General features: G+C 41.0%; 1 protein-coding gene across 1 annotated transcript; it reads right to left on the reverse strand.

Annotated features, from left to right (window-relative positions):
* Window positions 1-18,509: 18,509 nt before the first annotated feature.
* LOC126187698 (protein enabled homolog) lies at window positions 18,510-46,934 on the reverse strand. Its single transcript, XM_049928941.1, has 2 exons — window positions 46,598-46,934; window positions 18,510-22,663 (listed from the first exon to the last, which is right to left on the reverse strand). The coding sequence occupies exons 1-2, from the start codon at window positions 46,613-46,615 to the stop codon at window positions 21,104-21,106; spliced, it is 1,578 nt and encodes a 525-aa protein (XP_049784898.1). The 5' UTR covers window positions 46,616-46,934; the 3' UTR covers window positions 18,510-21,103.
* Window positions 46,935-72,089: the final 25,155 nt, after the last annotated feature.

The following is a 72,089-nucleotide window of genomic DNA, read 5'->3' on the forward strand; positions in this document are numbered from 1 at the left end:
ATCTGCCTTCCTTGAAATCAGACTATGCTATTTTAATACCATAAGCATGCACATACTTAAAGTTGTATTACAATGTATTATATGACTATGCATTAGTCTGTGTTAATATGTCTTGTACAACCATGTATTGTCCTGTGTTACAATGTATTGCATGACCTTCTATTATTTTGTCTGTCCTTTTTTTACTTATTTATGTTTTATTTTCTTTAAATTGTTTCCCATAAATTTATGTGGAGATTTAGATAACATACATACAATATTTATTGTCTATGGGTGGATAAATAAAACAAAATACAATAAATGTCTACCATCAATGTGTGGAACTAAGCACTGAAATTGGTAATAGCACATATGATGTGGAAACTGTTTTCTAAAGAATCTGTTACTGATCGCTAGCTCAACAAGATACTTTATTTTATTTTTCATCTTTGAAGAGCAAATTTAAATGAACCACAAATTAACTGCAGGAAATTGTAAAGATAATTGTGAGAAAAGTCTGAATTATCCCTCTGTCAACTTAAAATAAATGTATTTTCTTTTAATGTGTATTTTTCTGGTCTATGTCATCTGATATTACAAAGTGTGCTACAGATGAGTGACAAAAATATTAATATTTACATTGGTAACATTGCAAATTACATTCGGGCAGGTTTATGTAAGATTTTCTGCACTGAATAGTTCATGAGTTGTAGTTAATGAGAGCCAGCAGATTTACTGTACAACATATTCTTCTTTAGAGCAAAAATGGTGGCACAGCAAATTACACTAAATGGCTTTATTAGATTTTTATTGTTTTCATTAGGCTTTATAAATGTAGGGAGCTTACTGAACAGCTGAGGTCCATGAAAATTGCTCCCTTTTGACATGGTTGTGTAGCAGCATGTAACACAAGCAGATCTGAGTTTATTCTAATGCAATGTTAGTGAATTTCCCTGTTCTCCTTTAGCCTGCCTGTGGTTGGTACTATGTAGATTGTTAAGGAATGTTATACTTTCTAGAACACATTTGCAATGAACTGATGAATAAGCACTCCAGTATCAAAAAGGTTTTTTTTTATAAAATCCACAACTGTTTTTGGCGTATATATTGAAGCCATTTTCTTTGGAATTTTGTGCTGTGATGAAACATAGTCAAGTGATCAGTTGAATTTGGTCAACCACACCACAAAATTCCACTAGACAATGACTTCAAAATAAAAGCTGAAGCTAATCATGGACAAAAATAAAAAACTTTTTAGCAACAGAAGTCATCAATTCAAGATAGTTGCAGAGCAATAATTCTCTTAAAATGTCAAGAAACTAATAATATACAAGCAAGATGGTATAAGTATCTCCAGTCTTCTGAAAAGGGTCTAAAATTTTGTTCCCATTAATGAACCTCTGGAGTCTAAAAATGCTAAGGGCAGTTGGAGAATTACCCCAGAATATCACACCATATAAAACGTGCATAATATGCACTGTTTTCTTACAGATCAATACATAATTCCAGCATACTGTAAACAATGCAGCCAGTAAATTTTAGCATTTACCAGGTCAGTGTGTTTATTTCATTTTAAATTATCTTTTAGACAAAAGGCCAGGAATTAGAAGTTTTGTTAGTTTCAATTAGTCACTTATTAGGTCGGTTACATGTGACTGAGACAGGTTTGTGTTTGTGTTGTGTGGAAGTTCATGGATACATGAAGTTGTTGAGTAGTTAACATCACTGCTTTCAGGACTGCTGCAGGGTGATCCTCTTTGAGGAATACCGTTATGTCGCCTGAAAATACAACAGTTCTGTGGGCACCAAAACACAAAACAAACCAGAATGGAAAGCAAATTGGACAGAAAACTCTTAATTCAATCAGGGCTAGCCATCATCCAGATTGCAATACTGTAATAAGCATGCAATGGATCTATTTTGTATATTACATTAATACACTAATTATATCATATGCAGCCATTCTTAATTAGACAAAGAGCAAGTTAACCATAATGTCAGAAATGTAAACAAAGTAACGTGGTAATGATTTTTAAATACTAACATATCAAACTCCTAAAACTCAGTCAATTGGTGAGAACATCTGAAATCTTCATATTCTGTTTTAATTGTCATATAATGAAAATGTATTTTACCAAGTTGCTCATTTTTTGTTTATTGGCCAATATCCATAAAGCAATATTCAGGATATTATAAGAGACACTATTATCCATGTTCACAAGCAATGTATGCATCAAAGTTTGCTGGTATTCAAAGTAATTATGAAGTAACCAAACCCAAAATATGTAAGCAAATTGTCAAAAGATATTTTCCATGTAAAAAACAAAATTACTGTAAATGTTAACCAAAAGCTTTGTTAAAATGTATTTTGAAAACATGGTAGGAACTGTGTACTTAATTTTGTTACTGTGCAGTTAATGAAATTTTCAACGTCATTGTTTATTCTGTGTACTGATGTAATTCAAATGTTACCATTGTTTTCTGGCTAATTTGTATGTGTGTAGCAAATAGGATTGTTTATACTGTAAATTGGGGCTACATTGCTCCTATGGGGGTTACTTTGCTCCAGAAATGAAATAAGTTTCAATGGTGAGGAAATCTTCAACTAAAATCAAAAACTTTTACCTTGAAATCAGAGATGGCATCACAGTCTTCCTTCCAGTACTTTCCAGGTCTGCCAATTTGTGTTTGGTTGTTGAGTGGAAGCCATTAGGTTAAAGTGTCGTTTATTAAACTGAAATTTGCATTTGAAAAGTTGTCTCTACAGAACAGAAGTTTATTACTTAAAGGGTATGTATATAACCATTTGATGTCGAATTTGATGCTGAATTAAAATTTACTTTGGATGATAATGCAGTTTCATTTGATTTTCTCTTATTCAAAAATAAATAAGTGAGTTTACATTTTCAACAACTGTGGGGCTACTTTGCACCACTCACAAAAGTAACCCCACTCATTTTTGCAAAATGTATTTTAGTTATATTTCTGTATTATTTCTCATAGATATGGTTCATGAATATAAAAGAAAACCAAGCTCACATCGGTACATTGATTATTCACTCCAACAGTTGGAAAAATGCCTGGAAAGTATCAGGAATGGTACATTTTCCCATAGAAAGCCTGCAGATTACTTCAAAATCTCAAGATGTATAATTTTAAATGAACTTAAACAAAATCATCAAAATACCCCAGGAATGAGGCCTGTTTTTAATGGAGATGAGGAGAATGCATTTGCATTGTATATAGAAATGATAAGTGATTATGGCTTCCCCTTAAATTCTGCTGGTCTGCATTATGTAGTAAGATCTTATCTCGATAGAACGGACCATAATATAAAAGCATTTTCCAACAATATACCAGGGAAAGGTTGGACAAAAGGTTTCCTTCTATGACATTCTCAATTGACTGAAAGATTTGCCACCAACATCAAATGCAGCAGGGCAGCTATTGATGAAACCATGTTGCGTAAATAAATTGAAAATCTGTCCAATGTAACCAGTGATGTAACAACATCACACATCTGGAATCTAGATGAGACAAATCTCACAGGCGATCCTGATAAAAGCAGAGTTATCTGCTGCCAAGTGCAAAATAACCAGAAAGGACTTGTAACTTTTCTAAATCTAGTTGCTGCATTATGATTTGTGGCAGTGCAGCAGGGGAATTTTTGTCACCCTGTGTCACCTACAAGTCTGGGCAGCTGTGGAACACATGGATGGAGGGAGGTCCAAAGGGATGGAGGTACAATAATTCTAGTTCCAGATGGTTTGATGCAGTGATCTACAATGACTACTTTGAAACCATACTGCTGCCCAAGCTGAAGAAACTGGAAGTAAAAAAGGTTGTGATTGCTGACAATCTCTCTACACATTTGAACATCAAAATTTTCCAGATGTGTGGAGAAAATGACATTCATTTTATGTGTCTTCCAACAAACTCAACTCATATCACTGAACATTTAGATGTTCACTTCTTTCATCCCATGAAAGTTGCGTGGTTGTAGGTACTGTGTGAGCGGAAGCAAACACTTGAAGGAATGAAGTGTGCTGTTCTTCATAACTACCAGTTTCCTGCTCTGATGAAAAGGGCTCTTGATGTGATGCAGCCAAATGTAAAAAGTAACCTTGAAAGTGGCTTTAGGAAGTGTGGGATACTTCTTTGTGGTGTTGAACCATTGCTTGAATGCATCGGACACAGAGAGGTGCAACAAGGTGATCTGAGTAATTCATTTCTGCTCATTCTCCAAAGAAAGGAAACTCTCAACATTCCTGGGGATAAATGTCACACAAAAAGAAGAAAGATTCCAGTCCTACCTGGGAAAAGTGTCCTTGATGCAACTGCTACCAGTAGTAGAATGGTGAAGAATGTGGGTGTTACAGCAGAAACCGCTTCACAAGCGCCTAGAGGTCAACCAGGAAAACATAAAAGAAAGCAAAATTGGCATTCTAAGAAAAGTCAAGATCACTATACATGAGACTCTTCTGATGAAGAATCCTGGGAGTCTTATAGAAAGTGATGTCTTCTGGAAGTAGAGTATGAAGAACAAGAGGGAAACTTACAGAACTCTCAAGGATGACAAATTAAACCAGTAAAGAGAGAAGTAGGTGCTTTTGTGATATTTCATTATGAGGATCATTTGTAATGAGACTGGGGCAACAATAAGTCCTATGACTAAGTCAAAAAAATCATGGAAATGGCCATCATAACCAGATGAACTCTTTTATGAATGGAAAGATATTGCAGGAGGCATAGATCCACCAAACATAGTGAATAAAAGGAGCTTTTTCAAAATTCCTGAACTGAGTGGTGTTGAGTGACAACACCAAATTGTGCAGTAATTAGGTTATGGTACCTAGGTTATATAAACATGTTGTATTTTTGGTGAATAGTACATCCAAGAAAATATAATATTTACTTTTTTATAAGAATAATTTTGCAATTTTGAAAAATAAATACTTTATTTTTGTATGTAGATTTTTTTCTGTTTAATAAATGTTAAAATTGAACTTTACTATGTGTCTAACATTGCTCCATATGATTTTTCCATTACAATTAAATCAATTTTGAAAGTGGAGCAAAATAACCCACCCTTATGGGAAACATTGTCCCACTTTTAAAGATTGTGTAACTCATTATAAAATGAAAATCCAAAGACCTCTTCACTCAGATGTTATTCCTGTGTGCTTTAGTTAACTGCTTGGTAATTATCAGATTTATATGGTAACTCTAACTTAGGTATTTTTAAGCATCATTACAAAGTGTCTAAATATTAGAGTAAAGTAGCCCCACTGTACGGTACTGTTTCTGTATGTATGTCAAACTGATTTGATGAAATACTTTACAGTTATGTTACTAAAAACATTAAAATTAACAATGATGTAATTGTTTGAAAGCAATTATAAGGATGAGTTAGGCAGTTAGAGGTTCACTGTTGAGCTGTTATTTGCGATGGACCACCTATGTCATTCTGAGTAATGAACTATCTTACATACGTATAAAGGTGTACCTGTTATTTCAAGTCACACTGCACGTTGATATTAATTCTTCCAATACTATTATTCTGAAGAACACCTGGAAATCAAATAAGAAGAAGTTAAGAATCTGTTTCACACCACTCATCTCAGCTGTATAATTTTGACAAGGTTTATTTGCAGCAAGTTGATCATTTCACTCCTATTTTTAGAAGACATCACATCTCAACCTGCATTCAGTCTCAACTCACTGACATCGTATACAGAAGTGTATAAAGAAGAAATACCAGGGATCCCTATTTCTATGTTCATGCCTCTTATATTGGGAATAGTTTCCTACACCACTCAGTTCAGTGACTGTTTAAAACGTTGCTCCTTACACAAAATATGTAAACAATAAATTGTTTTGTTAATTTGTGTTAGTAAACATCTCATATGTAATTGTATACCTTAATGACAAAATAATGCTTTGGATTTTTTTCATGAATTTATTATGTATCCTTTGCCGTAAAATATCAATGACAAACACTATAACTCCCCTCCCAATTAAATTTAATGTAGCCAATAATAAAATCATAAAGTGTATTTTGTGTTATCTGATGAATATGACTGAGGTTACTTCTGAAATTTTCCCGGCGTATTTCTTCTTCTAATAATTTCCGGGTATGCAGCCGGATCCCGTCGACATTCTGCCACGATATTTCGGCCCAGAGACGTCCGGCCATCATCAGGTGAGTACACAACTACTGAAGAGCCCAGGTGCAGTCGTGGTATTTTTACCTCCTTCTCTCTTTCCCTAGCACTGTACTGTCACTGCCCACTAAGTTCCATTGCCACTGCATCCCTCTCTTTCTCTCACAGTGCCATTGTCTCCTTCACCCTTCCTGTAAGACAACCATTGTCTACTATCTTCTACCATTTATTACCTTTCCATCTCTTTGCCTCTGCCACTGTCTTCTCGCATGCGCGAGATTCGGCATAAATACCGCGACTGCACCTGGGCTCTTCAGTAGTTGTGTACTCACCTGATGATGGCCGGACGTCTCTGGGCCGAAATATCGTGGCAGAATGTCGACGGGATCCGGCTGCATACCCGGAAATTATTATAAGATGACTGAGGTTGCTAAGTTAATATGTATTCTTATTTAGAGCGTATTTTGCTTTCTACTCAACAGTGAAATCATGAAACTAATGTACAACTTCATAATAAGAGATACTGCTTAACATATAAATTAATTCAGTTACCAGAAATGATTTATTAGCAATAAAATAAAGCTCAATTCATTTGTCATTCATTCCCATCTGTGTTCTGTCATTTTCATCTTGAAGGAAACCATCAATGATGTGAAGTGAGCCAAGTTACATACTAGCAGATAGACACAGCAAATTACTAACAACTACTTATGACTTGAGTCAATCTATGTGCACTTATGAATATGGGTAACACTTCTAAATTAATTTATAGATGTATATGAATATTATGATGAAAACTGATACTTCAAATAAAGCCACTACTCTTCCTCTTTCACCAATCGGCTGCTGTTTTTATCCAGTACTTCAAACAAAGCATTCATACAACTTTAAACAGACCACTATAGCTGTCTACATACTGGAAAAAGTTAAGATCTGTTTAATCCAAATGTTAGAGTTATTCAGAATAAATACCCTTGAATCCAAATATTCTGATAAAATATAGCAATCTACTACAGACTTTTGTATGAGAATACAAAACTGTATTCTGAAACCCACATAGTCTACACAGAACTCATTTCTACTTCTTGTATTGTGGTTGCGAATTACAGAGGTCATCCTAAATTTAAACTTATGATCAACTACAAATACCATTAGAAGAGTAAGAATATTTACATCACCAGTGAAAAAATGCTCCTATTGGAGCAAAAAAAGTGAATATGTTCTTTCGTTTAAAAAAAGGCTCTGACTGAAAAATGGATTACCAGCTGCCTGATTCTTTCTACCTCAGCACCTTTAAAAATTTTCCCAAAAATTTTGGCTTACAAACATATTCTCACTTTTCTAACATGCAACTCACCTCAAACTCCCATAAGCTCCCCTTACTGTAACTCGCTCACACCCACTAGTTCATTGCTCTATGTCACTCATACCCATCCAATCCCAGTTTTCCTTTCTCATTTACTTATTTAGCCCTACTCAACATCATCATCTCTTTGTGTCTCTCTCTCTCATTTCTGTCACTGTCTCCTGCATCCCCTTCATTCTGTCATTCTACCTCAATCTCCTCTCACTGCAACTGTCTCCCTCTTACTCTCTCTTATTGCTAACATCTCATTCCTTCCTTTCTACTGCTGCTGTCTTTTCTCACTGTCGCTATCTCCCTCTTCCTCATTGTCACTGTCGTGTACTGTTGTCTCCAAATATCACTGGCTCCCACCCACTTCCACTTTCTCTTTCTCTTTATTCCTCCCCTCCTGGAACCCCTCCTTCTCTCTTTCCCTAGCACTGTACTGTCACTGCCCACTAAGTTCCATTGCCACTGCATCCCTCTCTTTCTCTCACAGTGCCATTGTCTCCTTCACCCTTCCTGTAAGACAACCATTGTCTACTATCTTCTACCATTTATTACCTTTCCATCTCTTTGCCTCTGCCACTGTCTTCTGCTCACTCCGCATAAAAAATTGTGAATATGTTCACATGCCAGAATTTCTAAAGTTGATAAGGAAAGTAGAATGGAGCATCTGGTACCTCACTTTTCAGTCAGAGTCTTTTAAATAAATAGGAACATAATCACATTTTTTGTGCTCCAATAGGAACATTTTTCCCCAGGTTCACTTCTTTTCCCTGCTGCAGCAGGGCATGTAACTCATACAAAAGAAATGTATTAGTCAGTAAAATAGATAATTTATTTCTGTAAAAGTGTAATAATCCAAAACTAATTTTACACCTGAGACTGGTTTTATATGCAAATAACTTGCATTTGCTTCCCAGATGACAGCATTTTTCTTGATGCAACGTCAAACTATGTTTTTGCCTTACATTGGATTTCACTGGTGTATTTTACATGTACAAGCAGAGTAACTTTGAACCTCTGAATCTTGGAGAAAGATAAAGAAATGAAGAAAATTCTCAAGTTTATTTGAGATTGGGTTCTTAGGGATACATCATAAGAATTACAGCCATTTGCTATATGTAGCTGTCTAAGAATCCGCAGCTGGGTTTTGATACCCAAAAAAACACTTTTTAGAGCGTTTTTTGATGACAGACAAAGATTTTTTAAAGCAGGGAGATGGCTCTTCTACATAAATGCTTAGTGAGCCATTTTCCATGGTTATTTATTATTTAGATTTTGCCTCATACCGGATTTTTACATGTATGAAGTAGGGTAACTCCAAACCTCTGTATCTTGAAACCAGGTAAAGGTATCAATAAAATTTTCAAGGTTGTTTGACCTCAGGATCTTAGGAATATATCACAGAAATTTCAGAGATTTAACAGCGAAAATATAGTAAAAAAAACCTCTTTGAGGGGTTTTCCAAGGAATTGACAATGAAGTAATAGTGCCTCAATAACTCCCATCAAACTCATTACAGACCACATCAAATGTAAAAAGAGACAACTGATTTGCTCCATTCGCCTAAGCAAGTGGTAGTTCGTAACAGTTATATTAGACCCTCTACTGTATGATAGTGACACTACGATAAACTTCTACTGGGTATACAAATGGTCCCTAGCCCAAGTTCTATCGAAAACACTTGACCCAATCTTTGTATCACCAATAGAACCTTTTCATCACAAACAGAATGTGAGGTAGGAGCACCGGATAATTCTGTTTTTATGTGTGGCATTTTGTAACATATTAGGTAAGCACACTGCCACATGCATACCGATTGATGAAATTTCTGCAAGATGTTTGGTTATCAACTTTACACTATATCTTCATTACACAATTCAGTACTTCTTTGACCTTAGTTGGATTGCTTCGTAAGATTAGGCCATGGCACATACAATGCTTTATTGCTGCCATTTAACATTCATGGGCAGATAAATTATTAATACTGGACTTCATGTCTACTTTATGCAAGACAGTTGTATTTAGAAATAAATTATTGTCATTGCACTACATTTTTCTATTTGTGCCAGCAGTGTTATAGTGGGGATGAAATGAAAGCTTCACATGAGCAATTAATTCTAAATGTTCTATATCAGCACTATTCCCAGGATGAAATAATATTGAAGTCACATTAAATTATTTTGCAATATTTCCAAGGTTAAAATGATTTGCAGTTGGGGGCTTGTACACTGATAGGACTGCTTGCTATCTTGTATGTTTTTAAGATTATTACTGAAGTACATCATTCAAAAGCTGTTCAGTATAGTATTAATTCAGGTCTATAACCTGGGACTTTATTCTGATTTTACCGTATATAGCCGCTCCCCATTTCCCTTTTATTATATTATACCTACAGTAATGTGTTTCTAAATTGTACCCACCTAGTTGCACCTGTTCAACTTCTGTGACTTCCAAATATTGTCCTGTTGTGTATAACACATTTGTAGAACCACCTTTAGAATCTGCAGTTTCCAGTAGTGACATGAGAAGCTTATCCTTATTATGCAACAGGCTTCTTACATGCATGGAAAGTACAAATTTATTGTTACAGCAACCCTTTATGCTCTCCGAGCTACCACTTGTTGCTCCACTACTTACTGCAACTGTGTCTATTATTATTGGCAGCTCTATCTTTCAGAAAACACGTTTCATTAAAAAAGGGCTAAAGAAATATTAAAAACCACATATATTAGACACACTGTGCTCTGGTTAAACTGTTATACTAAATGCTTCTGGAAATTAGTTCTTCAAGTAACACTCAACTGTAGACCATGCAGTGTGTAGCATGAGCATGTGAGGGAGAATACATTAGTCACAACCATGAATGAATACTCCCCTCTGTTGAGCATTTCCGGAATCTCTGCATTTACATATTTGGCAGAACACACTATACAGGCTTCTTCACATTGCTCAACAATAGCACAATCTTCAAATGAATGCGAATTAAGCATTTGCTTAATTTGCCTCATGATCCAAAAAGGTCCCATCACTTTAAATAATCACTACATGATCTTTTTATGAAGATCTTTTCCCACAGCACCTAAACTGCAGATAGCACCTCTGAACTGTGCTCTTGGTTCAGAAATACTAGGTATCTTATATTCACTACCCAGATGGTTCTGTATTAATTTGGGCATTTCGTTTCCATTACTGCTCACTAGCAGAAGGGCTGTTAAGATCTTTTTAATAGTTTGAGACACTGTGGAGAAATTTTGGAAGACAAAAAGAATTATCTGTCTTGCTCTTGCCCAAAATCCTCTAGTCATAAATAAAAGGTACCATTTAAGAAAGCACTAGTGGTCTGCTAATACCTGTTGTCTTCATGGAATTAACACATGTGAATACAAAGTGCTGAGAGGTTGTGTAGGAGCAATGTTCTCCATCCCAGCTTCTGCATTATTGGCTAAGGCACATGACCTTCTACCTCATTTCTACCAGTAGTACCCTTGGGTCAATCTTCTGCTGCAAAGGACTCTAATCAATTCAGTCAGTTTCACAGTGATTGCTTCAAAGTTTTTCATACAATGCTTACTGGGATGCTTCTGGGCTATGAGGATTCATCTTCTTTTAGTATTCAGTGGCTCTAATATTCAGGGAATTCCTTTCTTCTTGTCATGGGAGTCCTTCAGCTGTCACCACATCCCACATCTCTGTTTCCCAATGCTTTGATCTCGCCATTCTTCCTAGTCCTCTTCTATTCCTCTTCTCTACATTGATCCTTAGACTTCCCTTAGCCAACCTTTTCTGGTTTTCCTCTTCTTCTCCTTCCAGGAGGTTGCTGCCATAAAAGTGCTCTCTTGGATCATCTGTCTTCTTCCAGTGGTTTGATATGCCCTAACCATCCTAACTGTCATTCTTCTGTTCTATATGTAATACTGCAATGGGCATGCGTCCTTTATCTTATTTCCTCATTTATTGCATAGTCAAGTTGGAAAATTTTACATGATCTTCTCAAGTGGTACTTTTCTGAAGCTCTTAGTCTCTTATTATTTCTTTCTGTGATATCCCAACAATCATTCACATAACCTGTTATTGGTTCCACTACTATGAATTTATGTAACTGAATTGTAATCTTTAAACTTATTTTTGAAGACTGAAGTACAGGATTTTTGGATAGCTTCCCTCCCTGCTTGATCCATTGCTGGATACCTCTGTTACATCTTTCAGGGAATTTCCAGAAAAAAAAAATATACAGTTACCTTGACTTAACATTTTCCCAGATATGGATTACAGATGTGTAGATTATTATTTAGAGGCGTGATAGAAAACTGGAAATAAGAACACATATATTATTAAATAGATAGACTCAAATTTAGTTAGTCACAGCTCTTTTCACAAACTACACATCATGGAGACACCTTTCTTTTCATCTGGAGATGAGGATGAAGAAAATCTTTTCCTTGCATGTCCCAAATGACATCACAGCAGTTCTCAGAACTTGTGAAATTTGGTCATCCATTAGCAACCTGTTTGATAGCTCAGTTAACTTCACAGAATGTATGACACACACACACACACACACACACACACACACACACACACACACACCAAGAAGAAAAAAGAAAAAAGAATGAGTGATATGGATCTGTAACTACAAATAATTTTCTCACCTCCATTCCATTTTTTGTAGATGGATGCCACTTCTGAAACTTACATCCAGTAGAAAATATCCTTTGTGTAACTGACTGATTACAATCATAGCTCAAGGGAGGTCCTGGCTCAGCACAATATTGTAAATCATTGTAAATAATTATAAAAAGAATAATTATTGCTTTTTAGTGGTGTAATGGTTTTGTAATCTCATAGGTAATATATTTGAGAGTAATGTGTATCAGTGGAGTATCATGTGTATACCACGGAAATCTAATTACTTGTTACATGGAAACTTAATTGCACATGCTGCATGGATTTTGTTGTTTAATGATACTGCTGGCTGTATTTAACTTACTATTGAAGAATTTTTGTGTACATGGTAAATTTGTTTTATTTTTTATCATGAACTGAAGAGTTTTACAGTCTTTTTTGTAATAAAATTAACTCTAGATGGCAGCTTGTCATCTGAATTATATACAGGGGCTCTTTTCCTACCATGAGATACTTTAATCTGTTTTGTTATACATACTTTCTCTTCAGTTCTGTTAAATTTTATCTTTGTTTGTTTTAAGGATCAATTTTTCTTGTGGCCACATTTACAAGTCAATGCTACCACAAACTTGTGCTGAAGGAATATATTTAAAGAAAAGTTAAATTTCCATCAACCCCGTCTGATTTTTAAATCTTTTCCCCATGTTCCTATCATAACTATTCTCTTCACATCAGTACCAGTCATCATCAGTTTCTCTTAAACACTATTTTTTCTTCCTGAACTGAAACCAACTATTCAATATGTTTTATTCTCAACATTTGATCATCATGGTCAGGTGAACCATTTACATTTAAATGATCTGCATCTACATCTGCATCCATACTCTGCAAGCCACCTGATGGTGTGTGGTAGAGGGTACCTTGAGTACCTCTATTGGTTCTCCTTTCTATTCCAGTCTTGTATTGTTCGTGGAAAGAAAGATTGTCAGTGTGCCTCTGTGTGGGCTCTAATCTCTCTGATTTTATCCTCATGGTCTCTTCATGAGATATACATAGGAGGGAGCAATACTGCTTGACTCCTCGGTGAAGGTAAGTTCTCGAAACTTCAACAAAAGCCCGTACCGAGCGTCTCTCTTGCAGAGTCTTCCACTGGAGTTTATCTATCATCTCTGTAATGCTTTTGCAATTACTAAATGATCCTGTAACGAAGCACACTGCTCTCCCTTGGATCTTCTCTATCTCTTCTATCAACCGTATCCCACACCGGTGAGCAGTATTCAAGCAGTGGCTGAACAAGTGTACTGCAACCTACTTCCTTTGTTTTCAGATTACATTTCCTTAGGATTCTTCCAATGAATCTCAGTCTGGCATCTGCTTTATAGATGATTAATTTTATATGGTCATTCCATTTTAAATCTCTCCTAATGCTTACTCCCAGATAATTTTTGGAATTAACTGCTTCCAGTTGCTGACCTGCTATATTGTAGCTAAATGATAAAGGATCTTTCTTTCTATGTATTTACAGCACATAACACTTGTCTAGATTGAGATTCAATTGTCATTCTCTGCACCAAGCATCAATTCGTTGCAGATCCTCCTGCATTTCAGTACAATTTTCCATTGTTACAACCTCTCGATATACTACAGCATCATCTGCAAAAAGCCCCTGCTGCACACCTGAAATCACTCTTACTTCAGAAGACTTCTCTCCATAGAGAATGACAAGCTGCGTTCTGTTATCTAGGAACTCTTCAATCCAATCACACAATTGGTCTGATAGTCCATATGCTCTTACTTTGTTCATTAAACGACTGTGGGTAACTGTATCAAATGCCTTGCGGAAGTCAAGAAACACGGCATCTACCTGGGAACCCATGTCAATGGCCCTCTGAGTCTCGTGGACGAATAGCTCGAGCTGGGTTTCACACAATCATCTGTTTAGAAACTCATGCTGATTCCTACAGAGTAGATTTATAGTATCCAGAAAAGTCATTAAACTCAAACATAATACATGTTCCAAAATTCTACAACTGATCGACGTTAGAGATATAGATCTATAGTTCTGCACATCTGTTTGACGTCCCTTTTTGAAAACGGGGATGACCTGTGCCCTTTTTCAATCTTTTGGAACACTATGCTCTTCTAGAGACCTATGGTACACTGCTGCAAGAAGAGGGGCAAGTTCCTTTGGGTACTCTGTGTTGTCTAAGAAGACACTGGCTGCTGTGCTTTCACCTTTGACTCTTTGTTGTGAACAGTGCTGTTGTTTTCTGTATCATTTAGGATACATGCAGAGTTATGTTTGTTTCCACACCCCATTTCTGTCCAACACATAAACTGCTGTGTGTCTAATTACCTAACATTGATGAGACATTTCTCAAAGGCAGGTAGAAACTATGTCATTTTAGAAGTTTAAATTTGTCAATTACTTTGACAGCTCTTGAGTAGTTCACCAGAGATTTGACATTTAGCTCTTACTGTATCATTCCATGAATAACACACACATTTTTAGCCTCTACAATTTCATGTTAACTGGAATTTGCTCCTTTAGAAAAGAGCCATGTGTTATACAAATCCTGAAAAGTAAAAGATAGAAAATAACTTCAATAAATGATAATTTTTTCCCCTACATGTTTGTATTTTGCCCTGTCCATGGTACACTTCCTGGAGCTTCAATATTGCTTAACATGTTTACTGTCATGATTCTGCTGGCACACACTCCTGACATCATGTGCCCACTGGCAGCCCCATGTTTAATACTGTACATTGTTATTGTTGTTGTTATTATTATCATTATTATTATTATTATTATTGTGGCCTTGACTGGACCACATTTGTTAAGTATACAAAGGTTTATACAAGCAGCTGTTATTCAGTGGTACAAATTAACAATACAGGATTATTATAATTCATTTTTATAGAAAGGGCTTTTTATCTTCTACTTTCCAAATAGTTATTTATTCTTCCAGTTTTTTTCCTATTTGTTTGAGGTCACCCTTCCTGTGGTCATGTTATGAATTTTTGTTTGTTGTGTTACGTGTGTGTGTTTTGGTGTATTTTGGTTTTGTTTGTTTCATTTTTTATGTCATCTAATGTAACTTGAAGTCCTCTCTTGTCTTCCTTAATTTCTGTAACTAATTTAATGTTGCTCTTGCTATTCTATAGTTTTTCTACTACTGTCTTGCACACACTTTTTCTGGTGTTCGAGATCAGATGTCCAAAGAATGAAGTTTATATTTTCCTGATCATTTGAAGCTATTCTCCAACGTCCGTCTACTTGATACTGTTTCTTTCTTGAGTATTCTTCCAGTTTCTGCTCTATTAAATGTTTTGATGATGACTACAGTATATAATATATTATTGTGAATTAATTTGTATTGCTTAATCAAGCTGATGCTAGTGATGAGAAATCAGATCTTCTTTGACATTTTGAACTGTCTTTTGTAACCTTACATACCATCCAATGATATACTATACTAAACAGAATAGAGCATGTGGCCACTGGCATACACTTGGTGTTAAGTGTCATCTGCTGTTGTGTTCGCTGGCATGGCAGTTAATGTGGTCAGAGCACAATGGGAGTTACTGCCATCTTAATATTGTTCATTTCAACAAATTATAGGTTGAAGTTTTATTTAGCAAAGCATTTGACTGCTTGAGAAATATGCTTGAAATTCAGTTTATTCACCTTAAATTTATTAAATTATCAATATTCCACTTGATTCATTTCTCAGATCTTTTTAGAAACGTGGCAAGTATTAGTTATGATGTTGATACTGTAGAAGGAATTCTGCAGTACAGCCCTGATTTATTTCTTTGGTAACAGTGAATTATGCTTCTTTCAACTGTTCTTTATGTGGTATGTGGTGGGGGCTATAGACCTGAGTGAGAAAATATGTGTGTGTGTGTGTGTGTGTGTGTGTGTGTGTGTGTGTGTGTGTGTGTGTGTGTGTGTGTGTGTGAGTGTGTACTTTATTACTTTATTCTTAAAGCTGGCATACAGTCAAGCAGAACCAAAGCAGTGAAATGTAATAAGTTCTTAATGAAACTGCATATTCATTCTAAAAATAACTTATGTGAGTTTGTTCTAGTTTAGCCTGCAGTGCAGTGTAAGACATGGCTCTAAAAGGCCTGAATGAGTTATTCTGAATGTAGTATTTTCTGCTGTCTGTGCTCAATCACAAAAACAAAATACAGTAGGGATACCATAAAACATCTAGACAAATACTTCTGAATTAGTCACTCGAGTAATTCAGGATAATTGTGTTGTTTACCAGGAATTGAATGGAACAACTGAGATGGCCTGCTTAGACTTGTAGGCATTGGTCCAATATCTTCCTTACATGAGTGTTTATATTGTGTGTGTCTTTTTAAGTTAAGATGGCAGTTTGAGAACATTCACACACATAGCTCCTCCACCTGCTAAGCTCCAGGGTCAAGAGACGTATTGTTGCTGACTCTTCTGCACCATCGCTCCATAGAATATCATGGTGAGATGAAATTAACACAGCATTGTTTATTTTCTGCAAAAAAAAAAAAAAAAAAAAAAAAAAACTGTACGCCATCACCTCTTTGCCTAACATTCCAATTCTGATGAAAAATATTAAAGAAACAAGATATTCACCAGCTCTCTTCAAAGCTAACACTGTATTCTAATGCCTAGATCATAAATGAAGCTTATTTTCCAATGAAAATGGGTGTCCAAAATATTAAGGTGATTTTACGTCTGATGGTTACAATTACAGTTTTCCTGACAAATCATATCTGTTACTGAGAATGTTAACATTTAGTTGCTATTAGATGCCATGTGTTTTATAAATCCCTTCATCATTTCATTTCATTTCATAGTACAAATACAAAAATCCTGAAAGTTATTTGTTGTACAAGTGTATTCATGAAGGAGGCATGCAATGTGTTACAAGTAGCTAAAGCATTTACCATAGAGAATGAACTTATGCACTGAATGTATGATTGGCTTGTTTTGAACACCTGAAAATGGTTACAAGTTTTTTAACAATGGGTAAGGATTAGGACACACACTGACACACCAATCACAAAATAAATTCTGTGTAAGTTTTAGTTGTTTTGCAAACCACTGTTTATTGCTCATTGCTTTCTTTCCTTCTTCTGTACAAGGACGATTGTGTACCTATTTATAGCATCTGAAATAAATACATCTACCTAGTTTGATAAACTATTTTTATAAAGCACAATATCTCTTTATGTTAGTTGCCATATTCCCTAATCCATAAAATATCTTTGGCTTGCTTAAAAAATATACAAATTTCTTTGTACATTAATGCCATTTTCTCATCCTGTGCTTGAAATTTTCATTTAGTTATTAAGTAGTGAGGCCTAATATTTGGGGTGCACTGTAGTTTTGTCAATATTATGTAAAGTTTGCCTGGTTGTACAAAAATATCTTCATTTAAAAAATATCATACATAAGGTACATCATGACTTCCAATATAAAATTCCTGTGCAACAAATATTGGCACAAGTTAACTGCCTAGCACATGACATGAAGAAAAACCAGTAATACAATAATATAAAATCAAACTATATTATTAATTTATGTAAAGACCATATGAAACTGTTATTTATAAAGGAAAGCTATTTTCATTGGCCGTTAAGCTTTCAAAGACATGTTTATCATAAACCAATCTGTGTAACACTTTTTGAAATGTATATGACAAATTATATCAGCATGAAGGACGAATTTTGTACAATATTATAATCTGAAGCACCAGAGGCCTTTGCAAACGAACTGTTGGTATTATGGATGTACGGTGTTAACTCATTTACATACTAAGCACCAAAGATGACTTCATTGTGTCACTTCAGTCACTGCCAAATATTGTGACATTGTGAAACTGAAAAATTCTTCTATTTTACTAAATGAATTCATTCCAAAAACAGGATGACCATAAAATTGTGACAAAGGTACATTATGTGAAAACAAAATTGTGTGTGTGATGTGGCTGATGCTGAAGACAAATACTCCAAACTTGACAATTTTATACACATTCTTTGAGACATCACTGTTTTCTAACATGGGGAATGCATTTTAATGCCTTGTTATGTATTTTATATTATAGAGTATTAAACCTTAATTTCTGTATATTTTTTTGTTTGACAATGCCTTCATCTCAATTCAGTCAAGTTGTGGGAAAATATAAAAATTCAGTCAATCATGTTTAATGTGTTTTTTTAATGAACTTTCAGTACAAATTGGACATGAAAATAACAATTTTTGTAGTTTAGTACTAGTGATTGTACGTTATTGTTCCATAATTTTACCTGGTCATGATATTTAAACAAATAATTACTGAAGGAGATGCAATGCTCAGTTTGGTCGTACATTCTGTACCGTATTTCTTTCTTCCCAGAAAAAAAAAAAAAAAAGTGTCAGAAGGCATTTCAAATAATATCTTCAAATGCCTGCACATTAAAGTAATTTTTACAAACACAGTCAATAAAAGAAATGCAGGTCCCTGAATAGAATTTCATTTCACAAACATCCAAGATGCCAAATTGATGTAAAAATATATGGATACAGTTAAATTCTTACAGTAAAATAATATTTTGTCTTTTTATAACTATCTTGGTCAATGTATAAGGGAACTATTGTACAATGCGTGTTCATGAAATAGAGAACTGAGATGTCATTTACGCAATTTCAAGATATTATTTCCCCCTATTGCAACAAGGTGCAAGTGGGTGAAATTTCACGGCTGAACAACAAAACAGAATGGTGAATTGGTATATTTATTTATTTGTTTTTGTTTTAAATAAGGGATTTAACAACATGCTTAATATTTTATATTAATTTATTGCAAATTCATCACATTTTATCTACATATATATATAGATATATATATAATCATGAATACCTACCTAACATTAGCAGCCAATATTTTAGATTTAACAGAGTTGTACACGACAATATCACAGCACAATCATTTAAAAATTTTCTTCTGAGGGCACCATTTATATGCTTCACTTGTCATATCATTTCTCCATCACAACCAAGTACTTTGGCAATAGAAATAAATGTCCATCATATAACCTTAAAGAGCACTTCACAGCAAACAATCTACTTAACTATAATTTTGTTTGCCATTACTCAAGGCACTCAACTGAGTTTATAAATTAGCTTTGAGCAGAAATATCAACATACATTCAAAATTAAGAGTTTAAAAAAATGAAATAATCTCAATGAATGATAACTAAAGATTATTTCACTGGAAAAATGATACAGCATACAGTGAAGTTTCAACCACTTTGTGAAAACATACATAATGGTATCCTGCAATACACACAATATTTTCTATTTGTGGAATTGTGACAGTACTCCTCACAATAATACTCAACCATCAACATGACAGCTGCAGACAGCTGGGACAGCCAATATCTGGGACAGCCCAATTTTCTGACTCCAGCTTTAAACGTCAAAATTGTGACGTTTTTTTTAAAGGACTAGATTTTCATAATCAAAATTATTTTAGTGCAAATATTCCTTCTGGAACATTTCAAAATATATTTATATAGACAATATATTTATGGCATATTTTTATATTTATGTATATACTTTGCAACTATTTACACTCATTATGTAGATATATTTACAGCAGAGTACACAGAAAATTGGGCAATGCCTGGAAATCGCTTCCAAATGACTGTCAAATCATAATGTGAAGGGACTTCTTTTTACATAAAAGAAATCTACTGTACACTAAGCCTACTCTCCAGTAGGATTATAAGTAGGATTATTTTATACTGTTTAGAGCAAATCTTCCACACATTCATTAGCACTGTAACATCTCTTCAAAATAAAATATCACTCAGTACTGTTTGCACCATTGAACAGTTTCGTAACTGCTGAATCAGCAATGATTATTTAAAAAAGTTAATTTGAATGATCTGCAAAAAAAAAAAAAAAGGCTTCTTAAACTGCAGTAGAGTGATTCCTTTCTGTAGTTAAAGAAATCTTAAAAGCTTAATATTGTAATTTTAAAGAAGAGTCTGAAAGGACAATGCAGCACGGTTTCCAGTCGTACTATCTAAACAGTACATAATAGTCCACTTTTATATACAACTAGACACGTCACCAACGTTACAGGTAACAAGGGCTTTTCCATCACTAATTTCTCCTGGATTTGTTTATATACTTAAGTGCAAATCATCACTTTGTATATAATCTAGTCATCTATAGAACCATTTCATTATACTGACATCTCTTCACAAAACCAACAAGAACTATATCTTTAGTGCACAATAAGTTCTTCAAAAATATATTTTTTAATGCAAAGTTTAACATGCGTATTACTCTGAACAAGGGAACAAAAACATGAAAGAGGACAAGCTTTACAAAAAAGGGACAGAGGCATATAGATAAATGAAGCATACAACCTATGTAAGAGCACCTCTTGACAAAAATGTGGATGTTACCCACATGACTTTTTACAGAGACCTGAGATATTAATTCAGACAAGCTTCAGACACCTCTCTCTCTCTCTCTCTCTCTCTCTCTCTCTCTCTCTCTCTCTCTCTCTCTCTCTCTCTCTCATTCTCATTCTCACTCCCTCTCTGCAAAAGAAAACAAAGGTATTAAGACTATGCCCAAACATTGGTAAAAGCTCTGTACTAGAGAACCTTCAAAATAAACATTCTATAAAAACCTTTTTACGCAACAGTCACCGTAGACCTACATGCATTTTGGTCTGTCGAATTGCAAAATGTACAAAAAGTACTGTTTAAGTGATAAAAAGGTGTCGAACGGAGAACGAAAATATATTAGTTCAGACTAAACGTTCTTTTTAAGTAAATTTAAAGGACCACGGGCTGCCAAATTGAAATATAAGAATATAAGTATCAAATTGAACAGCCCTTCACAACCTGAGCACATTTGAAGATCAATCGACTGACCAGTAATCTCACTCCCATTCGATGATACCGAAAGTGGCGCACTCGTCGCGTCCCATTACGTGCCGACAAGGACGTGCATAATGCTGTCCAGTTCGCCCTCGCCCTGTCGTGCCGAGAACTCCGACGGAGGGACGGACTTGAGAATGTCGTCGGCACTGAGAGGCGTCAGTTTCCAACTGGGAAGGAAATCGTCGAACTCGTGTCCCAAGTCCACGTCTCCGAGCAAACTGAGCGAACTGTTCGAGTCCCCGTTGGTAAATCCGAACGACGACGACGACGAGTGAGGGGGGGAGGGAGAGTAGAGTTCATTGTTATTGAGTGGGTCGAGGTCGGACTGGCTGGAGAGGCTCAGCACGGACCCCCAGTTGATGCCCCGGGCCGACTCCTCGTCGCCGACGCCAGAGTCGGCGTCGTAGTTGTCGGCGCAGGCCGCGGGGAACGGCGTGGCGCGCCCGCTGGCGGAGAAGTCCCTCAGGGTGTGCTCGTACGGCGGGATGAGGTCGGCGCCGTGCGCAGGGACGCGGTACTGTGGCGCCGCGTAAGCGGGGGCGGCCGCGGGCGAGGGGGCGGACACGTCGGCAAAGTGCGGCTGGTAGCTGGGCTCCGGCTCGGCGGGCGGCTGCGGTGTCGGAGCCGGAGGCGGGGGGGCGGCGGCCGGAACGTGCGTCACGCCGCCGCCGAAGAAGCAGCCCTCCTGCTCCATCTCGCGCTCGATGTAGCGCAGCGTGTTGCAGATGAGCACCGACCTCCGCAGGCTGGGGTCGGGAAACTGCCTGTACCTGCCCAGCTTGCACATGGAGATGTTGAGCACCGCGAGCCGCCTCTGTCGGTAGCAGGCCGCGTCCGGCCCCCGGCCGCACCAACCGGTCCTGCCGTCACAGCACTCCACGTCCTTCCCGGGGGCGGCGGGGGGCGGCGCGGCCGACGCCGGCGGCGGTGGCGGCGGCTGCGGCAGTTGCGGCGGAGGACACCTCGCGGGGACAGTCGGGGCGGCGCTATACCTGGCGCTGGAGCTGCCCAGATCCAGGTACGACTTGCCGTTCTCGTCGCAGCGTATCGTCTGCTGCGAGTTCTGCGAATAGTACTCGCTGCTGCCCCAGTACTGGTGCACGGGCCTGGGGGCGGCCGGGGACGGCTGGTAGCGCACGGCCAGGCGCGCCTGGGGGCCGTACGGGGGCGGCGCACCGCCTCCCGCCCCCGCGCCGTAGCCGGACGCCTCCTCCGGGTAGTAGCCGGCGGGCGGCGGCGGCGAGGGCGCCGCCTTGAGCTCGGCCACGGACACGGGCACGGCGTGCGGGTAGCAGACGCCGTCGCCCTCGGCGTAGCGCAGGCAGTGGTAGGCGCGCGCCGCGGGCGGCAGGTACTTCTCGGCCTTGTCGTCGTCCTCGTCGTCGTCCTCCTCGTCGTCGTCGTCCTCGTCGTCGTCGTGCTGGTGCGGCACGGGGCTGGCGAGCGCGCCGCCCAGCGCGGACGCGAGGCGCCAGTCGTCCAGGTCGGCGGCCGCCGCGTCGTGCGCGCCCTCGTCCAGCCGCACCAGCTTGGCCGGCTGGCACTTGCTGTCGTACTCCAGCTTGCGTTTGCTCGCCGTCGCTTGCAGCCCCATCATGGCAGGGCTCTGCAACAACACACAGACGGCGACCGTCAGGCGCGAGCGACAGCGACGGCAACAGGGACGACGACAGGCCGGAGCCGCGCTTACGACTGCTCCATGATAAATGTACACGCAGCCTCGCGGCGCCGGCCAATGTGGGCGAGTTTATCTTTCTGCGGCTAATCTACGTATAGGCAACGGCCGATATAAGAACTGATAAAGCGTGCAAGAAAGATAAGTTCTTGCGACGCTCGAATCCATTGTTTCCTCGACAGAAACTCACAAATTTTAACGAATTCGTAATGGTTTCTCATGGTTCACACACAGTGAGAGAAATTTATTTTATAAATTGTAACTAGTCCCCTCTCTGTATTTCAGTTTTTCAGGTATTCCTGTACTTCAGATTGTTACCGATATATTTGCAATGAAAACCAAAGAACTTAGAATTTCAGTATGGATCACCCGTGAAGCAAGTGCGTCAATTTCGTCAGACGTCCAGTGAGTCTGGAAAGCCTGACGATGGAGCTTTCGTCCCGAATTACATACCGGAAATAAAATCCCGAAAAACCGAAACAGATTGTGGTGGTAAATTCCTTTGGAACCAAACTGCTGGGATCATCGATCCCCAGTTTTACACACGACTTAAAACTAACTTACGCTAAGGACAACACACACACACACACCCATGCCTCAGGGAGGACTCGAACCTCCGACAGGGGGAGCCGCGCGAACCGTGGCAAGGGGCCTCACACCGCGCGACTACCCCAAAACGAAACTACCAGTCGGACTTCTTATAAAACAAACACAGTATTTCGTATTTTAACACACCAGGAACAACTGGTTATCGTTATACAACTATTATTACTACATCTCTTCACGACCATGGCTGTTGCCGTTTGTTAACTAACGGAGCGGGCCGGAGTGGCCGAGCGGTTCTAGGCGGTGCAGTCTGGAAACGCGCGACCGCTACGGTCGCAGGTTCGAATCCTGCCACGGGCATAGATGTGTGTGATGTCCTTAGGTTACTTAGGTTTAAGTAGTTCTAAGTTCTAGGGGACTGACGACCTCAGACGTTAAGTACCATAGTGCTCAGAGCAATTTGAACCATTTGAACTAACGGAACCATGTGCGTCCTTAGTAGGAATCAACTCTGATGCGACAGTCAAACACAGTAATGCTTATACAGTGTGTCTCGGGAAGAGTGGTAAATTTTCAGGTATATGACAGGGACGATCATTCGAAGCACGAAAGTCTAGTAATCATGGGTTCTAAAACGCGTATCTTCAGAACTATGAGCACTTGGTTCACTGTAAGAGAAATTGTGTTTCACGGAAAGGAAGATCAGCAAATGCCCATACCTCTTAATGCATGCATTTCAGAGCCCATGTTTACTACACCTTTTTTCTTCGAATCATCGTTCCTATCATATCTCTGAATACTGGGATACTTTGTAGTGACACTACCACCTCTGCGAAATATACTTAGTATAGTTCTATACAGAGCTGCTTTGTTGTATTTCTGAGTCTCTTGTCACAAATTGAATAACCGCCGCTTCAGATTTCTTAGTGCGTCGTCAAATGTTTTGAATCCGGTACATCGTTACTCGTCAGTTTTACACGCCAAGAGACGCGCTCTCTATGTGAGCCTGTTCATTCGTCGAGTTATTAAACGGAATCAAATGGCTCTGAGCACTATGGGACTTAACATCTGAGGTCATCAGTCCCCTAGAACTTAGAACTACTTAAACCTAACTAACCTAAGGACATCACACACATCCATGCCACGGGCAGTATTCGAACCTGCGACCGTAGCGGTCTCACGGGTCCAGACTGAAGCGCCTAGAACTGCTTGGCCACACCGGCCGGCGCCTACTCTGCACTCATCTATATTATCAGCGATTAGAACCACATCGCCAGAACGGAGTGCGATTTTTTTTTTTTTAATGCAGAGTCGAACCCATGAGCCTTCTCTTACGGGAACACAGCTGTGATGGACAACCACAGCACGTCCTGTATGCTTTACGTGCACAAGCAGGCTTGAAAGCTACTAAATGTTAACAGTTGAATACCCTCCTTAACTATCAATAATGTGGCTAATTTGACAGGTGGGACTCGTCAAATCTGATATTTATTTCTCTTTTATTCACATAGTAAACAAAATTCCCAATGCTCTAAGATCAGCGCTTCCTACAATAGTGTTCTGTGAAATCTCTGAAGTTCCATGACATGAAAAAACGAACAACATGACGGCGTAGAGTTAATAAATTAAATAATGTAAATGAAAATTTTAATATTATACTGTAAATCATCTTATCTGCTACAAGTATAACGACATTAAACTTATTCTGCGTTACAAAATAGCAGCATTCGATATAACGGTCAGTTTAAAAGCAGTGACTATAGGTTCTGAGAGTTTGGATTCGAAGTCTTCTGCCCTCATAGCCCTCGCGTCAGCACCAGTTCAAGTAAGTCATCAAAATACGATTACGGAGGCACACAGATGGTACAACGCGTAAGTTATCTGTATACTACTGGGTGGTTGTAATTACAGGGCAGCTACTCAGAGGACCAGTGTGGAATGTAATTACCGTATTGCAGCGAAACTTGACAAATATTCTAACGTTTTAATACGGGAGCTATTTACGATTGAAGAAAATTAGTTCCCTTCTTCGCCACCAGGCGAAAATCTGACGGTGTGAATGCGAGAAAGGCGTATAGAAATGTTTCCATTTATAATGGATTAGGAACGGGACGTGGGCAGTAAAGGTCAAACGAGTGAGAAAGGGATAATGTTGATTTTATTATTAACTGCCACTTACACAATTGATTCAATATGAGTGCCGGTAACATCGAAGAAATGCTATACAGCGCCAGATTTGCACCTGGTGGCCAAAATTGGAACTTTTTTTCCAGCGTAGATAGGTTCCTCATTAACGGATTACAAGTTTCGCTGCCATAATGTAATTGTAGCCCATACTAGACCTCCGTGAATATTCCATTGTAACCAACTGACACTAGGCTATACAGATGATGCTGAGTCAATCCCTGTGAAACAAATTCGTGCAAGTTTCCTCTGGTGGAGGAAATTGGGTACAATCTTTTGAACTGTAAAGTAATATATGAAACAGAGCAATAGACCGGTTGACTGTTATAGGTACTATGATAGGTTAGTATTTCGTTTCGTCAGTACTCGTGATAGTAAGGAAATGTTTCGTTTGCCCTCAATTCGTAACAGGAAAGTAAGAGTGCGTGGACGATATCCCTAGAAGGAAAGATGGCCAGAAGAATGGGCGGAAAGCGTGAAGCGGCTGAGCTCGTCGGTGGCGCGGCCGCTAGCCTTGGAGACAAGGCCCGGCGCGCGCGCAGCGCCACGGGCCGGCCTTCAACCGCAGCCGCAGCGCCAGCACGCGTCTTGCGCAACCAACAATGCCGACTGCATTATTGTCGCGAGGCATGTCCGCCCTTCCTCACTACTCCACACCACTCATCTCTCTATCTCTTTTGTACCACGAACTCTGTCGGGGAACGGAGGCTCAGAGAGTGGGCTTGCATTTCCGGCGCCAAAACTCACGAATTTACAGGGCACAGCTATTTCAATCTCTGATTCAAAAGCTATGTATTACATTTTGTCATCGTTGAAGGCAGGAACTTTGTGAAGGTGATATTTACAGCTGGTGCCGAAATGCGCAAACTTGCTTTGGAAAAGAGTAGCTTGCCTACAAATATTCCCAAAATTTTTAAATATTAGTTACTATTACGCCACGATATCACATTACGTTTTTTTGTATTAGTATAGACTCGATGGTATGGGATATTTTTAATAACTAAAACATCTGACTACTCAATACTTTTTCTTTTGCTTCAGAGATGGGGAGAGGGGGACGATCCCATTGCGATCATCACTGTATGAACAGACAATCTTCAAAACCGGATCACAATCACCATCAGCATAGCACCACTCTATAATGAAAGTTCATTTTCATCTGTACTTTAAATCTCAGGTCCCAACGAATTAATTTCAAATAGAACTCGAGGCCACCGAGTCGGTTTTCGTTACCTTATTCGTTTCTTTCGGTCACGAAGATTAACGTCTGCATTTACTGAAACGGATATGCAAGTTTTCGGTTTTATAAGAAGACTGGAGAGAAGAAGTTTTCAATGAAATGTCGGGCAATATATGCTGAATGTTACGTTACTATCTTCGTCAAGTGTTATTCAAATACGTATTTTACAGCCAATGAAAATCCAATTTATTGATTTCAAAATGTTTCCTATACGGCCTAACTCGTGGTCGTAAAGAATAAGCTACAGAAGTAGTTTTATTTCTTAGAGTTAGATCAACATTTTTATTAACCGATACGGAATTTTTATGGCAGGCGCTAATGTGGCCCACGCATTATTATTATTATTATTATTATTATATTATTATTATTATTATTATTTTGGAAAGAAGGAAATATCTAATGGAGTAGCGCTTCCTCTTAGCATTTGTCGTTTACTCGTCACAGTTCCTTACTCCACGTTGCGTGATATAATCACGTTGCCGAATAAAGACGTATTACCCTTCTCCACTTTACGGTAGCTAAAAATTTACGCAGCCAATATAGTAAAACTTTTCGACAGACATTTCGTTTATGATCGGAACAGCGCGTTAAGCGATACACTTCATTCTAGTTGGTGCGTTACTGCTCACGAATTATCTAACCCCAGACAAGCAAGTGAAATTAACTATTGCGCACAGGAACAAAATATTTTTTTAATTCTATAGCTACGAATAATGTTACAGAATCGCGGGTAGAAGCACTTTTAAAAAATAACTTTTCATTTTATTTATACATTTGATATTACGTAGTAATAGTGATTTCATTTTCCGAAGACGATACAGAAATTAATCCGTTCTGCTGCAAGGCGCGCAGCTGTTTATTGAATGACGACGAAACAGAAACAAAAACCTGTCCCGTGCTGACAGTGGTATTCTCTGAGTTGAGCAGGGCACCAGCTAACAACTCGACGAGCAGCAGCGCAGTTTTGTTCTAGCGAGCGAGTGCCGACTGCATGTGTTCCCGCGAAGCGCGCGGCGCGGTCGGGGATTTCCCGGCCCGGCACTAGCCAGGTAGTTTCTCCTGGTGCCTGTCCTACTTGCGAGCTCCTGGGACCTTTGCGCGCAGTAGCCCGCGAGCAGCAGCAGCAGCAGCAGCAGCAGCAGCAAAGCCAGAACTACCGCAAAGGACTGCTCTGTGTCTTGTACAACCGTTGACGACAGAGCGTTTCGCGGGAAGATCGCACCTATAGTCACGGTACAGCTCCGGAAGCTCATCCCATTACAACAACGTACATATAGTTCACGTGTTTAAAGCCTAAGTTAAAAGCACGACTAGTTAATTCCTACAATAAATGAAATCAGCAGCTAGCCCCAGTCTTCTGACTGATACAGCGCGCCACGAATTCTCCTCTTGCACTAACCTCTTCGTCTCAGAGTTACACTTGCACCCTACATCCTCAACTATTTGTTGGATGCATTCCAATTGCTGTGTTCCCCTACAGTCTTTACCCTCTACACCTCCCTGATGTCATAACATCATGTTTTATCATCCTGTCCCTTCTCGTTGTCTGTGTTTTCCGTAAGTTCCGTTCTGCGCCTGCTCTGCAGATAACCTTCTCGTTCCCTGTCTTGTCAGTTCACGTAATTTTCACATATCTTCTGTAGCACCCCTTCTGAAATGCTTCGACTCTCTTCTGTTCCGGTTTTCCCACTGTCCACGACTCACCTTCACACAATGCCCTGCTCAAATGTACTGCCACAAAATTTCGTCCTAGAATTGAGGGCTACATTTGATACCAATAGACTTCTCTAGGGCAACAATGACCTCTTTGCCTGTGTCAGTTTTTGTCCTTCTCGCTTCATAGGTTATTAATACTACTTATTAAAATCAAAAAGCGCCGCTGTCTGTTTCGAACCATTGCGTTTCTTCATAAGTAGTGAACAGTGCTACAGAATGACGGATTTTCGATTGAAAAAAAAATAAATAAATAAATAAAACTAACTTATCCTTTATCTCAGGAAGTTGTTTAAATTCAGGTCTAGTTACAGTAAATTAGCTCTTTCTCTTACTTCTTTGCTCTAGGGCGCTACCATTCCGACAAACTTTCACAACGAAACCAGCCAACATCATATGTAGACGGAGGCGAATCCTATGGAAGTGGGGAGCGATCGGGCTGCAACTTCCCTCAGAACTGCACATGTTTCTTCTTGATCTCAAAATAAGAACAACAATAATGAATTCTTTGCAACACGCCTTTCAAACTTAAACCTCGCAATACGAAAGGGGGAGGGGGGGGTTCTTCGTACCCATCTTTCAATATTGCAATCTAGTCTGCTAATGTTTATTTTAATTTTTTTTTAAAAAATTGTTGTTGTTAATGATTTCATACATCAGATTTCGAAACTGTTTCAATTTTTTTAGTAAAATTTCATCCAAAAATTTATGTCTTTTGTGAATGTGATTTTTCACAACATATTTTGTAATATTAATATTTTCAGTTTTAGGAGCCTTACTCGTCTCTTATACTTAAGTTAAACACATTTAACGAAAATGGCTTGTTCTACGATTTTTTGCGGTATACGAGAAGTACCCCTCCCCTTCCCCCTGGTATTTCACATTATGGAAAATGCGTTGGTATTGTTAGAGTTAACAGTCTCGAAAATCTCCTCTCTATGGTAGTTGTATTATAAGAGATTAAGAAAGCACCTTTGTTTACTCTAGGTAACTTGGAGGCAGCACGGTGAATCAAAATGTCTACGAGCTCAGCCCCCATCCTCTTTCCCATTCCCCACACCAAGGACAAAATCCTGGTTTCGACTGTGTGTAGATCATAATCTCTTACGTATTTTTAACGTAAACAGCCGTCTGATGCTGAACCTGGCAGTTTGAAACCAAAACCACTCACGGCGCTATTTGTTCTTAGTAACTACCATTATTAAAAGTTTCTGGTTGCTCTTTTACTAACTATAAAAATCAACCTTATTTTCACTCAGCCATGATCTACTCAGTTTTCGACGAAACATTGTTAGAAATAGTCTTCTGTTCTATCAAACAGCCCCTTACTGAAAATCGTGCGAGGCAGAATGGAGCTGGGACCCACAGGCAGGGCGGTCCCAGCCAGTGTGTTCCGGCCTGGCGCGGAGCGGCGCTCGCAACCCTCTAATTTCGTCCCCTTCACTCCGCCACGCACCCTGCTCTCTCCCTCTGCCATCCACCCCTCCGCGCAGCCGCGATGCCTGCGCTCTTTCCTATTTGTGTGGGGCCGGTCCCCTCTCTGAGTGAGGTTCGTGGGGGACCCGGCGAGGGATGGAGGCTCGGCCTACGTGCATCTGCGCCGCGGCTAGAGGTCGCGTCGGTCTCTGCTCACCTCTCTACGAACCTGTTCCCCGGGCACGGCGTTGCCTCTGTGAGGCGCCAAAGTCTGTGCGCTCGCTGCGCCCCCAGAGTGCTCACCCTGCGCCTGCCAGAGACCTTTATTGTCGCCCTGTGGCTGAGCCCTTGTGGAGCATTGTTGCTGCGAGGCAGCCAGTGGGGCTGCGCCCACACCAACTGACGGCGCACGTAGACTTGGCAGCGCCGCAGCCGCGCGCGTTCCGTGCTGATACCCACGCTCGGCTCGGGCCTGGCCACCCGCTCGCTGCCCAGCGGCCGCGCTAAAACTGCTTCACTCTCCTACTGACACTATCGTTTTCCAGTCCTCTTTAACACGCATACTCTTTTCATTGCTGCGCTGGTTCTGTTCCCTGGAACACGTGTCGCCAGACGGACACTGCGCGCTGCGAATCTCCCGATCGAGTGATCTTTTGTCACCTCCGCCCAGAATTTATCTGCGCATGCGCCGTGCTTCGCGCCTGGGCTACTCACGGCCCAATCTTCGGCAATTTTGGCGACAAAATAAACGGACCGTTACTTAAGTCACAACACTCTTTTAAACATTCTTTACTTTGCAGAAATACCAGTGACAATGCTTCACAACTACAAATTTGTTGGAGTGGCCAGGTTCGGCAGCAAGTGTACAACTATTCGTTTCATAAATTAAAAGGCCCTTTTTTGCTGCAATTAACAAAATTCAGTTTCCAGAAGAGTTTCGCCTAGCATATTTAAGAAATCTTCTGGAAATTAAATATTATTAATTGAAGCAAGAAAAACTCGTTTAAATTTATGAAACGATTATTTTACTAGCACCTCCCTGGTAGTGAGAACGAAGCTGTCTATTGTTATCAAAACAGTGGGGCCTCTGACGAGATAACTGAATACTGACTAAAAAAAGAAAGTTGTTGATCCGCTCATCTGAGAGAGACTGCTTTACAGCTAACCTCAATATATATTTTTATGAACGTTTAGTTTTGATCCTCGTACTCCACATACATACGACGACCTGAAAACTTCGGCTACCTCGATACAATAGTTTTGTCACGGATTACAATGTAAGTAAATGCTGTCGAGAACGTTACACTCCATAATCACGTGTTTGTTGGCGTAACGTACAATTAAAGAAATTTAGTGGGGCGGACTTAAAATCCATCTTTCTACAGACTATCAATAACCTAACGACAGAAAAAAAAAATCAACAGCTTCGGATGAACTCGTGTTAATGAAAACGCAAAAGATAATGTCGTAATTTCCAAATACAGATTATTCCATCTAACAGTAATTGTTACTCCACTGAAGCAATGGGAACGTCTTTGTGAACAGACTACTGCAGTCGCTGATGATAACAGTTTTCTATCAAATTTTCCACAGGTAACTTGAGCCGGTGAGTGAAACACACACCTGGAAATTAACTCCATCTATGCTGAGAAAATTGGGCTCAACTACTACTTTCGCATGATGATAATTTCTGATCGAACAACAACTACAAGTAACGATTCTTTCGGAACCTTCTCTTTTTAGTTCTGTTCTCCCAAATGCAAACACGACGGATTTGTAGTGAACCACAAATTCCTTAAAAATTCTATGTACTTGTTTACAATACCGTATATACAGCGAAAAATATCAAATGTATAAAATATCAATATGTATTTGACTAACCGAACAGCCAACTCAAACATCAATTTACTGATTTCAAACATACGAATAATCTCTTCATTTGGAATTATTATGTTCTTTCGGTTCCGAAGTGCCACAACAGTCACAGCGCCATAGGTTGCCTAGGTAACGAAGATGTAGCTTTAGTGTCAAGACTTCCCTATCCTCTTGTCCTCAGAACTCCCCACCACATGCGAACGTTTGAGTTCAAGCTTTGAAAGACGAACGCTACGCGGCGCTGCTTGTTATGTTCGTTATAGTCTGAAGTTCCTAAACGAATTATTAAATTACTTTTGTGGAACTGATCATCGCATAATTAATAACCTTGCTACTACGACCCATTTCAGGTTCGTAAATTTTTTTGTGCGCCTATTACTACCGTATTTTTATTTCACTGTTACTATTAACACGATTGCATTGATAAATGCTATTTGACAGTACCGATGTTTTATGTCATCAGTCGCAAAGATGCCGTTCCACAGGAATGTACAATATTTCGTAACCGTTCTGTTTGCTGAAACTGACAACCTTCTGACGGGTAAGTAGATGAATGAAAGTAATGTATTAAACAATATTTAGGAGTAATATTAGTTTCATCCGAAACATATCTAAAGTAATACTAGTTTCGTCTGAAATAAAACTATGTTGTTAATGGTAGATTCGACATTGGCAGGGACTACGCCATTTTTAAAAGAAATACGAAGGTCAAACATGTTTTACAAGAGGTTTTGAAGCTACACACATATTTCCGTAGTTTCTGGTGTCATAAATGGAAGTACCGTAACAGGTTTCCTTGTATTAGGCCTGTTTAACTAGGCCTAATATATTACTATAGCGAATTCAGTGCAGTCTGCAGTTTACGGCTAATTACTTCAGCAGGTGCGAATTCCATTAAGCAAAATACAGTTGTTAGTTTTCTTAAGACTGATTGCGAAGGCTTTTATCTGATCTCTACTTTTACACATTACAACAGACAAGAGGAAGCTTTGTTTTCCAGCTAGCTTCAATTCACGCATGGAGTGTCACTAACTAAACTCTTAGTAGTAATACTTATGCATGGTGCGAATGTTTTCTAGCGCAACTGATACGAACAAGTATTCGTTGTTTGCGGAAGGGCCACAATTTTTTTCACGGATGAACAAATGTATTCTACTTACGGAGAGTTGGTAATAACGTTTTATAGAACAAGGAACTAGGGTGACATGAAACATTATTTTGGGTGACTTCGGATGTACCAGAAATCAGGTGCAGGAATCAAGAGACCGTAATTCTCAATAGCAAAACTCCTGCGTGTGAAAATCACGGAAACGTGTGGTCATGTAAGATTTGTCACGACTAACCCGCGCCGATTTCTTGATTGTTGCTACACTAATGATCACTCAAAAGGGAAAACAAGTGTTCGTGAAAATTTATCTGCAGTGTGAACCTGAACTCCAACAAATTTCCTAAGGTTATTGCGGATTACTAGTGTGTGTTTTGTTGTTGATAACAGTATGTTCAGTTCAGTGCTCGCCCTCCAGCTTGCGTTCCGTACTGGTCGGTTCTTTCTCGGGTTTGTTTCCTCGGCAGTGTTAATCGTACGTTAACAGTGAAACACAGCAGTATGCGTAATTTTACTGATTTAGAATTGGCCGAAAATGTCCTCGTGAATGAGGGTTTACTCATCGTTGTATACGTATTTTCCCAAAAATAAAGGTAACTACATAAGAAACCGAACAACACATAGTTACATTATTAATCTGTAACGAATCACTACCGATTATAGGTTCCTTATACTAAAATACTCTGAAAATAGCCCTGAACAGTCTACGAAATTTCGTCGGTGGAGCTCGTAAATGTAGCTCAAATGGTTCGGAGCACTATGGGACTTAACATCTGAGATCATCAGTCCCCTAGACTTAGAACTATTTAAACCTAACTAACCCAAGGACATCACAAACATCCATGCCCGAGGCAGGATTCGAAGCTGCGGCCGTTGCAGCAGAGCGGTTCCAGACTGAAGCGCCTAGAACCGCTCGGCCAAAACGACCGGCTCAGCATAGGTATCAGGGCAATATACTATTTCTTGAAAATATGTATCTTTCTCTTGCGTATGTTTGCAGGATTAGGTTTCATTTCCTCTGTCTCCTTTGTGGGGAGGTAAGTATGAATAGGAGTATTCGTGATCAGCATTGTGATGATGTTTCGTGAATGCGGTAGCCCGGCAAAGTGCCACCTGGAGGCTGTATAATCTAAAACATAAAAAGAACAGTCTGCATTCGAGCAATGCCAAATACAGTAAATGTAACTTCTTGAATGGCCAAAATATTACTAGAACCAACTGCTATCAACTTACAGTAATTATTTTAAAATATGGTATCGTATGTTTTTCTGTTGATTGCTGCTCTTTTGTTTGACTTCCCGTGAGCGTTGAAATTATTACTACTGGATCTTTTACGGCTTTTGTGCCTCTGCTGTTGTAAAACCCCTTGTTTAAGTACGATTGCCGGAAGTGTCATGTGTTTTGTAGTAATTATTTCTTTTTTTCTAAAATCTAAAATATTCCACGAGTCCACGCTCTAAGAAATAAATGTGCACGCGGAGGGGCCGCTGGATTCACTCTGTCCCAACGTGCTCAATTATAAAGGGATCTCGCACGTTTGGATGCCGGCAGGCGAGGAGAAGCGGGCAAATGGGGTGGGGGGAGTGAGCAGCCGAACAATGAGGGGGCGTGTGACAGGCGTCGCGACCCAACAGCTGATCGTCAAACGGGAGCGGGCCACGGCTGGCAGCGGAGCTAAGGCGAGGCACACAGGAAGGCAAGCACGGCAAGCCAAGGCGGCTGCGGCGGCCGCGCTAGGCCGCTATCCCCTCCTAGCGGCGCGGCGCAGAGAGGCTCCCCTTGGGTTGCCTGCCGCCGGCTGAGGCAGCTGCGCGCCTAAAGGCCGGCCAGCTCGTCTCGCCTCTACACGAGGAAAACTTGGCCCGCTGCCGCTGCCAGCAGCACTGACTTACGGTTATGGTGGCGCCGCGACTGCCGCCCGCCTAGTGAAGGAGGTGGGCGCTTGGGGCGCCACAGTTTCAGTACATACAGGGCAAGCCCAGGCCTGAGTCAGACGTGAAGGTAGATCCCAATCAGTGTTCATCTATAAAGCTTCACTTGTTCAAAGGGAAACTGCGATGACATTCGGTTTCGCTGCTGGATACATTCACGAAATGTTTCCCCACAAACAGCAGCATTTTTTTTGTACATTTCGGGCTATTGCTAATTTGCGGCAATATTTTGATGAAGGGACGGTTATCCTTCTGTTAACTGTTCCCATGAACCTGGTAAAACGTGTTAACCCCACCGTGCTTTCTCTGAAGTAGGTGTGAGAGGGGGGGGGGGGGAAATGTGGCGCTCGCTTACAATGTAGATACTACTTTTTGACAAGCGATATCGTAGTGAATGGCAACCCAAAAAGACGAATTAGTCTGCAGATCTGGGTGCGCCGGAGTTCTGCCGGTTAGCAGCAGGAACTAGCCCTATCTTAATCACAAGGCGTAGGCAAATGTAGTACATGTCCCAGAAAAACTATGCGGCAGAGGAAAAACTATACTGTTTCCTTCCCAGGCATTTCAGACAGATTAATTCAGTGGCTCAGTGAACCATTTCAAATACATCTAGAACTACTTTTGCAGGAGCCCCAGCGATACAATGCCCTTAGCTGTAAACTTTTTACGTGATCACAGTCACATTTATTGGTTTTGTTTCGCCTCATTCGATAAGTTCCTTTAGACCCACGCAATTCGGGACAAAAACTAATATTTTAAACGGAATTATTGAGCAAAAGGGCGGGAGCTCATTTTAAAGTTATCATAAGGTAAAGCAATTGTTCAAATGGCTCTGAGCACTATGGGACTTACCTTCTGAGGTCATCAGTCCCCTAGAACTTAGAACTACTTAAACCTAACTAATCAAAGGAATCACACACATCCATGCCCGAAGCAGGATTCGAACCTCAGACCGTAGCGGTCGCGCGGCTCCAGAATGTGGCGCCTAGAACCGCTCGGCCACGTGAAGCAATGTTACATTATTTATTTTGGGTTGGACAGAAATTAATGGGATAGTAGAAACCATATCATTAAAGAAAGTGCTGTAGATAGACAAAGTTTAACACAAGTGCGCGTAAGTCTACATTACGAATGACGACTTTGATACGTGGGCAAAGAGTGAATGCCTTCTGACTCTTGCAGCAAAACTGACTCCACGGTGGAGGCAGGATACGGCAAAGACAGTGCGATACGGCGATGGGGCTGATAGGTCCGCGAGGATCGAGCGCGCAGTCGACGCTAAGTATCGATATGCTCCGCGGCGAGGGGCGAGAGGCAGGAGGGTCTCAGCTCAGCGCAGCGCACACACGCGCGCTCTCTCCTGCTCGCGGTGAAAGCAGTTCCGTGGACGGCGGTTGCCGCCGCCGACACGAGCACCGCCACAGACGTCGGCGGCGGCGGCAGGCCGAACCGCCGTGGCGCTCGGCGCTTGCTCGCTGCCTCCACTTCTATTTGTTTCTCCGTCAGGCTGGCAAGGCACATGCGGCTAACTATAGCCAGTATGGCGGCGCGCTTGGCAACGCCGCCACTACCTGCGCCGCTGCCCCTGGCGCTCTGCCACCCGGCCAGCACAACGGCCGGCGTCGCTCCTCGGCGAGGGGACCGAGTTCCGCCAGCCCACGTGTGGCACCGCCACAGACACGTGCAGAGCTTTCGCGAAACCGGCGCTACGCGGCGCTCCCGTTGCGGCTCATTTCGACGTTATTTACATACAGTTAACTGCCAACTTCTAAAAAAGGCTGTTGAAGAAATCATCTAATTTCAACGAGCATGATTTCTTCATCTGGACAGACATCAAATTATGAAAAAGAAAAAGATTTCAACCAAATAAGTCGAATAAAATTTAGTTTTTTAACCCCCATCTCAGGAAGCACGAGAAATAAAATAAACATCACTTGGATACTGTACTTCCCGAGTCAACCGGCCAATAAACATGCATACCTTTTCAGGAGATGCGCCCGTTGGCCTGTTTACAAGCCATGTAGACGTTCCCGATGCTGTATATTAAGTCGTTTAACACAGGTTATAACTGACCAAATGATTCTAACGATATGGTTCTTCAGCAACACGGTAGTTGTGGATTTACACCCATACTTAAAATTGTACGGTATATTGAGAATGTAGGCGTAGGATCCGCCTACATTTTTTTTCAAAACCCAGCCCTATCATCTTATCTGCAAACACACTTTCTATTGGAATATCACAAAGCGAATGACGAGGTGCTCTGAGATTCCCAAAGCCGACCTACCGCTAGCTCATTCGGGATATTTGGGAAAACGGTCTCCATGCAAGAGCGTAGCTCCAACTTAACATATGCTTTTCTTCTTAATGTAGCAATCAGCTTTCAGCGTTCACGAGACGGGCAAATTTAATAACAGATCTAAACAAATTTACATTATACCCATCCAAAACTGAGTCAAGCTTTTGTACAGGAAAGCAAATGATCAGGACACGGAGTCATCTACTCTTCATCTCCTATTCCAGAGAAGCCGCCCGGTGCTCTATCTTTCGTTGGCAATGAAATAAATTTTTATAGTACGGCTTCTGGTGGTGTATAAAATATTTCGGTGTGTAGTCTTTAAAATAGTTGGCTCACCTGTTTTTTAAGACATTTGATAGCAATATTTATCAGAATTCCCATCTTAGAACATGTTCTATCAATCTTTTTAGTCTAATTTTATTCGAAGAATAAGCAAGCGTCTTAATTAGTGCTTGTTTCAGTATGACTACGTAGTATATCATGATGGTAAACCTTTGAAGCACTTTCACACAATTTTATAGAGGTCGCTAATAACAATGGTGTTGAGTGCCTTTACAGTAATATTAATAAACCAGAGAACATGCCATAGACTATTCATCTACAATATGGGTAGAGTATGGCTGTTGAATTGATTACTTAACAGAGCCTAGTACTTTGAGCTTATATTTTTTCTCCTTTGTGGCAAAAAAAAAAAGTTGCGCACTTTCACGAACCTCCGTTTGATGGCACTAATTATACCAGTTTTCGTTTAATATCACACGAATAAACAGAACCATTTCCGCTTCTATGTATCACGTGCTCGTTGCCCTCATTTGAGAAGACTAATCGACAACCAGTAAGAACACAAAGAACAGACTTGGGGTATTTTAAAATGTTTCGGTTTTAAAAGCAAGTCACACAATAAACAGACATCGTTACCGTAAGTGTTAGCTAACAGATTTTTTCTGTTTTATTTTTTACTTTTACTACGGTCAGTACAAGAATCCTCCTTAACAACCTAATGACGTGAGTAAGTTATGGCTGTGAAATAGTAAGATAAAGCATCAAATTACTTCACGAAAAGAAATCGCATACGATTAAATACACAAAACTTATTGGAATAGATTTATCAAAATGTAAGATGTGATAAACGATCTGTGGAGGGCTTCTGTCATTTCGACTATTTGAAAGTACCTGTCTGTGCAGTTCTACTATACCCTTCTTTATGTTAAATGCTATCACATATGCTACGAAACCAACCGAGGAGATGGCTAAAATTCAGTAACTCGCAAACATCGAAGGACTTTACAGGCTTTACTCTCACTAAGTTAGTCTCGGGACTGGTCATCATATGGCATTGTTTACCCAGTATTGGTTTTAGATAATTTAGGATTCTAGAGAATTCACGCGAAATGTGTATTGCGGCGTTCATAGACTACAAGTTTGGATGGTGAAGGGAAACAAAGCTGTTATTCTTCCTATGGCTGCTATGGGACATGCCACCAAAAGCGGCATAATATCTTCGGTGTGGTTGATTCTCGGTGCAAGCCAGTTTCGTGTGGTGGATGTGTGAGTGAGGCGCGGAGGAAAGGCGCCACGGAGAAGCGATAGCGGCCGGCCAGCCGCGGCGAGCAAGTTTCGCAACGCAAAGGTCGGCCTCGCCGCTGCTGATACCACGGCGCCTTCCTCCGCTGTGGCTGCGTCGCGCTCCTGCCCTACACCTCACTAGGCGTCTCAAATCCACCTCAGTTCCTCATAGCCAAGCATGCTTGCTGAATTAGCATCAAAACAATTGCAGCCCCAAAGTTTCTTATGCAAAATTCGTCCTACTTCATGTTCGCTCCGCTATCTCTGACAACCAACTACTCCATTCTATGTACAGGCAGGTCGTAATGAACGCATTACTCTGCTTAGCCGTAATGTCAACCAGTTTGAGTTTTACAAGTGGCTGGTGTCAGTTCAGTGCTATTGGTGCTGCTCCCAAAGCATCTCAGTACATGGACCGTAATATTTTGAATTACAACAAATAAACGTATTTGTGAAATTAGAGATCATTGATAAGAACCGTGCGGCGTTATAGTAACTGCACAAAATGTACGAAGAGCATCCTTTCCCTCAAGTATCGGAAATCATCTGCAAGGAGCATCTTTTACCAGTGATACAAAATGAGCTTACAAGTGATCTGCCTTCAGAGAAACAATACGCCGTCTACCAACATCACGATGCAGTTTCACATCAGCGCATAACTCCGCAGGCAGTTCAACTAATACGAACTGAAACATTACTGACGTATACCCCGTTTCATTCATTTACAAATGTATCTAACGTGTCATCTTTTATCCATTAAGGTAACCTCAATGTCCAAGAGAACCTAGCTCAAAAATGGTTCAAATGGCTCTGAGCACTATGGGACTTAACTTCTGAGGTCATCAGTCCCCTAGAACGTAGAACTACTTAAACCTAACTAACCTAAGGACATCACACACATCCATGACCGAGGCAGGATTCGAACCTGCGACCGTAGCGGTCGCGCAGCTCCAGACTGTAGCGCCTAGAACCGCTCGGCCACTCCGGCCGGCGAACCTTGTTCCTACTGCACCGAGAACAAACAGCATTCTAGGATATCTGATCAATGTACGCGACCCCTGTATCTGCTAGGTGAAAAGTCAGGAGTCCATGCATGGGGAATTTCCACGAGTACCCACTCTTCACTTTTTCAGGGTGCCCCCTAATTTACATGACGTACTTCACACTGTTCCGAAGCCTGAACTGATGCCTGAGGTCCACCGGCGTATTAAGAGTCCGTTATTTCTCCGAGACAAGCGTGCGCAGCAATACAGTGTGTGTTCACATTACAGGGCTATAACATTTGTGTCTTAGACTGGAAGAATTGCCCGCAAAATGTGAAAATTTTTAAGGTGCAAATGGATAAAACATTACATACGGAATCGGACTCCCTGTATACTCCAAGTACAGTATACAGACTTACAGAACCGTGTAACTACCCATATGACGGCGCTGTTACAACACCTTTCTTAAGTCATCCTGAGGATAACAGCAGAAGGCTCCGTGGCAACTGCGTGTTGGAAGGAGCTACTTACTGTTCAAGTTACACACAACACAGTGTACTTCAGGTGTCGCCAAAACCCTCATAATGACTTAAGTTTCCTATCTGAAGTATCAGTCTTTACTATTTGTCATATAATTAAATTAAACTTGGTTCAGGTGAAGGCAGCAAATCCGTGGCTACATGATGACATCCTACGAAATGGAAACCCCGACACCAAATCCAAAACTGTTCTCGAAATGTCAGTGCGCTACTGTAGGGCGAAAGCGTTCTGAATATTTAATTCTTTCATATAATTTTTCCATTTCTTGGTCATATAATGTTGAACAATGAATACAAAACGAAAGAACACAAAAAGTTCGCTTTCGTCCAAGTCTTTGGAGAAGTCTTCAGGCACTTGGTGGCGCGCATACAGAACTTTTGCATTGTTAGCTGGGATATACTCTAGGACCCACAGTTTCCACCGCCTAAATGATGATGATGATGAGTCCCATACTTCTTTACAGAGCGTAGGGGAGCGACGCGGGAGACCCGCGCCGCCTTACAAGGCAAGGTCCTAGCGGAGGTGGTTTGCCATTGCCTTCCTCCGACCGTAATGGGGATGAATGATGATGATGAAGACGACACAACAACACCCAGTCATCTCGAGGCAGGGAAAATCCCTGACCCCGCCGGGAATCGAACCCGGGAACCCGTGCTCGGGAAACGAGAACGCTACCGCGAGACCACGAGCTGCGGACACCGCCTAAATAACAAAGGCTATTAAATCTCGTCCGTTGGGAGTATCCCTCTTCGCACCTCCATACTTCTGTCTTAGCTGTACGATTCCATTTCTACCTGTGATCCATTCTGCTTGGTAAGAATCTACCTTGTGTTCGTTCATATAGTACACGATTTCCAAGTAATTTAGCCATCAGAAGTCTTACATCTGCTGGCAGGAATGAGACAGGTTGGATAAGTAACCATGTCTAATGTCTTGTGCGACGGAGATACTGCCGGAATGCTTTATGTCAATCACTTGTGGATACTGGCAGTCCTATGTTTTCAATACATGGTACGATTAGAAATAAATTTCTAGTATGGTATCCGTGTAAATTACACCTGGCAAAAAGAGCAGAACGTGTCAGTAACAAGTACTTAAAAAAAAAAAAAAAGTAGGGAGCTAGGAAGCTGGTAGGAAAATGAGAGGCATTAAACCGGTAGCCGGACTAGCAGGGGCGGGCGCTATAAGCTGACGGCCGGTGGTGACATGCGGTGAGCTCGGCGGCGCGGCGGGACAATGACAGCGAGGCTGGTGCGCGCCGCAGGTGGCTGAGGCGGGCACGCCCCCTCCCCTCCCTGCGGCCGATGATCGGGCCGGCTCTGCGCCGCACAGCGCGCGTCTGTAGCATCCGTCACTTGGGGGGCGTGGGAGTGGCTCCGGCGCGGCCGCAACCTGCCCCACTACTGCCATTTGTTTACACCGCGTGCCCGCGCCGCTTGTCACTTGTCACCGCGCCGCGCCGGCCTGACACGTGCTCCGGCCTTTACGGGTCGAGAGCGCGCAAAGACGCCGGCGCCTGTGTGGACACACTGCGCGCGCTGCCGCGACTCTTACTTGTTTTGATATCTGCCGTCCCGAAATCGCCAAGTTAGAGCCCGAGTGACACGTTTTTACTATTTTACGCAGTCTAGCGACATACAGCCGGAGCAACTGAAGAATTTATTTCAGCATCATCTTCACTACGTTACCATGAAAAAATGATTAAGAACGCGCAAAATACTGCATAATTCCCTAAAGTTGACAGTCTATACGCCCTTATGTTGTCTCAAATAGTTAACCCATAGCTTCACAGTTGCATTTACAGTGGACGAAAACTTAAAGCAGTATTCAAAATTTGGCTTCGTTAGGAGCGAACTTCTCATTTTCTTTTATGGAGAATGATTCCCTTCATACTTTTACATTCTGCTGTGTTTCTTGCTTAAATTATTTGCTGCATACTTCGAAGCAACTATAGCTCCATCTTCAGGCATTTTGGTATCCATCTCGTTTATGTATTCAGCATCCTTCATAGTCTTTTAAGTTCCACAGTAGAGGATTCTCGGGGGCATTAACAGGATATACTTGCGATGGTATATCAGATCGATAACAGTTCCTGAAAAAGCCGTCGCTGCTTCGAAATCAATTGAAAGTAAATCAAAACAAGCAACACAGCAGAGTAGAAGAAAAAATAGTAAGAGCAATACTTTATTCTCAATAACAAGATATTTGATAGCACCACAGAAGCAAGACGTTAACTACATTGAGACCAAAACAGTTTGTGACACAAAAAAGGCGACAAACCATGTATATAATCCGAGTCTATCGCAATTCCTTAGAGAAGCCTAACTGATCTGTAATAATTGCAACAGCATCTCCGAAAGTCTATCGAATCTCGATCTTTAAATTTCGATGTCTTATCAGTTGCGATCAATGATTCCGAACAGTCAACATAATATTGCATGAAACTTCCTTCACGGCCCAAGACACTTTCGTTCTCCACGCATTAAGAATCGAGTTTCTCATATGTTATCACATGATCGTTTATCCTTTGTGTTAAAAATGCCGAACTAACTTATGCTATATTATGGAAGTTCTCTCCTGGACAAAGCACACTGCTTTTAGCCGAAACAGCGACCTATCATTGTCCTTCACATACAAGTTTCGAATTACACACAATATCAGTATTTGGGAGTATACACAGGCTTTAGTCCCAGTGTAAAACAAAAACTGATTCTTACTGTTGGGAAATTCTTCGGAATATAAGATTTTCACTGGTCGCGGAGCGTCCGTATTGCTGTGCACTTTGAAATTATTTGTCGACTGAGTTATCCTGCAGAAACGTGGTTCTAATACGGCAATCTACGGGGAGCAACAGGAAATAGTGAATTAGTGGAGAGCTAGTATGTATGGCCTGTTAAACTTCTGGAGATGCCGGTATTTCTATGGCTGACAGATTTAATCTGACGACCCAGCAACATACGCGTTTTTGGAGGGGTGTTGAACAAGGCCGGGGGAGTGAATCGGTTGTGGCCTTTTTGAGGAAACGATGCCGCCTTTCGTCGTAATTGATTTACGGAAACGGCAAAGAACAAATTGTGATAGTGGGACGTAAAATTCACACTCTAATCGTGTCGAGTATAGCAACATGAATATATGGAACACTTAGCGCTACTGCGAAGTACAACAAACTTTCTCCAACATGAAAATAAATGTTCTGCGACTGTAACAGTTTGGTCAGTGTGTGCTGTTTACTCTTTTCCCTGTTTTGGAACAGTATTGGTGAAGTTGACTTTCTCCGTAGCAAAACTGATTTTTACTGAGAAAATATTACGTGAAAACAAGTCACGTTCCTGCTACAGCGTACAAGATCGGCACGTTTGAAACGAAGTAGGATATAAGTGAGCTGCACGAACAGAGAACGCTGTCGAGTTGCTTCTATCTGAGGCTGAGATACGGAGATGGCAAATAAAATGTTATCTGCCATTTCTTCACTAACTGCTCCGCCGTATCTCTACCGCGTTTGCCGGTACCGGTAACACATACAGTGTCTATTGGCTAGGACTCTTTTCCCCTACACCTCCTCTGTAGTACATACTCCAGGGTGCAAACATTAAAATACGAATAAATATCTGCTGTCACAAAGTGAATGAGAACAGGCACCACTCTCGGCGAGTCCTCGTTTATGCCGTCGTTTTTGTTTCGAAATTACTGTGTTTTAATGTTCGAACGCGTTCCGCGTTTTCCACGAGATTACATGGCATCTTAAGGGTCATAACTCAGTCCCGCACCCCTTTCCATTGGTTTAAAAAATCAGGAGAGACAGTATATACTCTAGGAAATCACCTATTCTTGCCCGAGGAACATTGTTAGTAAAATAAAGTACGAATTACTCTTTCAGAAATGTTAACTAGTTCGAAATAATTTGTTCGACGACTCTCTTCAATTTGCCGAGAATGACGTAACAATTTCCAACAGTCTATTCAACTTGTCCATATAATTACGTAAGAGAACGTTAAATTGCCGAGTTTCCTGGAAACTTTCAAAACTACACCCTTAATTGGCAGCTTCAGTACAGTGTAGATATTCCCGCCACAGAAAAGATGACACCTTGAATTCAGAAACCTTTCTCGAACAGAAACGGAGCTTGTTTCTGGCGGCAGGTATCTCGTGCAAGATTTTGCAGCCTAGCACGCAAATCGCGAAACATAGTCGGTAAGAGCACGTGGCCCATCACAGGCGGAGGTACTCAGGTGGAGCATCGATTGCCAGCGACACCGGCCACGTGCATAGGCCGGACGCATATGAGTACAAAACCGCGAGCACGCTGCAGGTAAACTAAAAAACGATGCATTTAAAGTTTGATGAGTACAGGCTAAATATGTCCGGGAACACTCCACAGATGATCAAAATCAACACCCAACTTACATTTCTGAACATACTCGCGTTCTTACCACCACCGATAATACCTAAACTGGCTGAAAAAGACATTCAGTTACAAAGAAGCACGTTTACAGCTATCATCAATTGACTGACACTGTGAAAACTATTTGGAGCATTTGTCAGTTCTCGCTAACTTTTGTAGCGGTTCTTGCCATCGATGGACTGATACGTTTCGTGCAGAGTAATGTACAGAAAGAATAACTCACTTGGAAATGGTTATAGCTTTGTAATAATTTGGACAGTGACTGGTAGCTCTATCTAATCTGTCTACGGAATATCACTAGGTGCCTGACTATCACCCGCTGCACAATGACGGAAACACAGAACTGTCACCTGAACAGCAGCCGCCTTTAAGTGCAGGCTGTACGAAGGTAATAACTTTCAAATATTTTGCACCACCGCGTAAAACAAATGGCATGAATACTTCAAAATCTTATCTTAATAATGTTATTGTGTTGAGACTATGAAACTTCTCTTTATGGACACACAAGTCGTCAAAGTGGCGTCCAATTGAAAGACTTGCACCAGGCCGTAGTGCCACACGATATTATTAATGAATAATGCTGGCAGAATTTTAGTTTAAGTTTGTATGCTACCTTGCTAGACGATAGACACTCCGAATCGTGATGCCACAGGCTACCAGGACTAATGACCGCTGTTCGTTCCTTACGGATAGGGATCGGCTGTTGCGCTTTTATCAAATTCTAGCAAGTGGAGAAAAAAAATGAAAGAGCTAACTGAAACAAAATTATCCGTCCAGCGTGACTCCGTCACCACGAAATCCACATAATGTAGTGGTTCGTAAAGTAAAGCTTCAAACGCCAAATTTACACTTCGTGTGTGTGTGTGTGTGTGTGTTTTTTTTTTTTTTGTCGCCTTTCATCGATGCCAACCGAACAAAGGATTTAAGTCATTGGAATTAAGGCAAAAATATAACTGTGAATGCATTTCTTTATTGGACTATTAATCGTGTCTTCAAAATATTCTAAGGAAAACATTCAACGTTTTCCACGTTCTTTCAGTCATCCGACACTTCGAATACGAACTTTCTTAAATTTAGCTAAAGAATTGTCGGTCGGCGAAATTGCTTTTTTTTTATCAATGAGTTTCATCATCTAGATCAAACAGAACCGAACGCCTACTGACATTAAAAGGTGTTAAGATACGTTTTTCTTTTTGCTTAAAACTTCTCTTACGTCGTTGCTACAGAATAAAATTCAACAGTCAGTCCCGTCGCAGCACATGTTACGTAAGCGAGAGACAGAGGGATATGTAAGAGGCGTTCCGTCGTAACCATAGCAACGCCAGTCGTAAAGCAAGGTGCTAGAACTTCGGATGTGACTTGCTGGGTTTGATAACAATTCCCCCTTCCCACCCCGAAGGGCATTGGGCGAGGGGGAAGCGGAAGAGGGGAAAGGATGTGCATTCCGCTCCCCCTTCCACCGGCTGAAGACCCGCTCAAATTCAAAACGATGAAACACACGCGGACAGTCCCGAACTTATCTCCCCCACCCACTGCCAACATGTGGCTGCCGAAATGTCAGCCGCGAAATAACCTGCTACAATATATCTAGCGTCCACTGGGCAACAAAGCAGCGGCTCTCAGTGACAAAGTACAACGTTTCACAGATCTTCCAATATGCATGCACGACAAAGGACTAGAGATAAACGTAAACAAGATCATATAATCACATTAACAAACACCTATATACATAACAGTAAGTTACAATAATTTTCCTCACACATTCCTAAAAGTAAGGTGAAATCTCAATTTTGCAGGTACCAATTTAAATTAGAATTGAAAATGAATCTAGACAAAGTAAAAAGCACGGAATCAAAAACTGTCAATATTATGCGAGAAATCTGTGGTATGTTAAAATAACCGCACAAAAAACAACTACATGCGAGTCTCATAAATATAATTTTTGACAGTAATTAAATTCACCCCGTACAGCAATGACAGGCGTGTTGTCATGCCATAACAGCTATAATACACAAAATTATGGACCATAAGGACGGTGACAAGAAATTTTTGAATTACTTCTTACCTGTAAATCACACCACATCTTGTTTCACGTCAGCCAGAAGCCATATCCGCCTATACTGGCCGGTTGCACCATGTCACACACGTAACACCTCTGCTTCAGATTCTTCGCAGTCCGCAGTCGGCGTACTGCCGTTGCCGCCGGCGAACAGCGGGCAGAATTACAGGCAACAGCGACTTGCTCTCTGCAGACCGGTTTGTTTAGCTCGGGTACGAAACGGCACGGAACCCACCTGCGCCTGTCGCACCCGCTACGACTCAGCTCTCAGCGGCTACACTGCCACAGCCTGGCGAGCTTGGCTCGGCACAGCTCCGCTACGAACACGCCGTTCTCTTCCCTAAGTCGGGTTCGTACGCCACGTTCCTGGAGCCTTCGGCTATCTCCGGCAGAGCTCGGTTGTTGCCACCACCTCGGCAGTTTCCGTAGACGCTCGGCTCAGATTGCGGTCGGGTGGCGTGGGGGCTTCGGCTCCGCTCGGGCCCCATGACCCGAAAGCCTTGGGCTGTGACGAAATTGTCATGACGTGTTCGGCGCCGCTAGTGGACGAGCGCACCAAGTGGAATAAAGCTCAAAGCGAGATCCCCTCGCTCTCCCCCCCATCATGGAAATGGTTGGGTTTTAACGAAACGGGCTGGCTGGTTGACTAGGCTCGTCCCCAGCCCTAATGAACAATAGTTCGACCGGGTCGACGCTGCTGCCCTCTGTCAGAACTTTGGAGGCTGCATTGACGATCAACTTGGCGTCTGCCCGTCGTGCTGGCTACAATGACAAGAGTGGGGGCGGAGGGTAGGCATTGCGATTTACAACGCAATTCCATATGAACAGGATATTCGTACAGGCTCAACGTCATAAGAGGGTTTCTGTAGGGCAGTAACATATTGCGCGCAGAACACTACTGAAAAAAAAAATCTCCGTATTATACGATGTTTACCCTTGAGTGGAACACAGTTTTTTATTTTTTTATACTGAACTTATTTATATTGTTGTTGCATTTGCTGCTGATGACGAATTTTACGAGACCCAAGCTCAATAAAGACCGTCCTTTTCTTTTTAGCATGTAGTAACTGTAACACAGAGCGTAGTATACAGACAAGGGGAATCTTATTTTACTTGAAATAGAAGATATAGATGCTTTCCGCTTTGTACACATACGCCCCCACTTCCTACGATCATCCGCCGGGAGCAGCATCGGCTTCCAACCTGTTCGCTAGATGTCTCTGGCGTTCCCTGGGAAACGCAGGCATGACGCGATGGAAGTTTCCTCGAGCCACTCGTTGTTCCCAGCTTGAGGAGCGAGATACTGTGGACGGAAGAAAAACATTTTCCGATCAGATGAGGAAGAGGGATGACGTTTACATTTTCATATACCGTAATGAATGTATTCTTACAGTATGGGGATACGTCTGACTGGCTTAGATTATAACTTATGTAAGCATACTCGGAAATGTGTTTCTTTCAAGAGCAAACAGCGTATCTGTATATCGGTAAGGAGTTTCGCATTTTCCAGAACGTTGTTTCTTCGCTTCGAAACGACACCTGTTATTGAATATGTTGAAAGCTTCATTGTAAATCGACTCGGATACTCCTAACCTCCTGTATTTCTGTACTATCTAATCTTTCTTGCATACGTTCATTTTTGGGAAGTGTTAGACGCATTCCCTCCACCAACGTTATCTCACCGAATGTATGCAGAATATAGTAATTTTTGGTTATGCCCTTTACCCTCTAACCGGAACATCGTTTACTCGGCGGTAAGATGGAACATCGGTCTGCTAGACCGCTAGGACATTTAAAGTGTATTTTTCTCTATTTTTATGACTTTTCCGCACTTCTACGTTGCTTCTCTCTCTCTTTAAGGTGTAATTAAACATAATAATAGGTTTTTGAACCATAATATTTGTTAAAATACCAGTAAATTCAAGTTTATTACTAGGAAAAACTTTAATTTGCAGTGTTTTGTTGTTTACACATTACTCCTTTAGAAATACTTTTTTTTACATTATTATAGTTACAACACAAAGAAAATGAATACTAAAATGTAATGCAAAGAAAAAATTTAACTTTTATTTTTAATTGCACAAGTCTTGCACACTTTTCGTGAACACTCCAAGCACGTTGGTTCTTCGCAAGAAATACACTTGTAGGCAGTTTTCCTCTTTTTTTGATATGGACAAAATCGACAGGTTTTTCTTTTACCAAGTGTGTCCGTCGGACACTCATCAACTCGAACAACAAATTTATTCCGTTGGCTAACGATTTGCTTTTCTTTTGCTGCCTCTTCTTCTAAAGATGAAATAATACTTTGTAGCTCTTGAGGCAGATTGGAGATTGCCAGTCGGGATTTTACGAAATCGTAGACCAAATATAGAGAAACTCTTTTCAGGAAATCAAAACGTGATACGGTTTTCTTCTCTCCAAAAAGTCCATAAAGTATACTTGCGTTTGATCCAGCCATGGCCACCATGTGGTAAAAAATAGCCAACGGCCACCTTCTTGTTTTGCGATTAGTAGAATAAACACTGCACTTCATATCTAGCGTGTCTATTCCACTTTTTGTGGCGTTATAAAAAGATATGATTTCAGGTTTATCATTTGAAACGTCAGTGTAATTGGAATGATGCATTGACGAAAGAAGTAGGACTGCCTTATTCCTTTTTGGGACATAAGAAAGCAGAGTCATTTCTTTCGTAAAGCCATAAAGGCTGGACCCAATTTCACGATCGCTTCTTGCTTGAAATTCTGCTGGTATCTGGGGTCTGTTTCTTTTTAGTGTCCCAACTAATGTCAAATTGTGAGCTAGTAGCTCCTGGGCAAGTTCCACAGAACAAAACCAATTGTCGCAACTAATATTTCTGTTTGTGCCATACAGCCCTTTAGATAGGCGGATTACAGACTGCGTGGGAATGCTCTTTTTCTTTTCTGCTGTAGAAAGTGTGGCTCCATCACAGCCTTTGCCGGAGTAGATGTAGGCATTGTAAATATATGCATTGTGTGCATCTGCCAGACCCATGACCTTAATGCCATATTTAGCCGGTTTATTCGGCATATATATACGAAATTTAACCCTCCCTCTGAAAGGCACCAAAGTTTCATCAACTGTCAAATGCGCTCCAGGGCTATAAATTTGTTGGCAGTTCCAAATAAACTTATTAAATATGTCTGTAATGGCAGCAGCTGGGTCATATTTTTCCCTCTGTTCCCTCGTGCTCGAGTCATCGAATCTAAATGCCCTAAGCAATATTCCTAATCGCTTTTCTGTTATTATTGATCGAAAAATTGGCCTCCCCAAGACCGAAGTGGAAAACAGCGAGGTCATAGGCTCCCTCGCAGATTTGAATATGCTGCAAAGAACTGTGACTCCAATCACAGCGTTCACTTCCTGCACAGTAGTGTCTCTGTAAGCTACACTTTCTTTTAGTTCAATAACAGAACGAATTTTGGCCAACTTTTCATTAGTATGCTTTACAATCGTCTCAATCATGTCGTCAGTAAACAAAAGGCGCCACACTTCACCTGGGAGTGGGTTTTTCCCCACGGTAAGAGCAGGCCCTTGTATCTTTGATAGCCGTACCTTTATTATATTGGATGCTGCTGTTCGCGTCTTAGAGCGAACAGGAGTTGATGACCATGTGAAACACTTGTTTCTTCCGTAGTAAGAAACTGGAAGACGACTCTCATCTAGAGTGTCATCAGAACGCGTAGATGAGCTAGCAACATCAGCAGGCTTCTGTGGAGTGATTAGTCTGCTTCCACCAGAAGTTATGTCAGACTGTGGTTGCTCTCCAGTTTCTTCGCGAACTGCGGTATTTTCGACTTCAAATATTTCTCGAATAGTTTCATCATCGCGATCATCATCATTGGGAGAGTCATCGTCATTATCTGTTTCATTGCGAAGATCTTGGATAGTAAGGTCCTCATCTGGAATGCATGATTCATCTGAATCCACTTCCGAGTCTGATTCTTCAAGGTAATTTTGAGAGCGTGCAAGGGCTACAATTCTTTTCGACCGATTTGAAACATATTTCGGACCTTCCATTGTAAACCTGCAAGGAAAAAGGGAAAAATGAGTTTTAACGAAATTTAATGGGGATAATTCTATCGCTGTAATAAGTTTGCGCGGTAAATTGGAGAATGTGTGTGAAAAACGGAAAGAGGAAAAATTAAAACGTTAAATACGAGTTGTTACACTTTTTTCTCGTTCTTCTATGAACACAAAAGTATTAAGCATCGTGTGGTGGCAAAAATTTCAATCAAATAGATGAAATGTTGCTACACAGAAAACAGAAGAGTTCAAAGAGTGGAACATCGGTCATACAGACCGACAAATGCGTGATACTTTAGGAACACCGGTCTGGGAGACCGGCAAAAATTTGACACTTTTAGGAACACCCGGTCTGTCAGACCGGGAGGGGAATGCATTTTTTCGGAACACGGTCTCACAGACCGACAATACGTAACAAAAATTCTACTTACTTGAAAACAATGCATGCGCCGACAATACGTTGTTGGCCAGCTGCGGTTCGGGACCCGACTGAAGATTACTGGGCTTCTCCCCACCCTCACGAACAATGCAGCGCCGTTAGCATTGTTAATGTCAACTATGGCGGTATCTCAGACCGATGTTCCGTTCAAAGGGTTTATTTATGCATTACTAATTCCATGTACTTTCGAGACAATGCACTACGACAATGCCCCTCCATAGCATGGAATCCTTTTCTAGCAAATTTGTATACTACTGTCGGATTGATATTATGAACATTATGAAACTTTTTATAAACAAACTTAAAAATCTCCTGAATGTTTATGTTTAGAAATATGTATAGGACGAAGATCTGTTCTGCTTTTTTGTTTGGTCACTGGTGAGTGTGAAGAAACAGAAATAAAATTTGTTTTTCCTTTAATGATATGGTGAAAAGATGATTTTCGCTCTTGCACGAGCTGAGCAGTCGAATCGAGATTTCAAAGAGCCTCGTTTAATAAAAAAGCAAACCTTACTCACCCACTTACGACGAAAATATGGGAAAGCATCTTAATCATAGAGGTAGCATATCGGCTGAACGAAGTAAAAGCACTCAGGTTTCGATTTGGTCACATCGATTCTCAGAAGTCATGACTCGTAGTGCATTCAGGTAACTCCCTACTCTTTCCTTGATCAAAAGAAATTAATCGAGCCTTTATAAATACTGGACAGGAGAAACCGTCACAGAAAACATTCTTAAGAAAGCATAAGAACTTTGCTTTTACTCTCGAATGTTAATTAATGTGTGTCTTAAATCTTAGCTGGCATGAATAATTGTTGAGCGTATTGAATATGTCCATAATCAAGGTGAAAACGCTTAGGACAGTCACATCAGCACAATGGTTCGATGACGTCATAGATTATGGGAAGTGCGCGATACTACCTTCGGAATATTGTAGTTGCGTTCTTACACGCTATCATTTGGGGGAGGAGATGAACAATCTGATTCAGCGATATTTCACCGGGAGGCAAACATCATTTGAAATCTGAAGCCTTTACGTAAGTATCAGAAGTGCTTCTTTGACTCGGCGTTCATCTGAAATACGTTCTGGTATAGCTGAAAGCTAGTGACAAAAATTCACTTATCTGCCTATTAGAAATACCTGGCCTGACTCCCATACATACGGCAGTAGAAGTCAGAGTGTTAAAAAAGATGAGGAAATCATCAAATTTCTGACTTCTGATTTGGGAGGGGATAGATGAAGAGCATCCACTGTCTTAGATCAGTAGGCAGTGATGGAACTAGATACATACATGACTATTTGTAGTTGAGATTTACTGAAATCAAGATCAGTGTCATAGGCGTTATAGGGCGTTATAAAAGGAAAAAAAAATGTAGGAAAATAAGGTTTAACGTACTCCCGACGGTGATGACACTGAAACGAAGTACTAGCTCAAATACGATGGAGTTGGAGAGTGAAACAGACTGTTCGCTGTTGAAAGGAACCATGCTTAATCAGTTCAGGGAAACAACGGAAAACCTAAATCTGGATAGCTTGATGATTTGAAACCCACTGGAAGTGCCTCAGTGACGTAATCACTGTCCCCCCCCCCCCCCCCTGTGCTCGGTCTGAACGCTGTGAAAGCTGAAAAGACGAGTTGAATGCAGAATCGGAACGTCCAAAGTAAGAGAAAATAAGACTGAACTATGTTGTCGACGATGGGTATCTATCCACTTCAGAGGCGCTCATCCAACGGAAAAAGTAAGGTATAAACTAAAATTGGATCAGCAGCGGCAGTGAGGTAACAACCTAATGTCAAAATAACACAGCTGTTGCGTGCTTCAGTCTAACAATAACAGAGCACACATTAATTGGTGGAATTTGTTGTGAAGCTGCAGCTAAGGACAATGTTTTGACAAGCGATGAAACTTGAAAAATCTGTTTCAGGAAAGTGACAATTTTTATTGCGATACTTTTAAAGATATCCTTCAACCGATCTAAAGGAAGAAACTTATGGTGGAGAACATGATGGCATGTATCAGGCATAAAGTCACTCCTCGCATCTACCGTTTGTTCCATGAGGAGACCAATGAAACAGTGTCACGGCGTAGTGTAAATAAAGATTTTGCTTCCAAAATCTTACTTTTACACTCACTCATTTCGTTTTCCAGTAGACCTATCAGAGAGACGAAAATGTCTTAGCTTTTGCTGAAAAAAAAGTTTGAATGTAGTTAAGATTACCTGCTGTTCACTAGTAGCGTTCTTAGACTTCACGCGGTTTACAAAAGTCTTTGTTTTTGCTAAAAATTGAAGTTTGGATATAGCTCAACTTACCTTTGTTCACTCAATTCGTGTTGTTTCCAAGACGGGTGTTGTTTCTTTGGAACTTTTTTTTCTAGTAGATCAGAAAACGGCAAATAGAGCGATGAAGGTACTGATCGTGTGAAAAGTGGGAAGAAATAAAATATTTAATGAATAGTCTTTCAGAATGTACAAGCATTTTGGTGCCCAAGAAGAGTATAGAAAATAATTTTAACATGTTGTTTAAGCAAATCCTTCTGGATAAAAACTTTAAATCCTGTAGTTATAATTCTTATCTGAAGCCATAACGCTTAATCAGTTAGTAACAATTAACAATGTGCTTTATTTATAGACGACAGTGATTTAAGCGTAATGCTCGTAACAATATTCTTCCTCCACTTCTTTGCAGTGTTTTGAAATTATAAGTGTTTTGAGGAAGTAAAGAAAACCCCTGTTTTTCTGAATACTTACTGTCACGTCTAAAGGTTATCTTATTTACGTTAACTGCAACGAAGCGTACTCTCGGTCTGTTCATGGAATGCTCCAAGGTGTTATCTTTGGGAATACGGTTCAGGAACACTTCGTAAGCACAGACAACTGCTTTCGGAAACTGACAAAGATGCGCATGGATAAGATTTATTGCTCTGAGGAAAAGAAAGAAATCATGTAGGGTCACATCTGTGCTCTTAAGAGGGCCGGAGAAGGGCTCGGATACAGGACGCCCCGAGAAATGCTTAGTGTTTTAGCTAACCTGTAAGGAGACATGTTGCCTCAGTGGAAGAAATTTCCGTGCAAACCCAGTTTTGATCCCTTCTCCCAGATTCTTGTGGAAAGGCGTCCTCCAGCATAATATCTTCTTCATAAATGGAACTGGAGAAGTCTTCATTTGCAGCGAAGAGTATGCATACCTTTCCTTCACTCACCATCTTTATTCTTTTCATTTTTGTCGAACAAAAATCATGGTGGAAGGTGCAGATGCGTGACCCGACCCTAAGTGGCTATGTTGGCTGATAGTCACGCTAGGTCACCTGTTACGATGCTGAGTGACATATTGGAATTAAAGTCATCGTGTATCTCTTTACAGAAGCCATAATCGCTGATGCTTTTGATACAGGACTAGACAGTGTCGTATACTGCAGCTGCACACTCTATGGTATAAAAACTCATATAGATAACCGCAGATCCAATTCTAAGAGTATACTCAAGATGTTGGAAGATGCACTAAATAGTGTCTTCAGTCGATGTCAGAAAATGAAACTAATGGTTGTTGCTGACTCCCAGACTGATTTTTTTACCTTCAGCGACCTAAAATCTAAATAATCATATCTCTTTCATCACTTATCGTATTTTAGAAATATCTCAGGGAAAGCCAACAGTAACGTTGTTCTCAAATTATAGAGAAAACGGCGTGTAGACTATCGGACTGTAACCCCTAAAATCATTTGCTGGGAGACCCGCAAATGCTTAGACGGTAACGACATATCATCGAAAAGACTAACGCATGATTTGAATCTGTCAATCGCAGAATTTGTTCGCGAACCAGCAGAGACATTCTGTAGAGGAATATGTTACCTGTGGTTTCAAATGTTTCGTTGAATAGCATGGTTGCTTGTAAGCTAGTGGAAATGTATCCTTCAATTAAATCAACCAGGTATTTGGCCTAAAAGTTTTAGAGTAACCATGGAAAACCTAAACCTGGGTACTGGACGGTATTTGAAACGCTATCTTTCCTAATGTGAGTCCAGTGTACTAACAACTACGCAACATCGATCTGTGCTTTTCAGTCTACACCTATGTTCTTGGGTAGCAGAGCAACTCCTTATGTCGTATCCGAGGAAATACGACTTCGAATGAGTTGAACTATTGAATATTAACGACTTCGTGCTTCCCTAGAGACACGAAAAGGAATTTGTTCGTCAAGAGCTTGTCCAGTTTATCGCGAAATCCTAACGAGTGCGCTCTTTTTGTAACGATCCGGTGTCGTGGTGTCGCTCAGCTCGGAGAGCCATCCGGCGGCGTGACACTTGAAATTTATTCCTTTAACAAGAACCAGTATTCTCGTTATTACGGAGTCGGTGTATTCGCTTGCTTATCTTTTTATCCAGGTTCGTTCCACAGCTCTCCTGATTTCTTCAACTAAACGAGTGTTTTCGACAGACTTGTGCGCGCAGTCAACCACCAAGGTACTGCGTACAAGGGCACAGACTTCAACTTGACCTACTGACGAACTTCGCACGCTAGGCGTTTTGCTGCCCGCCGCTACCCTCAGTCACCGAGCCGCCGCCACTCCCCCCCCCCCCCCCCCCCGTATCATCCATTCCCCTTGACATCAACTTTGGTGTTGTTGCTGGAAGCACGGAAGGGGGTAAATTATCTACAACTGCTGTTGCGGAACGCATACGAGAAATGCGTAGATGAGGTGATAATAGTAAATGAGACTACTGTCTTGTGTTGCGAAAGTTACACAAATGCTATTGACATGACCAGTCTTAACATACCTTTTAGTAGGTCGCCACTGCTTATTGCTAAGAACCGTTTTAGGATGGTGACATTTTGAAGTTGCTGAGCGTAAATAATTTGTTTTTATTCATGATTCACTGCACAAAACATCAGAGCGTTATTTGGTCGAATCTGTCAGATTATGATGCAGTTCAGATGTACATTTATTGCACATTCATTGTAAGCTTTTTCTGCCTATTATAACGTAAGCGTAGAAATTGTGTAGGGAATGCGAACAACTAAAGTTTTGATGAAACTATTGTGTTTTCTCAAACCTTCACAAGGAAGTGTCACTAATGATACTTTCCAAAAATTAAATCAAATAAACAGGAAATGGTAAGCAGTAAGAGGTAAAAATGGTAACTTAAATCTTATGTTTGAAATATATCTAGGAAAAATGTAGCGTCTTACTTTCCTGTCTTGGAGTCTTCTGTAAACAGATGAATCCCTAATATGTTAACTTGCGTGGGGTGCATTTGTCCCGTGGGCGGTTTATGTCAATCATTTTAAAAACTGTGTGGCCGTTTCCACCTAGTTTCATGTATAGAAAAGGAGACAAACCTGTCTGTTGTGTCAGTTTAGAAGTGTTTATCGCTGAAGCAGAAAAACTGACTCAGACTGGTATTTACATAAACACGCGGTCAGCGTGGAAACTACCGGGTGATCAAAAAGCCAGTATAAATTTGAAAACTGAATAAATCACGGGATAATGTAGATAGAGAGGTACAAATTGACACGCATGCTTGGAGTGACATGGGGTTTTATTAGAACCAAAGTAATACAAACGTTCAAAAAATGTCCGACAAATGGCCCTTCATCTGATCAGAATAACAAAAATTAGCATAACAAAGTAAGACAAAGCAAAGATGATGTTCTTTACAGGAAATGCTCAATATGTCCACCGTCATTCTTCAACAATAACTGTAGTCGAAGAATAATGTTGTTAACAGCATGTCCGGAGTTATGGTGAGGCATTGGTGTCGGATGTTTTCTTTCAGCATCCCTAGAGATGTCGGTCGATCACGATACACTTGCGACTTCAGGTAACCCCAAAGCCAATAATCGCACGGACTGAGGTCTGGGGACCTGGGAGTCCAAGCATGACGAAAGTGGCGGCTGAGCACACGATCATCACCAAACTACGCGCGCAAGAGATCTGTCGGACATTTTGTGAACTTTTTTTTGATTCTAATAAAACCCCTTGTCATTCCAAGCAGGTGTGTCAATTTTTACCCCTCTATCTACATTATTCCGTCGTTTATTAAGTTTTCAAATTTATACTTACTTTTTGATCACCCGGTACTTTATATGGCGCAGAGACTGCTTTGATATAATTTTTTTTGCGTGTATACACAGTATGTTATAAACATAAATGAAAACATCTTGAAAGTGAACAATATGTTACTGATAGGTCGGGGACTAATCGTTGTGAAGGAGCTCATTCCACGGAAAACTGAAATAAATTAGCTGGATCAGGTTTTCAATAAAGTTCCTCCAGAATACGAAACCAGAGTTTCATTGTATGAAACCATCCATACAAAAAATGTAAATTAATGTGATGATGATTGAAGAAGGTAGAGGATGAACCGTGGTGACGGCACATAGCCTACTTCTCTCAAAGAGTAGCACTGGGGAAGCTGCACAGCTTAACGTTCCCATCCGACAGACGGATCACCAGCAACAGTTTCACATGCCCTCGCTTCATGAGACACTGCGGAGAATTTGGAATTAAGTCCAGGACATTGATGCAGAGATTGGTGATCAGTAACTTTTTGCACCCACCTCTCATCCACTTGGCAGCCAAATACTGGCAGTGAAAGTTTCATCCACAAGCAGGGTTCGAATCAGGTTACCTCCGCGTCGAGCGCCACAGCACAGGCGTGCATTAGCTACCTCGCCTAGGGAGGCGGATAGGTACGTAATACCTTTACTTAGAGTTTGACTGTTAAATGTGAATTTTTTTTTTGTCGCTTGCCAAAACTTCGCCGCTAACAAAATTGTTACCATAAATTTCTTCATGAATTTGCAGGCGGTCTGCTGTTTTGAATTAGATGTCTTTAGACTGATGTGTAATATTATGACGACAGAGTTTGTGAAAAAGCTGTATTGACGCCGGTTGAATGAAGTATCAGTTAACAATATTATCAATTTTGAAATCTCGACTTTTTACGAAAAACTGTCAGCTATTGCATCGGATGTGAGTGTCTTCAGTGCCACGCCAATCAAGAAGTTCAGTGGAAAAGTCTACAGTTTACTCAAAGTTTTTGATGGGAAAGTATACCTCCCTTCACTTTGCTTCTTTTGCTTTCACTTTTCTTAATACTGGTGGCGGAATGCTAAAACTGTATTTCTTTAACGACCATAAGCGTTTGTAATCTTCAGTACAGGTATCAGCGCAATATACTATTTCATGAAAGTATGTATCTGGCCCCGAAAAAAAAAAAACACATCTTTCTCTTGCGTGTATTTGCAGGATTAGGTTTCATTTCCTCTGTCTCCTTTGTGGGAAGTGAGTATGAATAAGAGTATTCGTGATCAGCATTGTGATGATGTTTCGTGAATGCGGTAGGCGGGCAAAGTGCCGCCTGGAGGCTGTATAATGTATAACATAAGAACAGTCTGCATTCGAACAAAGACGCTCCTCTTCTCAAGTACACTGCCAAATACCAATCAGTAATTAATGTTCTCCTCACTGCTTCTAGCATGTAGCTGCTGTATATTTCTGTTTTAGATTACATCTTGTTACGAAGATTTCATTTAAGGAAATCTGGATGAATGATTAAATGCCGGTAATAATTTTTGTATATACTTTTCATTCTTTTTTTTGGGTTACGAATTAGATTATGTTAACAAGAGATTAACTTTCTTATGGGTATGTATACCGTTTTGGCTGCTATTTGTATGTCGCTTCCTCTCCCCTTCTTCGTAGTCAGGAGAAACCAGTTTACGAGCCACAAGATTATACGATATTTTAGTGAGGAGGTTACCTACAAGAAACTATTGGTTAGTTTGTATTCCGTAATACAGAAACTACAGGTACGTATGCTTTTTATGGAAAATAATCGGTTGTAATGAACCTGATTGCGGTGATAGTTGTATTGTTACGTAACTGTACATATGAACACGTTTTATTTACTAAATACAATAAAATGTAAAGCATTTCCCGACCGACACAAAGTGCCTGGCTAGTTGATCTGTCAAAAGTCAATAACTGGTGATAGACTTTCAAGCTGAAAACTAACCAAGAACAAAGTAAAAGCAGCGGAGCATATATAATTTTTAGTTCTTTATTGTAAAAAACTTGAACTTTCATTATGTGCTCAATAAAGAACAATAGCATTCAGTAGTTGAGTAGTCTGCGCATAGACATTTAAACTATTCTATTTATTAAACGTAACTTCATAACTGTACAATTAAGTATGACAGTTGTGCAAGTTGGGACTGTGCCGATGGTAAGTCCTTTACGACTAACTGTGAGGCTTACGGAAGTGAGTGTGCAGACATCCCACCCCCCCCCCCCCCCCGGGCCGTCTGCTATCGCTGTGATGGCTGTGTGTCTCAGTAAAGAAGATGTGCTCATACTCATTGTCATTTAATGAACGCCATTGGGTATTATAGCATAAAACCGTGTAACGGTACTGGGAAGGAATTAAATCTTCTTTGGTGTTCAGCCAAGAGTTCGGAAAAAATCAATACGTTTGCTTTTCATTTTGAAATAGATTTGAAATCGCAGCACTCAAATAAATAGTAGAGAATCTCGTTTTTCTTTGGTAATTACTTAGGACTATGAAACACACAAGCCAACGTACAGCGGAACAGCGGAGATGACAACAGAAACAGCGCATTGTGAATTATTTTCCTCGCCGGTGGTATATGCTCTCTAGGTAATTAGCAATGAATAAATGGGGGTTATTGCTCATATACAGTAGGAAAATACTCGTAACACACAGTAAGTAGCGATTATCAAATGATCGCTGCTGCCGATAAAAAACTGTAAGTTAAAACTACTGATGGTATCTGCGAGTTTCCAATTACGTTAACATTCACAAATTTAAGTTATCAAAGTATATTATTCCAACTTTGTTTTCGTCAGTATATAAATTTTTCGAAAAGGAAAAGAAAAGTAAACACATACCAAAGGAGACACCAACTTTATCTTGTTGATTATCAACGGTCACATGGTTAATGGGAGTTCTTGCATGTTGTACACATCGCGAGTTAAGAAAACCATGTGGCGTCTGTCACGGTGCGAGAGATTTCGACGTGACGGAGTCATTTGTTGAATTATGTAAGGTGTTCAAAAAGCATGGAAGGCATGCAATTGAGTTTCAGTCAGTGAACCGAAAATTAGGGCAACGTCACGTACTGGAAAACGCTAGATGTTCTTCGACTAATGTAATGTGTGGGTGACTACCCTGGCGATCTCGCGACGCAACATGTCTACTACGATCATATTTTCTTGCTGCAGGATGTTACTTGTCACATGCAGTAGTAAACAGAGAAAACAGGATCGTGTAGGCACTACAATAAACACGCTGCAGAAACGTGTGTGAAATACGAAACACGCTCTGGAGTTCTCACCTTAATGCAAAACGCTGGGGTTAACTTCCGTTCCGTCTCTCCCCCGAACACTCGTCGTCAGCTCTGATTGAACCTGTTTCTTCATAGATGCTATCCGATGATGTCACAAATTTTTACTTAACAATGCGAACGTACTGTAAGACGTTCTGGAACAACATCTACAACGTGAAAAACATACGTTGAAGCACATTGCACGTTCACTAAGCTGCACGCAATCCTCTTCGACTCTGCATATCGTTACGTTAGTGCGCTAAGACTTGGACTTGATGCTAGCAGCATGTCTCAGTAGGATCCGCCGGTCTCCTGTTCTGCTGCACTTCGTATGAATCCTGGTGCTCCCCCGCTCACTGTAGCTGTCCACGTATGTGCTGCGATACAAGCAGCAACGACAGTGCGCTTCACATTGGCAACTCGTATGACGAGCTGGTCATCTTTGCTTTCGTAAACTTGCTGTATGTTGTCGGTCGAATGGCTTCCCTTGTTGGTTGACAGATTTCTGTATTGTATGGTGACATTTCCACAGCAACTGCGACATATGCGAGCTTCGTTGGCCTTTCATTACAATCGTGCGACGTAACTGCATTCTGCATCAGCTGCGTTGCTTTGTGATTTGTAGGTGATGATGATGATGATGAGCGTTTGGCGTCATTGGCCGGGAGGCCCCTCGCGGGGCAGGTCCGGCCGCCTTGGCGCAGGTCTTATTACATTCGGCGCCACATTGGGCGACCTGCACGCCGGATGGGGATGAAATGATGATGAACACAACACAACACCCAGTCCCTGAGCGGAGAAAATCTCCGACCCAGCCGGGAATCGAACCCGGGCCCAGAGGACGGCAATCCGTCACGCTGACCACTCAGCTACTGGGGCGGACATTTGTAGGTTAGATTGTGTTAACCGGTTAGTGAAACAATAACATATTTATCTCTTTGTAAGAAGCTTTCTCTGCCCCTGTAATTCTACCCATTATTCCCTATATTTTGATTTTCTTTCCTGATATCGCTTCCCTTAAAGAAGCGTGATTCAAATCTCCAGGTATCTTCCAGTTTTCATGTAACCGGCTTTTACCCTTGTTTCTGCTGATCTTCGTTGCTTTTATCTTTGTTTTGTTTATACTTAACCCGAACTTCATGCTCAGGATTTGCCGTTCTTCGCAATATTTCTTCTTAGACTTACTTACTTTCAGCCAGAAGTACATTGTCATCAGCTGAATGGAATCCCATGAGCGGACAGTGCAATGACTGCGCCGAATCAATTCTGTAGGGATAAGAAAAGATAAAGCTGTAATGTTACTGATATTTCGGAAGGCGTTACCAGGCTACAGGAAACGCTAAAAGATTGGCATCTTTCAGGAAAGTTTACAGATTTACATTTTTCATGTGCAACGACGAAATCCTATCGATTAAAAAATTCCGATTCAATAAAAATGCCTTGTGTTTACTTAGCGTTCTTTAATATGTATTATAATGCTTGTTGACATCGAAATGGCGTACTGATGGAGACATGATGATATGTTGTGTAGTAAGTGTTAGTGTAACTAGTGAGCGATTCGTAGGATAACTGGCGGACTTCGAAACGCGAAGGCTGCTGCCAAAAACTGGGTGTTTCGGAGTGGCAACAAGTCGTAAACAGTCAAAATTCGTCCAGCATTCGATCAGATGCGTCTGCGGCAAAAATCAAGGCATCTTCACACCTGCGCTGTCACATATGTCGACTAAGTAGACACATGTCATAGTGCACCCAGTCATATATTCAAGGAAGGAAGATTACACCTCGTTAAAGGAAGGTAACATCCTTTTATAAATATATTAGAGAAGGACCGCTCGTTTAAGAAGCATAGAGGATCTAGTCTTTGCTCATATACCTGCTCAGATTAAAATAACACCCACGTCTGTCTATCACGCCCATTTATCTCTGCTGGCCGCTGTGGCCGAGCGGTTCTAGGCACTTTAGTCCCGAACCGTGCTGCTGCTGCTGCTGCAGTCGCAGGTTCGAAACCTGCGTCGGGCATGGACGTGTGTGATGATGTCCTAATGTTAGTTAGGTTTCAGTAGTTCGAAGTCTAGGGGACTGATGACCTCAGATATTAAGTCCCATAGTGCTTGGAGCCATTTGAACCCATTTATCTCTACATAAACCTAAAAATAACAACGTACAACTTTGTTACATACACTTAACTGCGATGGAGTGTTCCTGTTTCCAACTTTTCTATGACAATATGTATGCATTGTGGTCCAACTCTTAGGTACCAGTCGACCGGTCCAGCAAGACGCTCCTGTAGCGACATTAAAATAAATTGGTTCTTCTATTTTATAACCAGGACGGAAGACAGGACCAAGGTCTCGTTCCTCCTCATCCATGAACATTACAGTAGCAAAATGGGCATTTTGTCATCTGTAGCTCTCAATGGAGAAATATTTATTGCAGGCACTTTTCCATATAAAGCCAACTATTCTTGGAAAATGTAGAATAAAAATACCTTCAGGCGTCTAAATTTCCAGTTGTTATTTAATTTGAGTATCCTGTTTCAGCGCTACATTACGCCATCTCTAGGCCCCTGGTCGACGTGTAGTAAAAATCCCAATACATAACCAATCAAAACAGGGGCCAGAATTCGACTGGTATCAGTAGATTTTTTCTTAACATGGCGATCCCTTCGATCACCACTTGCCGACTGTTACACAAACATTCATACCAAGCCTGTCAAAGATGGCGTAATGTAGCGCTGAAATTTTTTGCTCAAATAAAATAACAGTTGGATTTAAAATTGATTAAATGGCTCTGAGCACTATGCGACTTAACTTCTGAGGTCATCAGTCGCCTAGAACTTATAACTAATTAAACCTAACTAACCTAAGAACATCACACACATCCATGCCCGAGGCTGGATTCTAACCTGCGACCGTAGCAGTCGCGTGGTTACAGACTGAAGCGCCTAGAACCGCTCGGTCACCGCGGCCGGCACCATTTTATACTGAGCAGCCATCTGTATAAAGAGGGACTTATATTCTTGGAAAGTCTCCAATCGGCACGAGATAGGACAGACACCCTCCACAGTGTAACAGTAGACGTTTAGTCTTTAAATCACTGCTCCTACACAACTCTAAGTCGTCAAATTCCTATAGCCTGTTAGGTAGAAAATGTTACTAACCTGTCTTTCTTCTCACCTCCTCGCACATTAACGGCTCATAAATACTCAGTTAAAACCAAATATGGTAGGGTAGCGTGTGTTCTTGCTGCAATAAGAGAGGTACGCTACATTCATCGACAGAGTGTAGTCTGCATTAATGAGATTCTGAGTGCGAGCTGTGTTGCTCTGTATTCTTCTCATGTTTTCACGTACGCAGAAATAGTAACCTACCCTGTAATACAATTTCTTTATTGATTTCAGTAACAGACATAACTTATTAACCTCAACATTAGTCTCTCCTTAGCTTCTCAGGAGTGTACGTGTATCTTTGATTTCCTTCAGTGTGGTTCGCTTAAAACTCGTCTGCAAGTAACCATGATGTTTGTCTCTAGAGTGGAGAAGCCTCTTCTCCGTTGTAATACTTCTGACATTAAATGGACTTACTGTAGCTAATTTTTATGTTATTGATGACAGTCATGCTATCTACTGTATGTGTACTCGAGATCGGTTCTTGGAAGTTCGCCTGTTAAGACCTTCGCAGGGCAGAGGTGCAAAATCGCCACAAAAGTAATAAGAAATGGTTCAAATGGCTCTGAGCACTATGGGACTCAACATGTTAGGCCATAAGTCCCCTAGAACTTAGAACTACTTAAACCTAACTAACCTAAGGACATCACACACACCCATGCCCGAGGCAGGATTCGAACCTGCGACACAAAAGTAATAATACCACCTCTCCACAATACAATAATATTACAAGTTCCATGTATGGGAGAAACCATTTAGACAGGTTCGTCATGGGGCATATTAGTTACTCAGCACTTATTTTTATCATTCAGCGAGCAAACTGGCCGATGTTCTGTGAATGGATGTGTACATTGTTAATTTAGATTACTCGTAAATATAGTGAAGGAACAGTAGTGAGACGTCAGTATATTTGTCCCATCGCTTAGTGTTTATTTGTTGTAAATTATATACTGCTCGCTGTTTCCCAATCGTCAGTAATTAATCTTAAAAGTAAGTAATCGATCATGTCGTCTGCGAGAGGTACAACATGTTTGTTGAGAAGTTTGGAGAGTGTTGGTCTAGGTCACGGGGGAGCAGTGGCAGTATATAAGACGGGCCTGGCTTCCAAGTATTGTTACTCAGCGGGCTATGTAGTCGGTGCAGGGTATTGTGTTTTCCGCGGCGGCATCAAGGGGCGAGAGTCGCATCTGCTTGCGCGCCCACACCGGACGCTGTCAACAGGTGTTCCCAGTAACCACTTCCGCCATCAATTACCGCCGACAAAACCAGCTCCACAGGGTCGCCTTATCTCCCCAGTCGGCAAGAGAAAGTGCTCTAGGAGTCCCCTCCACCGCCAGCACAAAAGGAATGTAGTGCTCTTAGGAGTCTCCCTGTGGGCTTGCATGTGTATTTTAATTTCCATGTGGTTTACTGGCAGACGCTGAGCGCGATGTTGACTTCGCTTCAATACAGACCCGCTTCACTGCCAGACGTTAGAGTCGTTCTGCAAAACGTGAATCTTCTTTAACACAGTATATATAAGAGGAAATGGTTTTAGTGGCCATTTTCGTTTATAAGCTGTAAACCCATAATCCTCTGTGTAAACGAAAATAATCTATTCATATGTGATTTTGTTTTTCTTCGGTAGGATTCAGTCATATAAAACTTTTTACGAGACATCACAATCGTTTTCGACTGTTAAAATAATTTGTTCGTTAAGTCCACGATTGCAGTTTAGGCCTTCAACTGTTTTCAAGTGGAATGCTAAGAAAATTTCATGCTTTAGTACATATCAAAATTTAAAAATTCCTAACCTGTATACACGTCATCACCACATGGACCATCTCTAGTAAATGAAAGAATACATCATCATTAAGAGAGAACGATACTGTGTTGATTGTAAAATTAGCGTAAGCTATACTGACTGTTACAGTATTTGTCAACTTTTCTGTAAACAATATCAAGCTACTGCATATATTCTCTGTTTGACAGCAACTCATACAGTTGGGGGGAAGAATATTCTAAAAATATATTCGTATCTGTCATTATTAAAGTAGGAATTCAGCTCTAATGTGTGAGTTCCAGTATCACACTGAAGGAACATAACAAAGAACAGGACGAATGGACGAAGATTTTTAGACTTACGGGAAAGTGCCATAAAAATGTCGAAAAGTCGTAACGAGCAGCACGGGAAAGGTGACTATGATACGCATAAGTGCACGTCCAAAATTACGGATATCGGTTTGCTCTGAGGAATGTAGGAATATTTTTTCAGGTTTTTCAGGTCGCCAGCGCAGGGATCGTTAAGCCTTTTAGACCCTGTGCCACAATCGTGTACACTGACTTTTACTGTGTCTTAGCTGAAACAGAAGTATTTTTTCCCAATAGAAATCTGTGGTACATATTTGTGAATTTTGAACCTTTCCATCATGCGCAAGTACTGTCAACCGTTGGGCGTTACTATGAAAATATCAGCAAGTTAATATAGCAATGCGCAGCAGCTCGTTTCCACCAGAAGACCTGCAAGTGGTTAGTTTGCTATATTCCACTGTATAATTGAATATTGTTGTTGTTATTTTGCATAATAATTATTAATTGATCACTTTACTATTTATTACAATAGAGACTATTTCGTAATTAGTTTTTTAGTCCATAAAATGAAGCCAAGTGGAAAAAGTACTTTTTGAAAAGGGTATATAATTTTGTATAAATCTTGCATCTAAAATCATTAAAAAGTCACGTAAGAGGATTACCACATAAAGAAAAATTTTCCTTCCACCAGAAAAAATTCAGATGTGAAAGGATTAACATAGGGTTAGACCAAGAACCTGTGATAAACCACGCAGTCCTCAGCATTTCTTATGTCTTAGAATACCATGCACTCTTCTCTTCGTAAATGCTATACTTCACGTAAAGTCGAAGACCAAACCCAACTGTCTTCTCAGTCCTCCCCAGTTCGAAACCTTGGTTTCTGCCCTGTCTACACCAACACGTTCTTCACTACTCCTACCTCCACACCCGGATATCCTATCCCGCTGCATCCTCAACAGGCTGCATCTTCCCAACCCAGAAATCCGTCCTGCATTCTAACCATCCTACCAGCTGCAGTCCTTTCCTTGCATAAAGGCTTCGATAACAGTCCTAGCTTCCTGATCCACCATTCCACTTCCTGTTCCAGCCTCCACTTACAAACTATGTGATCAAAAGTATCCGGACACCTGGATGAATATGACTTACAAGTTCGTGGCGCCCTCCATCGGTAATGCTAGAATTCAGTATGTATTGGCCCCCCTTAGCCTTGATAGCAGCTTCCACTCTCGCAGGCATACGTTCAATAAGGTGCTGGAAGGTTTCTTGGGGAATGGCAACCCATTCTTCACGGAGTGCTGCACTGAGGAGAGGTATCGATGTCGGTCGGTGAGGCCTGGCACGAAGACGGCGATCCAAAACATCCCAGAGGTCTTCTGTAGGATTCAGGTCACGGGTCTGTGCAAGCCAGTTCATTACAGGGATGTTACTGTCGTGTAACCACTCCGCCACAGCCCGTGCAATCGCCATCCCCAAATTGCTCTTCAACAGTGGGAAGCAAGAAGGTGCTTAAAAAGAACAATGTAGGCCTGTGCTGTGATAGTGCCACTCAAAACAACAAGGGATTCAAGCCCCCCCCCCCCCCCCCCTCCATGAACAACACGACCACACCATAACATCACCGACTCCGAATTTTACTGTTGGCACTACACACGCTGCCAGATGACGTTCACCGGGCATTCGCCATACCCACACCCTGCCATCGGATCGCCACATTGTGTACCGTGATTTTTTACTCCACACAACATTTTTCCACTGTTCAATCGTCCAATGTTTACGCTCCTTGCACCAAGGGAGGCGTCGTTTGGCATTTACCGGCGTGATGTGTGGCTTATGAGCAGCCGCTCGACCATGAAATCCAAATTTTCTCACCTCCCACCTAACTCTCATTATACTTGCAGTAGATCCTAATGCAGTTTGGAATTCCTGTGTGATGATCTGGATAGATGTCTGCCTATTACACATTATGACCCTCTTCAACTGTCGGCAGTCTGTCAGTCAACAGACGAGGTGGACCTGTACGCTTTTGTGCTGTACGTGTCCCTTCACGTTTCCACTTCACTATCACATTGGAAACAGAGGACCTAGGGATGTTTAGGAGTGTGGAAATCTCGGGTACAGACGTATGACACAAGTGACACCCAGTTACCTGACCACGTTCGAAGTCCTTGAGTTCCGCGGAGCGCCCCATTCTGTTCTCTCACGACATCTAATGACTACTGAGGTCGCTGGTATTGAGTACCTGACAGTAGGTGGCAGCACAAAGCACCTAATACGAAAAACGTATGTTTTTGGGGGTGTCCGGATACTTTTGATCACATGGTGTATATCACACACCCCTGCCACCCTACTCTTAGACATAGCAACCCATTTACCCAAATTGTTTTATTACCCATGGTCTCTCCATCCTTCCTTCCTTCCTACTCACACTGTATCTACTGTGAGCTGATCTTGAGGAACGCGCAAAGAATAATTTTTATTCTATTTTAATCTTATTATTTTAATCTTTTAACTATAAAAAACTGTATGTGTATACTAGCTTACCATCCGCTGCTTCGGTCACGGAGACTGCGTGGTCTACACAGATTTTTTGTTTGTTTTTCTTTAATCGAATTTTTATGTAATTTAAAACATGCAGCATCTTCTGAACTTTTCACGCTAATTAAGCCCATACAAGCATGGTCTTTACCGAATGTACTTCTGACGAAAAAAGCTCTTCTGGCAGCTCGAGTTCGAGTTATTTGTTAATCCTGCATTTTGAGTTCTTGTGGTGATATTTCGATAAGAACTTTCATCCCCTAATACATATTTCGCTAGAAGTGAAACACCAATTTTCATAGATTTAACTTTAAATATATTTAATGTAACGAAATAATTTCATAAAACTTTTCATCCTTAACTGCACTCTCTTAGGGGGTTGAATTTCCAAACACACTCAAAAACGTATTTTTTATTTCCAACCGAGAAGTCAAATACCAACTTTCATGTATATAGCTTTAAAAATATTTTAGTAGTTCTTTAATAAATGTTTATTTTAAAAACTTTCACTGTTTTACCCCCATTAGTAGTTGAATTTCAAAAATTGTCGAATCACGGACTTTTTTTGTTATTTTCTGACTGAGAAGCGAAATACCAGTTTTCGTAGTTCTAGCTTCAAAATTGCCTCAATAACAAAATATTTTCAAAGGCTTTACATCAATTATTTCACTTTACATCAATTATTTCACTTTCTTAGGAGTGGACCTTCGAACAATCGCTTCTTAAACGACGCCTGAAGTACAAGATCTACATCCTCTTCAGATTTCAAGTTAGCGTTTGGGTTGGGCGGTGCTGAAGCAGTGAATCAGCCAGGCCTTATTTCATCCCCTTATGGTTTGAATTTCCAAAAACAGTGAAACATATTTTTGCACTTCTGACCGAAAAGCAAAAGTTTTCGCCCTTATTCACTCCGTTAGGATTGCCTTTCCAAAAACCGCGAAACAAATATATATTTTTTTTATTTTTAAGAGAGAAGCCAAATACAAATTTTCATAGACTTAACTTCAAAAATGCTTGCGTGTAATGAAATATTTCCATAAAAACTCCCATTCCCTGTTTCATCCCCATAAGAGCTGAATTTCCAAAAGCAGAATTTGTATAGCAGCGTGTGGAAACAATAGCCCATGGTGCCACTGCAGTTTGATCCGTCATGGCACTTCTTACAATATTTTCATTATACACTTCATTTCACCTGCGTTACAAAAATTTGTGCGTATACACGATTAGACACATTAAACTAATACTTCCAACTAAAAGTTCATTCTTTTATGGGGTTCTTGACTGCTGTCCACTGTGAATATCTCATACTTCAAAAAACCTGAAAGACCTCTCTTCCTAGCATCGGCAGCCAGTGGTCACCCTGGAGTTTTTGCACTGCAGACACTGCCCTTTGGTCTAAAGGTCTGATATTTCTCATCGTTCAAGAGAATTTGAAGTGCTTTATTCTTGTTGCAAGATTTTTCCATGGAGAAGATCTATGACAAATCGAGTGAATACCATGCACATAGCCAGAACTTAAGTCGACTAAGAGTGATAAAATAGTTATTCAACAAGATATTACACCGAATTCCCTGTTTTTGAAACTATCTAGTGCAGAATTGTATGATAGGTGATGCTGCTAACTCTGGTGCCAGAAGATTTCGACATAAAGATAGTAAAGTTGAACAACAAAGTATTCGGAAGGCTGTCATGACTAAAATGTATTTGAAGAAGCAAATCAGTTTCTCACTTAGCAATGTTAGCTTATAACAAATATTCATTACCAGTCATTGATAATTCACTGTTCCAAGAAGTACACAGCATGTATTCAGATGTACACGAATCATTCCAGAGGTTAGTGTTGAAACATGACTAAACACAAAAATAAGGAAGAACAGTGTCTCGAAATGAAGAACGTATGCTTTCAGTGTAGTAAGTGAAGAATTAAGGTGGGGACTGTAAAGAAAGATCCAAGAGAAGTAATTCGCTGTTTTCGAGAGCCTAATGTTGCACTTCTATACTCGGTATAATGGGCATATCAGATCCACTGATAATTTTGCTATAAATAAATTCATCATCTTGCTAAGCTCCTCGTTCACGGTTTAGGTTTTACTAACAGAGGAGGAAAGTTTTCTTTCGAGTTAAATAGTCAACGTATGTCGAAGTGCCTCTAAACTTGTTGATTCTAAACCAGTTCCACTCATTGACCTCATTCACGGATGACAAGACTAGTGTAGTGTCAGTGCCTTAAGTTGGCCATCGTCTCATTTCGTATGAGGTTACGATAAGTGAGTGAGCAACGAAACTGTTTCTGCCTAGTTACAAGAGTAGTATCTATTTGTGGCATACGGAAACGCTGAATTACTCAGAAGCGAGATTATCGTAGTAATAAAGCTGGTGTCACTGCAGTTATCTTCTGCATCTATCGCCGACTGAGATGTGCCTATGCTTAAAACAATTGATTTACAACCATGAGAAGGGAGAACTTCAAATTCCCTCTCTGACATCCTGAGGAAAGTATTTCGCAGTTTCCGTAAATTGCTCCTTAAAAAGACCATGCCGCGCGGGATTAGCCGAGCGGGCAGAGCGCTGCAGTCATGGTCTGTGTGGCTGGTCCCGGCGGAGGTTCGAGTCCTCCCTCGGGCATGGGTGTGTGTGTTTGTCCTTCGAATCATTTAGATTAAGTAGTGTGTACGCTTAGGGGCTGATGACCTTAGCAGCTGATGACCTCTCATAAGATTTCACACACATTTGAACATTTTTGAAAAAGTCCACGAACGATTTCTTTAGCCGAAGTTGCACTCCGATAATAATGACCTCGACGTCAAGACGTAGAACCCTAACGTTCTTTCTTTCGTTTAAAAAAGCCCTGGTGTATTCCTTCACTTTTCCTAGAGATGCTGTAGTCAGAGCTTTCTCTCACTTCCTTAACCACGCTATCCGACAGTATCCATTTGCTGTGAATTTAGTTAGTACATTCCTAAATAAGAAGATACAAACCTATTTTTGTATTTTGATTTTAGATTTATTTCAAATACCGTTTCATAATTGATAAAACAGTCACTACTGCGATGTAATGTTACATCCCGTTAAAACTACTTCCTTAATTTACTCCACGAATCGAGATGAAAAAGAATGTTATAATTTATTCGTCTTATTGTTAGAACTTAATTCAAAGTGTGAGGATTTTTCATGCTCGCTACGTTATACGAAAACCAAAATACAAACTTGGTTGTGTTTTGCAGTAATAATTCCTACTTCTCTGCCATCGATTCGCAATGTAAAACACGCGTATCCAAGTCAGAAAGGGCGAGCTAACTGGCAAAAGGGAAGTATTGGCGGGGTACGTTTCGCCCAGAAATGCCCCCGGCGGGGCTGCGGAAGCTGCGCCGACGCCTCAGCGGCCAAGTCACGGCTGGCGGCTTTCGCTAACGGCCCGCGGTGAGTGGCAGGAAATTGACCGCAAACGATCGGCCTTCGAAGGCCGTTCGTGTTTACCGCTAGACGAGCCACCGCGCACGCCAGCCTGCACGCCGCCCAATAAATAATCGCTTTCGTCATCAGTGGGAGCATTCTGAATGCCTCCGCCAACGAGCTGCCATCAATTATCCCGGGGCGTCCAGCTAATCTTCCGACCCTCTACATTACGTCACGTAAAAATGTAGCCTCGCGTAAAGAGGACACCGGCGTATTTATCTTCATCGCAGGCGATCGCGCGCGAAACACAACAGCGGCCACGCGCTGGCTATACAGCACCCTGCTGACAAGTTTATTTCCCACCGACGGTCCTGACTAGCTGACGCCATCCATCACTCGACCGCGCTAGAGATCAACCAGATTGCGTGTCTCCGCATTTCTCAAAGCTGATATTCCCGCCTGTTAATCGTTACGGACAGGTCAGCTGTGCGGTAC

The sequence above is a fragment of the Schistocerca cancellata genome, chromosome 5, assembly GCF_023864275.1.
Source record: "Schistocerca cancellata isolate TAMUIC-IGC-003103 chromosome 5, iqSchCanc2.1, whole genome shotgun sequence".
Taxonomy (NCBI): Eukaryota; Metazoa; Arthropoda; class Insecta; order Orthoptera; family Acrididae; genus Schistocerca; species Schistocerca cancellata.